This window comes from Macaca mulatta, chromosome 11 (genome assembly GCF_049350105.2).
Source record: "Macaca mulatta isolate MMU2019108-1 chromosome 11, T2T-MMU8v2.0, whole genome shotgun sequence".
Classification (NCBI taxonomy): domain Eukaryota; kingdom Metazoa; phylum Chordata; class Mammalia; order Primates; family Cercopithecidae; genus Macaca; species Macaca mulatta.
In genome coordinates, this window is record NC_133416.1 from 115,057,635 (window position 1) to 115,129,723 (window position 72,089).

Below are 72,089 nucleotides of genomic sequence, written 5' to 3' on the forward strand. Positions count from 1 at the left end.
TGATGAAGATGATAGTAATGGCTTCCATTATCTTGAGCACTGCTGTGTACCTGTCCTAATGGTGATAATGAAGATGCAGTAATGGCTTCCACTTCTTGAGCACTCACTACCGTGTGCCTGTCCTGATGGTGGTGATGCAGATGGTAGTAATGGCTCCATTTCCTGAGCACTCACTATCGTGTGCCTGTCCTGATGGTGATGATACAGATGGTAGTAGTGGCTCCATTTCCTGAGCACTCACTACCGTGTGCCTGTCCTGATGGTGGTGATGCAGATGGTAACAGTGGCTTCCATTTCCTGGGCACTGCTGTGCACCTGCTTTGCACTTTACTTGAGTTCTCCCATTTATTTACCCTTCATAACTCTGAGAGGGGTTCCTATTGGGATTTCCTCTGCAGAAGAAGATGGAGAGAAAAGGAGGATGGAGAAAGGGGAAGGGATAGCATGGTGCCCCTCCTTGCTGATCCAGGTGATTGGAATGGATGCTCAGAGAAAAAATGGGCAGAGCCAGAAATCCCAAGACCTGATGTTAGTGGGATATGGGGCCCAGCTGCCAACCTGTGGCCCAGAGCAGTGGAGGACACCCTGGCTGTGCCCTGGCACACAGCTCTCTACTGCCCTGGCATCTGAGCACTGGGGACTGTGGCAGTGGGGTCAGTGCCCTCAGCTGGACACAGAGCAGAATTTGAGAAATATGAGCCCCTGAGCCTACAGGACCCAGAAGCCCAGCACCCAGGGAGGCCTGGGAGAAGAAAAGGGACGCCCTCAGCTAGCACATGGGGACTTGAGGTCCTGTTGACTTCTAAGGGACCTCATCTGATCTCCCCACTGCACATGCAGGCTTCCTTCCCAGCTCCTCTGTCAACCTTTGTCCCAGGCTTCAAACTTTCTCTTCCCAATGCCATTGTGATACTTCATCAGTTCCCCTTCTAGTCCACTAGATGCTGCTCTGCACCCACCTAAGCACCACCATTTCTAATTCCTTAGATCCTAGTTTGGTAGAAACAGGTGAGCTGGTCAGCCCTTCAGATTTCCCAGGAGGCAGACTGGAGACCAGAGTGCTTACCAGGGCTCTTTGCCATGTGGTAATGATTTAAACTTCAATCACTGTAACTTGTGGAGCTCTTTTCATGGATTAGCTCCAGTAACCCCCACAGGCCCCCATGATGTATGTTCCCATCCTACATATGAGGAAATAGTATCTCAGGGAGATGATGTGAGTTGCTCAGGGTTACCCAGCAAATACCTGGACAGAGTGTGATTTGATAAAGCTTTTTGTCCAAGTTCAAATGCCAGAGACATAATATTGTGATAATGATAGTAGAAGTTGCTATTTATTAAGCTCCTACTTCTGGGCAAAGCTTGCAGAATACAGAGATGAATATGACAGACCTATTCCATGAGAACTTCAAGGGCAGCACCCACGTGTCCCCAGCACTGAGCATAGAGCACACCATAGAGGAGGGTCTCAGCTAATGTTGGCTGAATCAGTAAATGAACTGCTGCAGGCTATACGATAAGCCCTTTGGTCTTGTGATATTTTTTCCTTTATAAAGGGAAGGTGGAGGACAGATTCCCCCACCTGTCTTATCAAGGGTCCCCTTTTTGGGTGCGTTGGCTCAATCACACAGGCCCATCCCTAAGGTCCCTTTTGGTTCTGCAGTGCTGCCACTTATCATTGGTGGTTTAGAACTATCTTTTCCAGGAGTACTTGCTTCTTTATTTACCACCAATGTATGCCCCAGAGCCCTCTACTGCCCTGGCATCTGAGCACTGGGGGACTGGGGAGCAGGGGCAGTGACCTTAGCTGGACACGGACAGATGGACAGATGGAGTAGAACTCGATATTTCTTTGGAGCCTTAAACATGGTAGAGAATATGATGAACTCTATAGATACTTCCCCCAGAAAAACACATTCATGCCTACATTTTACATACAATTTCAGGGCTTCCTAGAGCCTAAGTTAGCATCTCTACTCTAGAGGATTCTTGAAGACGGTAAGATATCAAGAAGGAAAGAATCATATCTCAACTGGTAGCATTATCTGTTCAATCAACACATTCTTATTGAATTGCTGCTAAGTGCCATATATAACTTTAGCATCCAGATCAGTCAGGAGGGAGCTCTTGGGCAGCAGGGGTTTCAGACAATGGACTCTCAGCTCTCAGACCACACCTGCTGATGGAGCTCTGGATGGTTTTCATAGCTTCTTACCTCCGCGGTGCACTTGCAACTTTTTCTTCCTCCTGGTCCCTCTCTTCAGAGCCCTTTAGAGCAGGCTTATACAAGATGAGTGTGGAGAATCCTGAATTATCCCCGACTGGCAGCCGTGTTCTTTAGTGCTCATGGGCCAGAGTTTATCCCAAAGGTTAGCAAAATCAGCCGCTCTCAGGGTTATAAGTTCAAAGCCATTCTCATCGCAACTTCCTCAACAAAATGTCAGAAATATCTTCCTCTCCATTTTTGTTAATAATAATTTTTTAAAAGCCTTGGCTGTTCATTGGGCACATATGTATTGAGTACTTTGGGGGCACCTGAGACTATGGGCTGAAGGAGATTATATCTTCGGATGAGGCACGGTGGATGGGGGCAGGATGAGCTGATGTCTGGCTGTAAGTGTCAATCCATGTTTTATAGGGTTCAAAACTGCCACCGTTTTGTGGACTGCTTTAAGAAAAAAAAATTGTAAAATTTCACTTCAAAAGTGAATGGTTATTTAGAATTAGAGAAGAAACTGTGAAAGCCATCAATTTAAGAAAACTGAGAAATGTGACAGACATCACAAAATTCGGAAAAAAATAACATTTAAAATAATTGTCTGTAATGCTTTATTCCTGATTTATTTATTTTCTGCCTTCATAGTGTTTGATTACTCCTACATATAACACTAATTTTATAATATTTGGTATAGAAAGAGTAAAAATATATTGCAGTTTTTCTTCCATCATGGAGGATAGAAATCTGTTCTGTATTAATCAGAATTTAGAAAAAAATATTGGTATCACATGTAATTATTTGTAATGTCATGTTAATTTTAAGGATTGTTGTCAAATTTGGGCAAGCCCCATATCAAGATTCTTACATATGTGAATTGTCAGATTTCTGCGGATTTTGAGTCATGTTTGTGTGTGTGTGTGTGTGTGTGAGAGAGACAGAGAGAGAGAGAGCACGCGTGATAACTAGTTAAACTCAGATACTCCTGGAGGTAATGACACTCATTAATCAATCTGTCATTAATATAAATACGTAAAGAATTTTGTGTTATGTTCATTTTATGTTAAATCAGTTAGAACTTTATGTAATCCTGTAATATGTTGATAAACTTTATTCTTCTTCATTAATTTGGTTATTGAACAATCTAAGTGCCTAATCTTTGATTCTATTTGAAATGTATCTCTTCCTCTTTATGAATTTCTGCTTTTGGTATGATAGGAAAGGTTTTGTTATAACTCTCATTGTTTGGCACATTTATAATTACATACACTGCACTATCAAGTATATTCCAGTAGAGAGAACTTCTATTTTGATTCACCATGGATCAGATTAAAGTCTGCTTCTTGTGATTTTATATATCTTAGCATGAGAACAAAAAATGGAGCCTCTGGTGCCACTGATTTCAAAATTCATTTCTCCTTCACTTCCCACATGGTTCTGGTGCAAGCACTACAGGATATGTTCCCATCGTGGGATTATATCTGGCTCTGCACCTTTGTGTTAGTACGTAGAGAGTTGAACTGAAGCAGTATCCCTGGAAGTTACTCCTACTCCAGGATGGTGAGCAATAACTTACCTACGTACTGAAGCGGCTGCTTAGCACATCAGTATAACTCACAGAACCTCAACAAAGAACATCCCTAACTCAGCTGTCTTGTACCCACACAACACGGGGAGAATTAACCAATGGCAAAAATCAGGATGCAAAGAAAAAGATGATTGCTTGGTAGCCTATTAATTCCTACCTGCCTCAATTTCAGAACTTGTTATTGGTCTATTCAGGGATTTGACTTCAGATGGATTCACAGCCGAATTCTACCAGAGGTACAAAGAGGAGCTGGTACCATTCCTTCTGAAACTATTCCAAACAACTGAAAAGGAGGGACTCCTCCCTAATGCATTTTGTGAAGCCAGCATCATTCTGATACTAAAACCTGGCACAGACACAACAAAGAGAGAAAACTTCAGGCCAATATCCCTGATGAACCTCGACGCAAAAATCCTCAATAAAATACTGGCAAACTGAAACCAGCAGCACATCAAAATACGTATTCTCCATGATCATGTCAGCTTCATCCCTAGGATGCAAGGCTGGTTCAACATATGCAAATCAATAAACTTAATCCATAACATAAACAGAACCAAAGACAAAACCCACAAGATTATCTCAATAGATTCTGAAAAGGCCTTCAGTAAAATTCAACATTGCTTCACGTTAAAAATTCTCAACAAACTAGGTATTGATGGAACATATCTCAAAATAATAAGAGCTATTTATGACAAACCCACAGCCAATATCATGTTGAATGGACAAAAGCTGGAAGCATACCCTTTGAAAACCGGTATGAGAAAAGAATACCCTCCCTCACCACTCCTATTCAACATAGTATTGGGAGTCCTGGCCAGGGCGATCAGGCAAGAGAAGGAAATAAAGGGTATTCAAATAGGAAGAGAGGAAGTCAAATTGTCTTTGTTTGCAGATGACATGATTCTATTTTAGAAAACCCCATCATCTCAGCCCCAAAACTCCTTAAGCTGATAAGCAACTTCAGCAAAGTCAGGATACAAAACCAATGTGCAAGAATCACAAGCATTCCTTTACACCAACAATAGACAAGCAGAGAGTCAAATCATGAATGAACTCCCATTCACAATTACTACAAAGAGAATAAAATACCTAGGAATACAGCTAACAAGGGATGTAAAGGACCTCTTCCAAGAGTACTACAAAGCACTGCTGAAGGAAATAAGAGAGGACACAAACAAATGGAAAAACATTCCATCCTCATGGATAGGAGAATCAATATCATGATAATGGCCATACTGCCCAAAGAAATTTATAGATTCAATGCTATTTGCATTAAAATACCATTGACATTCTTCACAGAATTGGAAAAAACTACTTTAAATTTCATATGGAATCAAAGAAGACCCCATATAGCCAAGACAATCCTAAGTAAAAAGAACAAAGCTGGAGGCATCATGCTACCTGACTTCAAACTATACTACAAGGCTACAGTAACAAAAACAGCATGGTACTGGGACCAAAACAGATATATAGACCAATGGAACAGAACAGGGACCTCAGAAATAACACCACGCATCTACAACCATCTGATCTTTGACAAACCTGACAAAAACAAGCAATGAGGAAAGGATCTTCTAATCAATAAATGGTGCTGGGAAGACTGGCTAGCCATATGCAGAAAATTGAAACTGGACCCCATCCTTATACCTTGTATAAAAGTTAACTCAAGATGGATTAAAGACTTAAATGTAAAACCCAAAACCATAACAACCCTAGAAGAAAACCTAGGTAATACCATTCAAGACATAGGCATGGGCAAAGATTTCATGATGAAAATGCCAAAAGCAATTGCAACAAAAGCCAAAATGGACAAATGGAATCTAATTAAACTAAAGAGCTTCGGCACAGCAAAAGAAACGATCATTAGAGTGAACAGGCAATCTACAGAATGGGAGAAAATTTTCCCAATCTACCCATCTGAAAAAGGTCTAATATCCAGAATTTACAAGAAACTTAAACAAATTTACAATAAAAAAGGAAAAGACACTATCAAAAAGTGAGCAAGGGATATGAACAGCCACTTCTCAAAATAAGACATTTATGTGGCCAACAAACATGAAAAAAAGCTCGGGCTGGGCGTGGTGGCTCATGCCTGTGATCCCAGCACTTTGGGATGCCGAAGCAGGCGAATCACGAGGTCAGGAGTTCAAGACCAGCCTGGCCAATATAGTGAACCCCGTCTCTACTAAAAATACAAAAATTAGCTGGGTGTGGTGGTGTGTGCCTCTAGTCCCAGCTACTCGGGAGACTGAGGCAGGAGAATCGCTTGAACACAGGAGGTGGAGGTTGTGGTGAGCTGAGCTCAACACCACTGATAACTAGAAAAATGCAAATCAAAACCACAAGGAGATACTATCTCATGCCAATCAGAATGCTGATTATTAAAAAGTCAAGAAACAATAGATGTTAGCGAGACTGTGGAGAAATAGGAATGCTTTTATGCTGTTGGTGGGAATGTAAATTAGTTCAACCATGTGGAAGACAGTGTAGCAATTCCTCAAGGATCTAGAACAAGAAATACCATTTGACCCAGCAATCCCATTACTGGGCATATACTCCAAAGAATATAAATCATTCTACTATAAAGACACATGCACATGTATGTTTATTGCAGCACTATTTACAATAGCAAAGACATGGAACCAACCCAAATGCCCATCAATGATAGACTGGTATAGAAAATGTGGCACATGTACACCATGGATTACCATGCAGCCATGAAAAGAACGAGATCATGTCCTTTGCAGGGACATAGATGAAGCTGGAAGCCATCATACTCAGCAAACTAACACAGGAACAGAAAACCAAATACAGCATGTTCTTACTCATAAGTGGGAGCTGAACATTGAGAAAACATGGACACAGGGAGGGAACATCACACATTGGGGCCTGTTGGGGGGTGGTGGGTGAGGGGAGGGAACTTAGAGGACAGGTCAGTAGGTGCAGCAAACCACCATGGCACATGTATACCTATGTAACAAACCTGCATGTTCTGCACATGTATCCCGGAAATTAAAGTAAAATTATTAAAAAACATAATTGCAACTGAAATATTAAAATATATTGTTTCTATATACTGAATACATATATTTCACATATATTTTGTATTTTAATATATATTGAAATATAGTACTCATGGAAATAAAAATAAAAACAAAAACAAATTTGGCCATGCTTTTCAAGAAATGATTCTCAGCCTCACAGTTACGTCCAAAAATCAGTTCAAGATTTACTGTGGATCTAACTATGCAAGATAGAACAATAAACTTTCAGAATAAAATAAAGGAGAATTTTTCATGACTTTAGGGGTAGGCAAAGATTATATAACTGGGTCAAAGGTGCTAACCATGGAGGAAAAATAATAAACTCCTTTAAAACAAAGACTCTTCATCAATAGACACCATTAGGAATGTGAAAAGAGAAGCCACAGAGTGGAAAATGCTTCCCATAATACACATAGCCAACAAATATCTTGTATCTAGAAAAAAAAAAACAAGAGAAAATGGGCAAAAGACGTGAATAGGCACTTTGCAAAAGAGGGTATCCACACTGCTAAAAAAAAAAAAAAAGGAAAGAAAGAAATGAAAACGTACATAGCTTCATTAGTTTGCAGTAAAATACAACTGAAAACCCAACAGGATACTAACACATTTTCACTGGAAAGACTAAAAAGAAAATTCTCAATACCTAGTGTCACTGAGGACATGGGGGAGCTGAAAATCCATTCATTGCTGATGTTTGGGTAAGTAGATACAAAACTCTGAAAAATTATATACTAAAATCTCCTAAAACTGAATACATCCACACCCTTAGACTTTATAGTGACCCCTCTGTATTGTCCCAACACCGATATGTACTTGTGTCCATAAATACACATGATTTGGAATGTTCATAGCATCACCATTCATAACAGCTGAAGGCCTGAAACTATTCAAGTGCCCATCAGCAATAGAATAAAGTGTGGTATAGTCGTTCTCTCTCAGTTTTGCTTTCTGAGATTTCACTTACCTATGGTCAACCTTGGTCTGAAAATAAGTGAGTATATCACAATAAGGTATTTTGAGAAAAAGAGAAACCACATTCACATAACTTTTATGACAGTATACTATTATACTTGTTCTGTTTTATTATTGGTTCTTGTTGCTAACCTCCTACTGTGCCTAATTTCTAAATTAATGTTATTTTCGTTTTATATGTATAGAAAAAATAATATACATACAGTTTGGTGCTATATTGGTTTCAGGGATCCCTTGGGGGCCTTGGGATGTATTCTCTCATGGAAAAGGGAGGACTACCGTATATTTACGTGGTGAAATATTACACCACTTTGAGAACGAGCAAATGATAACTGCATGAAAGAATGCGGACTAATCTCACATGGAGGGAAAGAAACCAGACACAAAAGAGTGCCTAGTATTTGTCAGATAATGTGATAAGCAAATCACACACATTACCCAATTCATTCCTTACCATGACACCCTTAGTTACTATATTTATTCCATTTTACAGATGAGGAGGCTGAGGCCCAGAGAAGTTAGGTCTCTTGTCTATGTCCGTAGCTAATAAGCTTGAGTAGTTCTGAGACTTGGAGTTGCACCAAGAGATGGAACACAATGTCCTGCCCCTACCCACTGAGATCCTCATCCCAGGGCTGGGAGGCATTTCCGAACTCCAGGGGGTCCCCACTTCCCTGCCTCTAAAGTGGGAAGAGAGACTTCACTGTCCCAGGGTTCAGAGGATAAATGGGGTTACCCACATGAAAGGGTACATTTGTTTATGGCTAAAGAACGGTGCTGTTTCCAACAGCCAGGAGAGAAAATTCTGTTCTCCAAGTATCATTCTTTTTCTGGTTTCTCTTTGCTTTCTAGTATTCTGGAAGGAAATCCAGACTTGAGCATGGAGTGATTTAATGTCTGATGGAAGGGACCTTTTCATTCAGGATGGGTGGGTGCAATCGCAATGCATAATTTTTCATCAATGAGCTGTGGGTACTGAAGACTTGTGTGGTTCCAGAGGAGTGTTTCGAGGGTGGTAGCCCTTCTCCCTAATTCATTGATTGTTCATCTTTTGGCCTCCAGACCTCTAATCCAGCACTGTTCCATAGACAATTAACATAACCCACAAATGGAAAGCACATATGTAATTCTAAAATTTTTAATAACCATATTAAAAAACAGACAACACTAATTTTAATAATTTTAATTTTATTTTACCTGGTATACTCAAAATGTTATTATTTTGATATGGAATCAATATATAAACATATTAGCAAGGAGGTATTTTATATTCTCTTTTTCTTAAGAAATCTTTACAGAGTGTTTTACAGTATATAGCACATCTCAATTGAGACTTTCAAGTGGTCAATAACTGCATACAGTAGGGGCTACTGAACAGCGAAGCTCTAGTGTAATCAATTTCATACAATTCCCTAGATAAGGTCCCTTAATCTACACCTAGAGGTAACATTTATGGAACATCCGGTGCATGCCAGGCAGGATGCCCATGCCTTCTCTCATCATAACTTTAAGAAGTAGATGTTATTATTCTTTCTATTTTACACACGAGGAAACTGAGACACAGACAGGCCAAGACAAGTGCAAGGTCTTGGAGGTTGTAAATGCCAGAGCCATAATTTAAACCCAGGCAGTCTGGCATTGCAGCTCAAGCACTACTTGCCAAGTACATTTTCATTGTAATATTAATTTGGTCCAAATACTTTTTTGCACCAGATGGTGCCTCTCTTCCCACTTTAGAGGCAAGGAAGTGGGGGCCCCCTGGAGTTCAGAAATGCCTCCCAGCCCTAGGATGAGGATCTCAGTGGGTAGGGGCAGGACATTGTGTTCCATCTCTTGGTGCAACTCCAAGTCTCAGAACTACTCAAGCTTATTAGCTACGGACATAGACAAGAGACCTAACTTCTCTGGTACAAAAATATTGTACTGGCAAAAACCTGCAAATACTTTTGCACCAACCTAATAGAGTAACATGTAGGATTCCTTTATAATAATTATATAAATATTATTCAAAATTTTTTACTATTTCAAGAATCCATTTCCTGGGTTATTGACTAGCATTTTGGCAACAAGGCGTCTTTCTCCTGAGACCACTTGTCCCAGTCACTACAAGGAGAATATATTTTAATGCATACTGCAGGACACAATCAAGGCAAAATTCTCAAGTTCAGACCCCGAGGGTCACCTGGCACATTCTAATGAAATGCTAAATGGAGCAAGGTACAGATATACCCTGACTGATACAGCAGACCTGGTACTGAAATTAGGGTGACCAACCCTCCAGTTTTCCCAGGATGGCGTTTTCCCTGGCATGGGACTTTCAGTGGTAAAGGTCCCAGACAAACTGGGACAACAAGTGGCGTTCCCTACTTGAAATGGTGCAGGTGGGTGAGGCCCTTGCAAAAGGCATCGCACTTGTTCACCAGCTCACCAGAGCACTACACTTGAGAACTGATTCTTTTCCATTCTGCTTGGCAGGACCCTGAACACCCTGGCTTTCAGTTCAAATATTGGCCTTTGTCCATGTGACTGACGGTCAGATCGGTACCATCCAGTGGACTCCTAATCCGTCTCCTCTCACTGACTGTAGCCCCTCTGACTTCCTCTCTCTCACTGCAGCAAGGGAATCTTTTTTTTTTTTTAAGGGTATAGCTTCTTTTTTTCATTTTTATACTTTAAATATTAACCTTAAATGTAAAGGGAATCTTTAAAAATGCAAGCACATTTGATCAATGGACCTCCTCAAGTGCCTGGGGCTGAAAACCTTTCAGTGGTTCCCCAGTGTTCCCGAGATAAACAGCAAGTCCCTGAATGAGTCCCACAGGACAAGGCCTAGCTCCTGTCTGCTGCTTGAACTTCGTCTTATGCTGTGTCCCCTCTGCTTGCTCTGCTCCAGCCCCACTGGCTTTTGCCCTGGCCTCAGACGTGTTCGTCTCCCTTCAGCCATGGGAACTTTGCTCATGCTCTTCCTAATGCCTAGAAGATTCTTCCTGCCTCTGTCCTACTAACTGATGCCTATTTATCCTTCAGATCTCAGCTCACAAGTGACTTTCTTGGGGAAAGCTTCCCTGACCTCCCAGTCCACATAACAGCCATCTCACAGCATGCCCTCCACCTCCCCTTCATACTCACAAGTTCACGTGTGTGTGTGTGTGTGTGTGTGTGTGTGTATTTGATCCATTCTCATCTTCGCCAGTAGAGTGTAAACTCATTGAGGGAGTAGCTCTGCCTCTTTTGCTTGACCTTGTATTTCTAGCACCTAGCACCAGGCTTTGCACAAAGTAGATGTTCAATAAGCATTTGTTATTGGAGTAAATGATGCATAGTTAAGTGTTCAATGTATGTTTGGATTTTTTTTTTTTTTGAGTAGGGCAAAAACATTGCTAAGAATAGAAAGTTACCAACCTAATTCTTGTTGGATTAGAGTGAATTTCCTCTAAGCTCAGCACTATATCTTGATCATCAGGAGAAATGCTCTAGATCTTGGATTTTGAGGGCTTAGAGGGTGGGAGGAAAGACAGAGGATGGCAATTTTAAAACGTTGCTGTTATTGTTGTTATTATTATTATTATTACTTGAGACAGGTCTTACTCTGTTACCCAGGCTGGAGTACAGTGGCACTGTCACAGCTCACTGCCACCTCAACCTTCTGGGCTGAAGTGATTCTCCTTCCTCAGCTTCCCGAAGAACTGGGACTACAGGCACCTGCCACTATGCCAGGTTATTATTATTTTTTTATTTTTAGTAGACAAGGTCTTGCTGTGTTGCTCAGGCTGGTCTTAAACTCCTGAGCTCAAGTGACCCTCCCACTTTGGCCTCCCAAAGTGCTGGGATTTTAGGTGTGAGCCACCATGTCTGGCTCTTTTTAAAAATTATTGGCTGGGCGCGGTGGCTCATGCCTGTAATCCCAGCACTTTGGGAGGCTGAGGCAGGTGGACCACCTGAGGTCGGGAGTTTGAGACCAGCCTGACCAACATGGAGAAACCCCGTTTCTACTAAAAATACAAAAAAATCAGCCAGGCATGGTGGCGCATGCCTGTAATCCCAGCTACTTGGGAGGCTGAGGCAGGAGAATCACTTAAACCCAGGAGGCGGAGTTGTGGTGAACCGCGATCGTGCCATTGCACTCTAGCCAGGGCAACAAGAGTGAAACTCCGTCTCAAAAAACACACACACAAAAATATTATTAAGGGCTAGAAACAACCACAACAAACACATCCACTGTCTCCATCATGTAATAAAAGAAATGCCATTTAAATTCCAAAGAGTAGGAAGGATATAACTTCAGAAAACAAACAAACAAAAACGAAAACAAAATTATCCCTGGGCAGACAGAGATAGTTGGTATCTTTGCACTTTTGCAGTGACAATTTCTGACACTAGTTTATGGATTCGAATCTTGTCTCCATTACTTCCTAGCTTGTGACCTTGGATAATCAACTTCCCCTCCCAGCAACTCTCTGCCTCCGAATTGGGGGTGTCGTTAGAACGAAATGATTGAATGTATATGAAGCACTATCTGACTCCACAAATCGCAATGGTTAATACACATAGCAATAGCACCATCGTTTCTAACTGGAGACAACAGCGCCACTTAGTGGTTTGTTTGCCCCAGCTACAGACAAGCTGAGCCCGCAGAGCAATAATGTGGCATCTACAGGCGGTGAATGGGAATCTTGTATCGTGGCCAAAACTGAGACCAGAGCAGAGAGAAAAGCCATAAATATTCATGGAAACATTCAAGGTTCAGGCACGTCCGTCTCCCTGAGAATAAAGTTTGTTTCTGGGAAGCTACTGTCCAAGCTGTCAGTCCCATAAGAGGGAGAAAAAATAAAATCTCTCTCCCTGGGCCTCCCCGCAACTGAGGAGCAGCTTTACTGGGGTGGGGGAACGCTGTCTTTTCACAGTGGCTGGCAGGACAGTGGGGCTTTGGCGCCGTCCCCGTGGGGGTGGGTGCTGAGAAGGGGGTCGCTGTCAGCCACAGCCCTCCCTGCCTCCTGCTTTCCTTGGAGGTCTGAAGAATAAAAAAGGATAAACAAACGGAATGTGTTTTGTGCTGGTCACAAAACAGCAACAAGTGTAAGCTCTGTGCAATCCCTGATAAGGGTTTTGCACCGATGGAGCCATTAACCCTAAGAAATAACACTGTCCTTGGAAAAGCAGTTGCAGGAGAGTCTATGAGACCTGCAAGTAGACGTGAGCGCTGTTTTAACCTTCCTTCCCCAGTGTGAGAGATGGACAGGGATTTTTTGTTTCCTGCCTCTGCTTGCAGGCTTTTTCGCCTGTGATAGGGAAGGAACCTCAGTGAAGGGCAGAGAAGATTGGCTCTGGAGGTAGGTAGGCTGATATTCAGATTCCAGTTCTGTCACGTGCTGTGTGACCTTAAGCAAGTCACATCTCCCTGACTCTATTTCTGTATCTGCTGGGGATGATCATAGTGTATCCCTCAGTTTGATTTGATGAGATGATTTGATGTTGAATGGCCTAACCTATTCTACAACCTCAGATGCCTGTAGGGACCAGGCAGACGTCATGAATGAGAGAAGTGGGTCAGATGCAGGGCAGTAGGGAGTGGTGGGGACTGCAGTAAACCAGGGAGCACAAGCCCCATGTAACGGGTGCAGCTGGTCAGCATGATCTGACCCAGGCACTCTGGCATTTGATCCAGGGCGTTACAGATATCCTTAAAATCTTGGAATCTGTTTCTTTGTTCAAGAGTTTCTTGGTGGGCTTTGGCATTGTTGGGCTCAGCTGAGCTAAGAGACTAGATTTGGTTAGCAGTGAGTGTGGTAGAAGGAAATGTGAGCTCAGTGCTGGAGGGTTTTTAAATGCTCAAGAGAAGCAGGAAATCAGTTCCATTTTAAAATGCTGCCACTTCAGCAACTTTTTTTTTTTTTTTTTTTTTTTTTAAAGAGACAGACAGGGTCTTGCTCTGTCACCTAGGCTGGAGTTCAGTGGTGTGATCATAGCTCACTGCAGCCTGGAACTCCTGGGCTGAAGCGATCCTCCCACCTCAGCCTCCCGAGTAGCTGGGACTATAGGCACTCATCACCACCCCTGGCTAATATTTTAAAGTTTTTGTAGAGATGGGGGTCTTGCTATGTTGCCCAGGCTGGTCTTGCATTCCTGGCCTCAAGCAATCTTCCTGCCTTGGCTTCTCAAAGTGCTGGGGTTACAGGATAAGCCACCGCACCCAGCTCAACATTTAAAAATTAATCCACCATAGTCCAGACAAAAACCCTGTTCCAGCTGTGTAACCTTGGGCAAGCCCCTTAACATCTCTGAGTTTCTGATTCTTCATGGGTAATGGGGACAAGAATACATCTAGCTCCTGATCTTAGCAATTTATATTTAACTTTTACCTTTTTGTGATGAAGTAGTTTTACAATTACCTCTCATTTCACAGATGAGAAAACAGAGGCACAGGAAAGCTAAGGATTTACTTGCACAGGACCCTACAGCTAGTAAGTGACAGGGCTATCGTGAGGGTTTAGAAGGAGATAATGCATGCAAAGTGGTCAGTGAATATTAGCTATTGCTGTGTTGTCATCAAGTCATTATTACTGTTATTAATAACAAAAATGGTTCAAGGCTAGTTCTCTCACTTAATTCAATGGTCGAAGGAAGCTACAGAACTTCGATATGTGAGACAAAGATGAAGGTTTAAAATTATGTGATATGTACTTTTGCAGGTAGCTCTTGGCCATTTTAATAGTTTCTTTCCACATAGGCATTGGACGGCCTTGCCAATAGGTTTCCTGGGACAATAATTAGATTTAGGCCTCTGGTCCAGTCAATGGATTCTCATCTCGGGATGACCAAGCTGATCATGACCAGTAATTGACAGCTCGAGTTGTTCTGAAATCAATATGAATTTGCTTTTCATCGAGAGGGCTGTAAAACATGGGCGACAGGCAGCCCCCAAAAGCAGTTGACATGGGAGTGGAGAGCTAACAGAGCCTGGAGAGAGGCCAGACAATTTAGAGGGAGATAAAGCAGAGGGTAGAGGAGGCTGACCTCTGTCCAGTGGGCCGTGGTCACAGCCGGCCAGAGTTCCCAGTGGGACCTGCTCAGGATAGTCTTGGTGTGAAAGCAGATTTGATTGACAGTGAGGTGTGGTAGAAAGGGAATAAGTTTTGAAGTCAGATAAAACTGGATTTATATTTCAGCTGTACAGATTTCTACTCTAGGGAGTTGGGCTCAATTCTTCAAGACGATTTTTCTAATCTGCAAGATGAGCAGATAACTGAACCTGTTGCACAGACGAAGGTGAAATGAAGCTATGTTTGCAAGGTGCTTATTTTACTGCATGTGAGGCTGTCAAATGCACTTGTTAAGAGGAAAGGACTGCAGAGTTGGGTGGACCTGGGGGCAAATCCTGCCTATTTTACATACTAGCTGAGTAAACCTTGGGTAAGTCACTCCACCATTTTGAGCTTCAGTTTCCTTATATTGGAATAGTAATAGGAATGTCTGTCCAGGGTGGTGGTTACAATTAAATTAGATTACATGATGCACATAAAGTTATATTAGCACACTGCATGTAACATGATGCGAATTCAGCAAGAAGAGGGCATCATTTTTGTCAATCTGATTCTCATCTATCCCAAACAGGGCACAGAGGAAGCTTTCTGTTAACGTAGGCTCAATTGCATGATAAATTAATGTTTTTAACACCCTTAAATTGGGTAATTTGAGGAGAGTTTAATACAAAAATTAATGACAGCAAGACATATTTAAATAATGAAACAACCATTAAAATTATACTTGCATGGTCTATTTACAAATATGTGGATGGAGCTCCGGAAAAACAAGATGCATGCTGAATGCCAGGAATACACCAGTGGGGAGCCATTGCCGCTGTGAAGCCAATAAGAGGATTGTTCTAGCACTTTCTTTCTGAGCCATTGCAATGCCTCCCAGTAGAATAGGAAGAATGAACCTCCCCATCCCATTTGTTGTGAGCTTGACCATATGACTTGCCTGGGTCAATAGAATATAAAGTAGGAAGTGATTGGAGCAGAGGCTAGAAATAGGCTTGCATGACTTGGCTCGCCCTCCTGTGCTTCTGTCATTTGCCATGAGAAGAACATGCTCCTGGTATCTGATGGCCTTGGATTGAGGAGCAGATCTGAGCCCAGCTGGCAGCCTGACCAAGATCAGCTGAACCCAATAGCACCAAAGACCTCCTATGAATCCTTGAGCAAAGAAATGAATGCTTGCTCCTGTAGCTACTGAGATTTTGAGGTTGTAATGCAGTAAAAACTAACACCTGCCCCCAGATGATAATGGGTGCAGGGAGGTGAAGTTACTGGATTGGGTTGCCTGAGAGAAGCTGTGGCCTTCAAGAGGGGAAGTCAACAGCTCCCCTACACTCCTTTCCCTCCCTTCTATCTCCTCCTGGTGCTTCCCATTGGCTGAACTCAACTAGAAGTAGAGAATAAGGCAGTCAATGAGAGAACCGCTGAAGACCAGCTCCCTGGGGCACAGCATGTGGTAGAGAAGGATGGAGAGTGGATGTGGAAGGGCAAATGGGAATTATCTTGTATTAGTCCATTCTTGCATTGCTCTAAAGAAATACCTGATACTGGGTAATTTATTAAAAAATTATTATCATTTAATTGGCTCACGGTTCCATAGGCTGTACAGGAATCATGGTGGCATCTGCTTCTGTGGTGGCTCCAGGAAATAATCATAGCAGAAGGTGAAGGGGAAGCAGGCGAGAGGGAGAGCGGGGAGGTGCCACACACTTTTAAGCAACCAGATCTCGTGAGAACTCCCTCACTCATGATCATGAGAACAGCATTGAGCAGATGGTGCTAACTCATTCATGAGAACTCTGCCCTCATGATACAGTCACCTCTCCCTAGGTCCCACCTCCAACACTGGGGATTACAATTTGATATGAGATTTGGGCAGGGACACATATGCAAACCATATCATATCCAGTGCAATTAAGGGAGAAGGAGGGTATGTGGGACTCACATATTAACAAATAACTGTGCTAAGACCTTTGCCCAGGGGCTCCATCTATGGCCCTTTGGGCATCTTCTTCCCAACTCTTTCTTGGCCTCCTAGATTTCCCTTGTTCTGCTTGGTCACCAGGAACATTCTTTGGGAAGTGAAGCTCAGTGAAGTTAGCCAAGAGGGCTCCCTTGAAGAACCCAATTATTTCAGAATTTTTGCCCTTCTTAATCCATCAGCCACACAGGAAGTGTTTCCAAAATTGTCATGGCTGAGACATTCGGGGAATATTTTCTTCTGTCTGTTGCCGTTATTTTTTCCTCCTGTTGGCTCCCAACATCTTTAGCAAAACCATATGTTCTAGGGTATCATTCACAGGAGTCCCAGCTCCATCCTGTGCACTCCAGTTTTTTTGCTAGTCAAAAAAAAAATTGACTTTGACAGGAGCACTTTAGCACAAAAGTGCAGAGAAAGAGTTTTGAAATCAGATCTAAGTTGTAGAGGCCAACTTATCTTCTTAGCAGCTGTGTGACCTTGAACAGAGGAACCTGACCTTATTCCCGAGCCAGCAGAGATCATTTCAGCACCAGATCCTAGAGTCACTTATGAGAATTAAATGGGATATCCATGAATGCCATTAGCACTGTACTTTGTTAATGCTTAATAAATTAGTTACTATACACTTCCTAAGTGAGGTCAGGGGTAAGACTGACTCTAGAATGGAGTGGCACCGAATGCTCTAGCTGATGCCACAGCACTCAGCCACCCACTCCTGGTATTGGGCAGGCTATGCACAGTTCTTCTGTCAGTGGAATTCCATTAGCTCTTGGAAAAACAAAATTCTTCTTTCCAGGCAGGTAGAAGCTGAGGCATCTCTCAGTCTTCCAGGGCTCCTGGCTGTACTGGGAAGGGGATTTCTCTGAGGATCACCCTGCTGGTGGTCCCTCTTCTGATGCCATCCACCAATTAAGCAGCATTCATTTCACTCAATTCTGGAGAAACAAGTATTTGCCGAACCCTATAATATCCTGGGATTTGTGAATTATTAAATATAAACATAGATTTATGTGTATCAATTCAATGGTGAATTTGGGTCAGCCTGACTCTTGTAGATAAGTGATATGTATAATACACGATGATTGCAGAAGAAAAGTAGAGATGATTCTAGGAAGCTATTCAAATGCGAGAGAAGCTATTATCTGTTTCCACTGTCACCTACCTCACGACCAACCCTATCCATCACCAATCTAGCTGCTCATTCATCCTTCCCCCCACCACTTTCCTCATTTTTCACCTACTACACAGACCATCCTCCATCCATCCATTCCTCCATCTACCCGATTCCCCTTCAAGCCCATATGCCCACCTAGCCACCCACACATCAACTATGAAACCTTTGTTCCATTGACTCCTCTCTGTTCCATCTGCCACCTTCCCATTCACTACCCACCACCCAGTCTCACAGCCACCCATGCATCCATTGCACATACATCTATCCATTCCCTCACTATGCACCCACCCAATCTATCACCCTGTGTCATCCATCTTTCCACTAACCACCCATCCTATCCCCAATCCCATCCATTCACTATCCACCAACCTTTTCCTACACAGGCACCCACCCTATCCATCCATCTGTCCAAACATTCACCACCCACCCAGTTCATCCATCCACTTAGCAAATATTTATTAATTACCCATTATGTGCCAGGGATTATGCTATGGACCTGGTACACACATGCCTAAGAAATGACTTTTTTTCCCCAAGAACTTCTATACCCAGTGTGAATGATATACTCTGAAATAAAAAAGACAAAATAAAATGCAGCTAAGTTTTAATAAGACATGACAAACATGAGGCAGCATCTTGTAGTGATTATGTGCGTATGCTTTGAAGCCAGACCTATTTGACTTTGATTTGGGCTTTGCCATTTGATAGATGGATTTCCTCATATCAATCACAGCACTTCGTTAAACCTGTTTCCCCACCTGCTAAACAGGAATAATAATTGCATTTACTTCAGAAGATCATGGTGAACGCTAAACAAGTTAGTGTTAAGTAAGTTAATGCATTATGAGAAGGGGCCATTCTCAAGGAACAGTGGACGTCCTCTACCAACCTAGAGTGGCCCAGCTGACAACTGACAAGACAATGGGAACCTCAGTCTTAATCTGCAGGCACTGAATTCTGCCAGCAAACACGTGGCTTTGGAAGGGGACCCTGGGCTCAGAAAAGAGATTGCTAACACTTCAATTGCAGTGTTGTGGGACCTTGAGAAGAAGACCCAGCAAAACCACACCTAGACTTCTGACTCATGGAAACTGTGAGATAATAATTGTGTGTTGTTTTAAGCCACTTAGTTTGAAGTAACTTGTTATGTGGCAATAGATAACTAAGACATGGAGTTACTCACCCAAGGCTGCATAACTCCTCAGTGATAGAACCTGGATTCAGAACAAGAGTGAACCACCATATCTCCTGAAAGATAACCAGCCAGAGGGGCTAAAAAGCCAAAGATTTTCTGATTAGCCCTCAGCTGACCAGAAAATTAATTAATCAGAATCTCTAATTCCTTTGACCTTATGATTAATCAGGGATTTTCGGCATTTGAAATCAAGTTTTCCATGGCAATTGCACCAAATACCATGGCTGCCCTGATGCTGCTGTACAAGTGCAGCAACTGTAGCGTTGGGGGAAGAAAGTTCCACTTTGGATATGATCCAAAGGTCTGATTCAGAACACCTAAGTGTTTCCATTTTGAAAATGTGATGAGCGTTGCTTCCTGAGAAGTAGCCATCTGGTTTCATGCCTCCGCTGCATTCCTCCCCATTGGGCCACATGGGCTGAAGAAATTAGATCTGTGGACATAAGACTTACTCCTTTTTAAATATAGAGAATGATTCCATGGGGGCAGTGGTCTACCAATCAGACAGCCACGACCACCACTACTACCAAAATGACAATAGCAGCTCCCAGTCATTCAGAGCTTTCCTGAGCCTGATGCGGAGCCCAGCTGTGAGACCAATGGGTTACCCAGGCAGGCTCATAATTAGGCACTCTTTATATAATTCTGTTTTAATATTTATTCATCATCTATGTATTGCGTGTCAGGAAAACTCAGTTTCTGTTAATGAAATTGCCTGCTTTTTTCTAACTCCAAATGTGGGTCAGATGTTTCACTCAGAGTAGGAATGGAGAAAAAGTCACGTGTACTCATTCACACCCCGGGGCCAGCATGGAATAAATGAACTGAAAACATTGGACAACATGTTTCTCCCTTGTCTATCTCACCTTTTCTCACTTCAGTTTTCCTTTTAGCTTCTTAGGAGACATATTAAAGTGATCAACATTTAGATCATGAAATAAATCTCCTTTCTAGCAAAGAGCTCTGTGGGCTGCACAAGTGCAGTGCTAAATTCTCAACAGACCAGAGTTTATGCCAGTGACCAGACTTTTAAAGTTTTTTCACTTGTTCATGCTGTCTGCTCCAGAGCGAGGGCTCTGGTTTGCATTTGGCCAGTTATGAGTATGTGTAGCCCTGCATTGACTGGGCCCACATTCTAGATCCAATCCAAGGGTGCTTTGGCACACACTGCATGACTGGTTTGTCCCTCAACCTCATCAGTCTCTGCTGAACACGTTGAAGAAATCATCTCGTCTTTTCTTCCCTATCACGTTGTGGGGCAAGTACTATAATTGGCCCCCTTTTCCTGATGAAAAAATGGAAGCTTAGAGAGGTCAAGAAGCTTTCCCGAGCTTAGACAGCCATTAAATGGCAGAACTGGGATTCAACTCCAAGACAGGCTGCCCCCAGAGTTTTTATTCATTATATTTGATGCTCAAATCCAGCACTTTGCAGGTGCACATTTGTTTTTACGGAGAAGTGACTGTATCAAGGATAAGTCCCATTGTAGCCAGCACGAGCTGCTTTGTTGGGGGAAACAATGCAAGGGAAAGGCGTGTGGAGGTGCACACTCACCTGAGCCTCTAGCACAGGTGTCAGAAGTACTGTGAGGTTGAAGACTCTCAGCTGTAGCACACCTCAGATTTGGTCAGTATTCATTTTATTCATACATGCAATTCAATTCAATTCAATTATTCATTCATTCATTTGAGATTGATTGAGAACTCACAATGACAAACAGTGTTTCATGAACTAGCCGGTGAATTAGACAATGTCCCTGCACTTATGGCTTGCATTCTAATATGGAGGTAAAAGAAATAAGAAAACCAAGAAATAAAATACTTTTAGAAAATAATAAGCAACATGAAGGAAACAAGGGGGATCAGACAGAGCAGCGGTGGGATCTGCGTAGAGAAAACAGTCAGGGAAGACCTGTCTGAGGAGGTGACAGCAGAGCTGAGATATGAATGGTGAGAAGGAGGCAGTGAGGAGAGGACCTGGAGGAGGAGCATTCCAGGCACATGGAAGAGCAGATACAGTGACCCTGGGCTGGGAGTGAGCATTGCTTAGATGAAGGAGAGAAAGGATGCAGTTGAGGCAAAAGCACAATGCATGTGGTAATACACAGGGAAGCCTGGTGCGGCTTGAGGCCGGAGAGGTGGGTAGGGGTCCCTAGGGCATTTTAGGACCCCCCCCCCCAAAAAAAAAAAGAACTTAGACTTTGGCCTGGTGTCGGCAGGGAGCCATAAAAATGAACAGCAGGACCCCGGTAATACTTTTTTCAATGATTTCTCTGAATGTCATGGGAAACATGGAAACAGAGGTCCAAGAGTGATAATAAGAACAAGTGGGAGACTACTGCAGAAGTCCTACTCCGTATAGAAGGCACATCTGAGGGATTTCATGTTTCACTTACTCCAACCAGACTGGAACCTTTGCCAGTTCCTTTAACTCACCAAGCTCTTTCATACCTCAGGGTTTCTCCCTCCTTTCAGCCCCTTTGTTTAGCTAAGTCCAGTTCTTTTTTAGGCCTAAAAAAGGCCCTCTTATCCAATGTCTTTTCATCTATGAAGCCTTCTCTGACCCCAAGTGCAGGTGAGCGTTCCTTGTTTCTTATTCCCATGGCAACCAGCTCTTCCTCTTAATGGCACCCATCTGCCTTGCAATTACTTAAGCAAGTCCACCTTCCCCTGCTTTCCCCTTTATGAGCCCCATGAAGGCAATAATTACATCACTGCAGCCACAAATAGAATGCACAAAGAAGGCTCTCGGCAAATATTTATTTCACGAAGTAATATTTTCTTGAGGTTCGTGGCAACTTGAGATTTATGCTACTGATCCTAAATGAGTTTTTTTTTGTTTTTGTTTTTGTTTTTGAGACAGAGTCTCACTCTGTTGCCCAGGCTGGAGTGCAGTGGCCGGATCTCAGCTCACTGCAATCTCCACCTCCCGGGTTTACGCCATTCTCCTGCCTCAGCCTCCCGAGTAGCTGGGACTACGGGCGCCCGCCACCTCACCCGGCTAGTTTTTTGTATTTTTTAGTAGAGACGGGGTTTCACCGTGTTAGCCAGGATGGTCTCGATCTCCTGACCTCGTGATCCGCCTGTCTCGGCCTCCCAAAGTGCTGGGATTACAGGCTTGAGCCACCGCGCCCGGCCGATCCTAAATGATTTTTAAACAATTAAGTAGGGCTTGTCTTTCAAACAATTTTTGTGTGTGTGTGTGTGTGATGGAGTCTTGCTCTGTTGCCAGGCTGGAGTGCAGTGGTGCGATCCCAGCTCACTGCAACCTCTGCCTCCCAGGTTCAAGGGATTCTTCCGCCTCAGCCTCGTGAGTAGCTAGGACTACCGGTGTGTGCCACTATGCCCAGTTAATTTTTTTGTATTTTTAGTAGAGACGGGGTTTCACCCCGTTGGCCAGGATGGTCTCAATCTCTTGACCTCCTGATCTGCCCTCCTTGGCCTCCCAAAGTGCTGGGATTACAGGCTGAACCACTGCACCCAGCCCTCAAATTTTTTTAGAGCAATAACTATGATTGGCTACATGCCTTGCACGTGCCGGAAACAATATTAAGCACATTACGCTCACTTACTCATTTAATCATCTCAATAGCCATATAGTACAGGAACATTCACCACTGCTTTTCAGATGGGAAGCTGAAGATAAGCATAATTACTTAAGTAACTTACCCAAGAAGACATTCTGATTATATGATAGAGAAAACAATTCGAATTCATGTCCATTTAGATGCAAAGCCCATGCTTTTTAAACTAATCATTCCTGAAGACAGGCCCAATCATTCCCTCAGCATGTATTTACTGAGTGTCAGCTTCAGTGCAGAGGAAGATATGATGTTGAATTAGCCAGAGTTCCTGCTTTCTAGGAGATTAGCATCTGGTAAGAGAGCTGAGGCCTGGAATGAAGAATCTATGTAATGTTCGTAATGTGGGAATCCATATGGCCCAGTTGGGATCAAGAGAATTCAGTCTAAAAATCTTGACTACAATTTCGAAGTAACCCACATTCACTTATTGTAATTCTCTAACAGTATGAAGAGGACTCATAGTCTATAGAAATATTTCCTAAATCTTTTCCCTTTACCACAGCTTCCCTCACATACTACAGCTTTTCCCAAGCCCCTCAATCCCAGCCTCACCCCAAATATCTTTCTCCAGTTAACTGATGCACCTCTTTCCCTTATTCCTACTGTTTTTTTAATCTCCTTAAGATTCTGTGTCATTGAATCTCAAAACAGTTGACAAAACCCAAGCTAGCCCTTTTGCCAATCCTGTGAAAACCATGGAGTTTCTTCTAGAGAAATACTCAAGTGTATATACATGCAGACCGCCCCCTCCTGCCCCACACACAGACATACACTGATTTTACTGGTTCGTCTGTAATTTCAAGGGTTCCACAGACCTTCTAAATCTTACCCACAGTTTCTGGATGATAAACCTTGGCATTGGTAATCTGAAAAGCCATTAGCTACTTAGCATTTGCCAAAGCAGGATAGCTCTTCCTCTTTCCATGTGCATGAGAGGACTTCAGAAATTTGTATAAAAATAGATGCCACCCCAACCAACCAAACCCCATGCCTGCTGCTTCAGATGCATGTCTTTCTTCACAGTTTCCAGCTGTAGTGACTTTATCTTGCAGGGAGAAGGAAACTCTGTAATTAAGATAGCCAGACAACAAAGGACTTAGCAGCTCTCTAGCTGCTGACATTCTAGTTAAAAGAGCTGGACCCAACTCTCTCCTTTTTAAGTCTGGGTTCAGGCTAAAACCTGAACCCTGATACCATGTGGTTTTAATTAGCCCATAGTATGGTTCTGAAAACCAACTGTTCTTAGCCACTGCATTATGTCACTAGTGGATGGCCATCAGTTATCAGAAATGTTGGAAAATAATTGGAACTATTGGTTAAATCCTAGAGTTGGAACATTATTTGCTTAAAAAATAAATTTGTGGAGACTTCTGGTTCCAAAATGGCAGTGTAGAAGCAAGCTGGCTTCACTACCCCACACAGAAAACCAAAAACATATTTACAGTCCTGAGATTATTACCAGCAAGATCCCAGAACTCAAATATGAGAATGAGACATCTCCCAGGGCCACAAAGAAGTGAAAAAATTCTGAGCAGATGGTTAGAGAATTGGATTTCTATATCTGCAATGTCCCTACACCCAATCTGCCTGGCATGAAGTACATGGAAAATTTCCCCCCAACTCATGATTTCTACATTGAAAAAAGTGAGACCAAGGGGACAACTAACTTCCCCACTATCTTACATTCCCTGGCAGGACACCTGTCCCTGCCTCAACCTACAGGAAGCATCAGGAGTGCCTGAGGAAGAAATATTTCTGAGGACAGACAGAGACAAAGCAGGGAGGCAGGAGTACTATCCGCAGTTCTGAAAGCTCTACTCTATAACTTAGCCAAAGGAGATGCTAAATCAGAGTGGCTGTTCAGCTGCACCATGCAGAAGGAGGTTTGTTCCACAGGTCTCCTAGCCAGACCTTTTCACACCCCTAGCCAGCCTTTTCACACCACTAGAATATTCCCTTTGAAACCTCATTCCCTTTGAGACAAGCAGCACTCTGATTGTTTACCAGAGCTTGGCGTGGACACCATCTAGTGCTGAAATGGAGGCAGCAACTTAGCAGAAAAAAAATAAACAAATAAATTCCAAAGACTTTCTAAGCAAACATACCCAGTAAAAATGAAAACAGACCACACAGAGAAGACTGCATAAATAACTAATCATTCAATGCAAACACACACACACATCCACAAAAACAATAAGAAACAAGGACCAATGATCTCCCCAAACAAACCAAGGAAACAGTGATGAACCCTAATGAGACAGTGATATGTGAGCTCTCTAACCAATAACTGAAAACAGCAGTTTTAAGGAAACTCAGTAATCTGCAGATAACAGAGAAAAGCAATTCAGAAAATTATTGAAGGAATTTAACGAAGAGATTGAAATAATAAACAAATCTTGGAACTGAGAAATACATTTACGGAACTGAAAAAATTATTGGAAGGTCTCAACAGTAAAGTGATCAAGCAGAGGAATCAGTGAGCTCAAAGACAGATATCTGAAAATACACAGAGGAGAAGAAAGAAAAAAGAATGAAAAGGAACAAAGATCACTTACAAGATACAGAAAATTACTACAAAAGTCCACATCTAAGACTTATTGGTGTTCAAGAAGGAGTTGAGCAAGAGAAAGGGGTAGAAAGCTTATTCAAAGAAATAATAACAGAAAAATTTCCAAAACTTGAGAAAGATACAAATATCCAAGTACAGGAAGGTCAGAGAACACCAAACAGATTTGATCCAAATAAGACTACCCCCAGGCATATAATAATCAAACTCTCAAATGTCAAGGACAAAGAAAGAATCCTAAAAGCAGCAAGAGAAAAGAAACACATAGCATGTAAAGGAACTATAATTCATCTGGCAACAGACTTCTCAGTGGAAACGATACAGGCCAGGAAGAGTGGGACAACACTTTCAAACGGCTAAAAGAAAAGACCTGCTGTTTAAGAATACTGTATCCAGCAAGGCTATACTTCAAACATAAAGGAAAGGTAAAGTCTTTCTCAGATGAAGAAAAGCTGAGAGAATTCACCACCACCAGGCCCATATTATGAGAAATACTAAAGGGATTTCTTTAATCTGAAAGAAAAAAGAAAATATTAATGTCCAAAAAGAAAACATGTGAAGATACAAAACCTATTGGTAAAATTAACTATATGGACAGACCTAGGATACTCTAATACTGTCATTGTAGTATGCAATATGATAATAACTCTAGTATGAAGCCCAAAAGACAAATCTATCAAAAAGCAATAATAGTTACAGCAACCTGTTAAAAGATAGACAATACAAAAATATGTAAATTCAGGCAACAAAAAATTTAAAATTTGAGAGGGATAGAGTTAAAATGTTAGAGAGTTTTTTCATTTTTTCTTTGTTTTTATTATTTTCTTTGTGTCCTAAGTTGTCATCTCTTTAAAATATCTTGTTGTATCTATAAGATACAGATCTTTTTGTAAGCCTCATAGTAACAGCAATGCAAAAATTTTGTAATTGAATCACTAAAAATAAAAACCAATGAACTAAAACATACTATTAATAATAGATAAAATCACTTGACTACAAAGGAAGGCCATAAGAAAGGGAGAGAGGAGCTACAAAATGATCAGAAAACAAGCAACAGAATGACAGTGGTAAGTTATTGCTTACCAATAACACTGAATGTAAACTGACTCAATTCTCCAATTAAAAGGCATACAGTGACTGAAGAGATAAGAAACAAGACCCAAATATATGCTGCCTACAAGAAACCCACTTCACCTATAAAGAGACAGATAGACTGAAAATATAGGAGGTGGAAAAATACATTCCATGCAACTGGAAACCAAAAGAAAGCAGGAATAGCTATTCTTGTATCAGATAAAATAGACTATAAATTAAAGACTTTAGAAAAAGACAAAGAAGGTCAGTATATAACAATAAAGGGGTCAATTCAGCAAGAGTATATAGCAATTACAAATATCTATGCACCCAGCACCAGAGCTCCCAAGTATATATAGCAAACATAAATTGATCTAAAGGGATAGATACACTGCAATACAATAATAGCAGGGGATTTCAACACCCAACTTTCAGTAATGAATAGATCATCCAGACAGAAAATATACAAAGGAACATAGGAGTTAAACTATATACTAGTTAAAATAAGCCTACCTGACATTTACTGAACATTTCACTCAACTGATGCAGAATACAGATTATTTTCATCATCATATGGAACATTGTTCAGAGTAGACCATTATTAGACCACAAAATAAATTTCAACAAATCCAAATAGTATAAATCAAATCAAGTATTTTTTCTGACCACAGTGGAATAAAACTAGAAATGCATAAAAAGAGGAACAAACTAGAAATGAATAAAAAGAGGAACCTCAGAAACAACACAAACACATGGAAATTAAAAAATATGCTCCTGAACAACCAATAGGTCAATGAAGAAATTAAGAAAGAAATAAAAAAAATTAGAAACAAATGAAAATGGAAATACAACATACCAAAATCTATGAGATACAGTGAAAACAGCATGTAGAGGGAGGTTTATAGTAATAAACTCACAGGGCAAAAAGTAGAAAGACTTCAAATTAACAGTCTAAGGATATACCTCAAGGAACTAGAAAAAGCAAGAACAAACTAAACCCCAAATTCAAAGAACAAAAGAAATAATTAAGATCAGATAAAAATTAAGTGAAATTGAGATTTTTTTAAAAAAATGCAAGATACAGAAGATCAACTAAACAAAAAGCTGGGTTTTTGAAAAGATAAAATCAACCAACCATTAACTAACTAAGAAAAAAGAAAGAAGACTCAAATAACTAAAATGAGGAATGAAAAAAGAGACATGACAACAGAGAACACAGAAATAAAAAGAACCATTAAAGACTATTATGAACAACTGTACATCAACAAATTGGGAGACTAAAAAGAAATTGATAAATTTCTGAATTAATATCCTTGGTAGATATTAATCTACCAAAATTGAATCATGAGGAAATAGAAAATCTCAACAAACCAGTAATGAGTAACAAGACTGAAGCTGTAATAAAATGTCTTCCATCAAAGAAAAGTTTAAGACCTGATGGTTTCACCACAAAATGTTGCCAAACCTTTGAAGAAGAACTCATATCAATTCTACTCAAATTCTTAAAAAAAAAGTGAATAGGAAGGATCACATCTGAACTAATTCTATGAGGCCAGCATTACTCTGATATCCAAACCAGGTAAGAACACAATGAAAAAAGAAAACTATAGACCAATATTACTGATGAGCATAGATGCAAAAATTGTCAACAAAATACTAGCAAATTGAACTTAATAACACGTTAAAAAGAACGTTCACCATGATCAAGTGGGATTCATCACAGGAATGCAAGGATGGTTCAATGTATGCAAGTCAATAATATGATACATCATATTAACAGAACCAAAAATAAAAGCAATATAATTACTTCAATAAATGCTGAAAAAATATTTGATAAAATTCAACATCCCTTTATGATAAAATCTTCAACAAACTGGGTGTAGAGAAACATACCTAAAAATAAGAAAAGACATATGAAAACCCATAGCTAACATTGTATTAAATTGGGAACAATTGAAAGTCTTTCCTGTAAGACCTGGAACAAGACAAGGATGCCCACTTTCAACATAATACTGGAAGTGCTGGGCAGAGCACTTAAGCAAGAGAAAGAAATAAAATCCATTCAAACTGGAAAGAGGAAAAACCCAAATGCTCCATCAAGAATTTCTTAGAACTGATAAATGAATTCAGGAAAGTTACAGGATACAAAATTAGCATACAAAAATCAGTAGCATTTATATATACCAACAGCGAGCAGTCTGAAGAAGAAATAAAGAAAGCAATCCCATTTACAATAGCGACAAATAATACAAAATACCTGGGCATCAATTTAACCAAAAAAGATAAAGATCTACACAAGAGAAACTATCCAACACTGAGGAAAGAATTTGGAGAGAACAAACGAAAAATGAAATTGTCATTTTAACAATATTAATTCTTCCAATCCATGAACATATATCTCATGCTCATAGATTGGAAGAATTAATATTGTTAAAATGACAATACTACCCAAAGCAATTTACAGATTCAATGCAGTACTACAGAAATATCAATGACATTCTTCACAGAAATAGAAAAAGCAGTCCTAAAATGTATGTGGAATCACAAAAGACTCTAACTAGGCAAAGCAATCCTGAGAAAAAGAATAAAGCTGGTGACAGTATACTACCTTACTTTAAAATATGCTACAAAGCTATAGTAACCAAATAAGCATGATACTGGCATAATAGACACGTAGAACAATGGAACAGAATGGAGAACCCATATGTAAATCCACACATTTATAGTCACCTCATTTTTGACAAAGTCTCCAATAACGTACAATGGGGGAAAGACTGTCTTTTTAATAAGTGATGCTGCAAAACAAGATACCCCATTTCAGAAGAATGAAACTTGATGCTTTTCTCTCATAGTATAAAAAATCAAATCACAATGGATTAAAGACTTAAACTTAAGACCTAAAACTATGAAACCAATAGGAGAAAACATTGGGGAAATGCTCCAGGATGTTGCTCTGGGCAAAGATCTTTTGTGTAAGACCTCAAAAGCATAGGCAACCAAAGCAAAAATGGACAAATGGGATTATATCAAGCTGAAAAGTTCCTGCACAGCCAAGAAAACATTCAATAAAGTGAAGAGATGACTCACAGAATGTAAGAAAATATTTGCAAACTATTTATCTGACAAAGGATTAATAATCAGAATTTATAAGGAGCTCAAGCAAATCAATATCAAAAAACCAGCAATCTTGATTGAAAAAACAAATAACCTGATTAAAAAATGGGCAAGAGATCTGAGTAAACATTTCTCAAAAGAAGATATGCAAATGGCCAATAAGTATACGAAAAAAATGTCAACACTGCTAATCGTCAGAGAAATGCAAATCAAAACCACAATGTGATATTATCTCATCCCAATTAAAATGGCTTTTATCAAAAAGACAAGCAATAACAGATGCTGGTGAGGATGTGGAGAAAGGAGAATCCTCAAACACTGTTGTTGGGAAGGTAAATTAGTATAGCCACTATGGAAAACAGTATGGAGATTTCTCAAAAAATTAAAAATACAACTCTCATATGATCCATCAATACCACTATTGGGTATATATCCAGAAGAAAGGAAATCAATATATTAAAGAATATCTCAATTCCCATGTTTATTGGAGCACTATTCAAAAGAGCCAAGATATGAAATCAAGCTAAGTGCTTATCAGTGGATGAATGAATAGAGAAAATGTGGTATATATACACAATGGAATACTATTCAACCATAATAAGAATGAAATCTTTCTTTTGCAGCAATATGGATGGAACTGGAGGCCATTATGTTAAGTGAAACAAGCCAAGCACAGACAGACAAATATCACATGTTCTTACTCATATGTGGTAACTAAAAAAGTGGATCTCATGAAGATAGAGAGTGGATTAGTGGTTAGCAGAGGCTGGGAAGGGTAGGGAGTCGGGGGGATGAATAGGTACAAATAAATGGTTTGATAGAAGAAATAAGACCTAGTGTTTGATAATCAGTAGGGTGAATATAGTTTGCAATAATCTACTGTACATTTCAAAATACCTAGAAGAGAATAGTTGGAATGTTTCTAGCATAAAGAAAAGACAAACATTTAAGGTGATGGGTATCTCATCTTCACAAATTTTATGAATGTGTAAAATTATTACACATTTGCCAAAAATTGTCCATTATGTATCAATTAAAAGTATTTTAAAAAATACGTTTGAGAACATTAAAGTTTATCTTTGTAATGATACTGCTTTCAATGCCTTGTTGTCAGATGTGCTTTCCTGTAGGTGCGGGATGGGAGGGAATGGGCGGTGGGGGCCATCTGGGGAATTCTGAATAACCCTGGGATTCCTGCGTGACTCAATCTTGCCCTTCGCGGTTTCTGATTTTAAAAATGTTAACAAAGGCCTTTGGTAACCCCCCAGTTTTTACGTTAACGTTTTTCTCCTCCCAGAATGGTGCTTACCAAACCCTAGTTATTTTAACGTTATCTTCAAGATTTTTGTTGTATCTTGACTTATGCCTCTTTAATTTTCAATTTAAGATTTGTTCTAATAGTCAATCCTCTTTAGTCATATCCTAAGCAATAATAATCATGAAATCATGGGATTGAAGTGTTTGTTATTTCCACACGTTAAAATAAGTACATAATTTTAAAAATAAAAATCATGGTTCATGTACCAACAAAAATAATTCCCTTCACCCCCAGTGGTGTGGTTACCACACTTTGAAGACACACTGTTCCAGTAAGTGCTCTCATGAGTTGAAAACCTTGTCTTTGATCCACTTATTCATTTGTAAATTCCATTTTTTCTTTTAAAATCATCTATTAGGTGCTTGCTGTGTGCCAGGCGCTGGTCTAGGCATATGCGTTGCTTATTATTTTATTTAATTATTTGAACAAAACTTCGAGATTGTTACTGCTATTCCCATTTTGCAAATGGAGAAAAGGAGGCTCAGAGATGTGTCTGCGGGTCTTGCCTAAGCTCACACAGCCTGCGCTTTTTCCAGGAGGACAGAATCAGGTATCTACCTTGTGAGAAGCTATTAGCAGTGATGGGGAGGCTTGTTGACCTCCTCAAGAACGCAGGCACTGCGTTTCTAAGACGGCCTCAGCTCCTCTAAACAGTCAAATCGCAGAGGGGACATTTGTTTGTGAAATATGTCGCAGTGTTCCAGCAGCCTAGGTTCTTTCCAAGAGTTTCTCAAAATCCAGCAGAATAAATATCAGATTTTTTATTGCCTACCACATAATAGGAATATAACTTATTACCGTTGGAGTGCCAGGCTTTCGGCAGCCTCCATAAATCTGGCGCTCCAATTGACTCCATATGCATTTAAGCAAAACTCAGCCCACGTAGGGGAGCAGTGGATGTAATTGGAATATGGAATGGGGCTTTTGGATTAATCACATTCTGAATATTAACTGTGTATTATGCTGATTTCCTTGCGAATATATTCAGAAGTCCCAGCATGTGTACCTGACTCAGGCTTATACAATCAGAATAGCAAATGTCCTGATTGTGAGGTTGGAAACAGTTCCAACTGCAGTGTATGAGGCCGAATTTCATTTCCCCTAAGAAAAAGAATATTTCAACACTCTCCGGGAGGCCTCGAAGCACAATGTATGGTTTTTCGACACCAGGGAAAGAAGCAGTGTTTGTTTTCAACTGCCTAGTTCAGAATGGATTTTGCCAAGGAACAAGACCACGTTTTGTCGTGAATTCTTAGAGGATTTTTCTGACCCAGTAACTATTTTATTTTTAAAGGAATAAGCACTCTATGATTGTCTTTACTGGGTGGAGGAGGCAGTGGGGTCAGAAAGTGGTAGAGGAGGGAACAGGAAGAGGCACAGTGTGACCAAGGATTAAAGTTTAGAGGGGGAAAATTCTGAATGACTCCCTGCTCTGCCAAGGGCATTGCTGGGACGACCTTGCTGTATGACTACAGAAAACATCCTATGTTCGTTACACAATTCATCATTCACAAAGCAAGGCTATACCTGCAGAATCTCATCTAGCGCTCACAGCAATTCTGAGAGGTAGGTGGTATGATTCCCATTTCACAGATGTAGACACTGAGGCTTGGACAGTTTCTGCCTTGAACAAATGTGAATTAATGAGTCATGGGAGAGGTGTTGTCTGCCCACAGGTCCTACAATGAAAACCTTCACCAACTGCAAAGAATCTGAGGCCCAGAGAGGTTAAGTGACTTGTCTGTAGTCACACAGCTAGTAAATGGCAGAGATGGGGTTTAAACTGAAAACAGTCACCTCCAAAGCCTGTGCATTTAACTGTTATGTTACATTGTGTTCTAGTTGATCCATCCATCCATCCATCCATGTATCCATCCATGCATCCATCTATTTTTAAATTCATTGAACACCTCACTGTGTGTGTCCAAAATGTGATTTTTCCTTGACTGCCAAGAGCTAGCTCTCTTCTATCATTCTCCTTCCATCCACCCATCCATCCATTTATCCATCCATCCTCACACTTACTGAGTTCTCTACCAGGTTGCAGGCACTGTGCTAGGCTTTGAGGGTATAATGATAAGCATCACAGGCATGACCTGCCCCGAAGGGTCAACAGTCTATAGGGGAAGACAACAAACAAGGCAACAAATGATCACAAGCCATGATAACCCACAAAGGAATGAATTTGAGGATAAGAATCTCTCTGATCCTCAAATTATGGAACATTCATTTAAATGAAGAACAGGTAGGAGTTAGCAGAGCAACACAGTAGGAAGAGGGTTCCAGGTAGGGAAAGCATGTTCCCAGCCTTGAGGTGGGAAAGACCATGGAGGCCAGTGTGGCTGGAGCAGAGTGGCTGTAGGAGAGAGTGTCCAGGGATGACATCAGAGAAATATGCAGGACCAGATGTGCAGGGCCTGGTGACTACAGTACGTGTGATAGAAAGCCAGGAAACGTTTTATCCAGGCAGAATGACATGAATGGACTTGAAGGCTACTGTACCACTCTCATCCCACCTGTACCTGGTTTCACTTGGGTGTTGGACACATTTCAATTGCCTTCGGGGATGGTGCTGGAAAAAAATATTAGCTGTCATTTATTAAGTGCTTACTGCATGTTTTATGTGTTTTTCCTGTATTATTACATTTATCCTTACAACATCCTATGGAGTAGGTACCATTATTATTTCCTTTTACAGGGAGAAACTGAGGCTCAGAGAAGTTTAGACATGTGCTCAAGGTCAGCTTGAGGGGGATTAGAATAAAGGCTCATGTTTGTTTGACTTCCTTAGGGGTATACATGAACTTGCATCCATGTCTCGGTCCCAAGCCACATGGCTAGAATCAAATCATTCAGAGAAGCCAGGGCTGGTATGAGAAGGAATGTATCTCAAGCAGCTGAAATTTGGCATTAGAGGAGACCAAGCTTATTCAGCTTGGAATCCAGCATTAGAACACCTTGACCCTGTGTCTTCTGGGTGCCTCATCACTCACTGGGAGTGTGAGAAGGGAACAATTGCACCAAGGGGAGTTGCTTCAGCTGTTGTTAGAAGGCCTGATGTTTCTGACCTCTTCCTACCTCTTCCTATGCCTCAACCCTTAGTGGTTCCTCCAGATGCTATGAAATCCACAATTCATCTCATCCTCGGCCAAGAACAGCAGCCAGAGTGGAAAGCCCCATGGGACCAGAGCGCCAACGATACGAAAGTGATATGCTTTGTCATAGCGAGAGCTCTTGCTCTGTGCCTGGCTGGCCCTCGAGGCAAATTACTCTGATCTGAGCAGCTGGGCCTGGTTCTGGGAGGTCTGAATTCAGACAAATCTGAAATAGAGTGCAGTGAAAAAGGAGAGACTCAAAAGTCAGATATAGCTGGAACCCAACCTCACCTTGGCCAAGTACCAAACCTTCTAACTTTGTGACCTTGGATAACTTACATAATTTCTCTGAAGTTAAAGTCTTTACAACATCTAGATCAGTTTCCCAAAGCCAAAATCAGTACAGTGAGCTGTAAGCAGAATACTCATAACTAATAATAACTGAGCACTTGTTATATGCCCAGGACTGTGCCAAACGAGATGTGTATATATTTGAGTATATATGTAATGAGTGTGTATGCATATGCATATATATGTACATATTCTAATTTAATAATCTTGAAAACTCTATTCACTGCACATACTGTACTTATTTTATAGATGAGGAACTGAGGCTCAGAGAGGTTGAGTAATTCATCACAGTTTAGTAAGTGGCAAAGCCGAGATTTGAACCAGGGCAGCTTAACTCTTCATCACCCCCTTTCATTGCCTTAAATATCCTCCCTTTTCTAAGTTATTAGCACTTCAAGTACAAACTCCAAAGCCTTCGGAGACAGCAAAGGCCTTATTTATAGGCATCTGGAAGTCATAATTAGAAAGTGGAAGTCATCTTTACTAAATTCCACATCGTAGTCAGTTGAGTGTGAAAACTACACAATTCCAATGGTTTGAATGTCTTCTTTATCCCAGTCGGTGCCTGTCCTAAATTAAAATGCCCTGAAGGTATTGCTCTCTTAATTAACTGTTTGCCTTGTTAGGATTGTAAACATTTTCCTTGTTGTGGAGTGGGTCACACCAATTAAAGGCAGAGTCCATGTTGAGCATGAGGGCAGTGCGTCCAAGCCTGCTGGGAAGCGGAGTCTTCTCTCGCCTGCTGCGGTCCTTGCGTTTCTGCTGGGAGGTCACAGAGACATAGAACCCTGGCCACTTCTCTCATACAGCAAGCAGCTACTGCATGTTATGGGCTACGTACAGAGGTTGGAAACATGGGTTTGGAGCCGCTGAGACCTGGGTGTGAGTTCTGGGATCTTCCTGTGCTTCAGTTTTCTTAGCAGTGTCATGGAATGGGACGGTATTTGCCTCATGGGTGGAGATGTGGCTTGAATGAAGAGATATGTGCACTTAGTATAGGGATGATGCTTAACAATGAAAGCTTTTCTACCCTCCTCCTTCCATCTGCTCCAGTTCACATTTCTTATGCTTTTTGACCAGCCAGCAACACTATAATGTTCTCCCTATGTGTAGGTATTTCCCCTTGTTAAGAGTCCTACCTTCCCAAGGAAAAAAGCCAGAAACTCACTTTGCCATCTCTTTTTCAATCTTGTGACCCAACCCTACGACCCAATTCAGATGACCTGAATTTTTTTTTAAAAGTCTTATTAAAGAATAATAGATATGCAGAAAATCACACAAAGCATTAATATATTGCTTGTTAAATATTTATAAAGTGATTATATTTTGGTAACCAGTGTCTAAAACAAAAAAAGAGAACACTACCAGCTTCCCGGAAGACCTCGTTGAGCCCCTTTCCAGTCCTTATTCCATGTAAATATCTACTATCTCGACTTTTGAAGCATAGGCTAATTGTACTAATTTTTTTTTCATTTTTTTCTAAAACAAAAACAAAAATGGGAAACATGTGTAGAATGTGCAGGTTTGTTACATAGGCATACATGTGCCATGGTGGTTTGCTGCACCTAATGACCCATCCTCTAAGTTCCCTCCTCCACTCCCCACCCACCAACAGGCCCCAGTGTGTGTTGTCCCCTCTCTGTGTCCATGTGTTCTCGTTGTTAAGCTCCCACTTACGAGCGAGAACATGCAGTATTTGGTTTTCTGTTCCTGTGTTAGTTTGCTGAGGACGATGGCTTCCAGCTTCTTCCATGTTCCTGCAAAGGACATGATCTCATTCCTTTTTATGGCTGCATAGTATTCCGTGGTGTATAAGTACCAAATTTTTGAACTTTATATAGATGGGATTAAACAGCATGTGTTAGTATGTATCATTTTGCATCTGGCTTTTTCAATAACCGTTTTTGTTGTTGTTGGAATTTTTGTTTGTTTGTTTGTTTTTGAGACGAGGTCTCATTCTGTTGCCCAGGCTGGAGTACAATGGCACAATCTTGGCTCACTGCAGCCTTGAGCTCCTGGGCTCAAGTGATCCTCACACCTCAGCCTCCAGAGTAGCTTGGACTACAGGCATGTGCCACCATGCCCAGCTAATTTTTGTATTTTCTGTAGAGACAGTGTTTTGCCATGTTGCCCAGGCTAGTTTCAAACTCCTCGCTCAAGTGATCCTCCTATCTCAGCCTCCCAAGTGCTGGGATTGTAAGTGTGAGCCACCACGCTGGGCCTCACTCAACACTCTGTAAGATTTATCCGTATTGTTGCATGTGTTTTATTCATCCTCATTGTAGTGTAGTACATATTCCACCATGTGAATATACCTGTTTATTCTTCTATTCAACTGTTAATGGACATTTGGGTTATTTCTAGTTTTTAGTTAATACAAGTAGGGCTGGTATGAATGTTGTTACACATGTTTATTGGTGAACACATAAGCATTTCTTTGGGGCATATAATATATATGAATAGAATTGTTGAGTCATAGGTTATGTATGTGATGGCTTTAGCAGATACTGTGAAACCATTTTATAAGTATTTATAGCAATTTATACTGCCACCAATAATATATGAGAATTCCAATTGCTCCACCACTCGCTGTTAACTGTCTTTTTAACTTTAGCCTATTATGGTAGTGATAGGTATTGCATTGTGGTTTTAATTTGCATTTCCCTGATATCCAAAGACCTTCTCATGTATTTATTGGCCAGTTGGATACTGACTTTTATGAACTTCCTATTTATGTCTTTTGCCCACTTTTTCTCTTGGGTTGTCTGGCTCTTTCTTATTCATTTGTAGGGGTTCTTTTTATACTTTGGATAAAAGTCCTTTTTGATTTTGCAAAACATTCATCTTCATTCTACTTGTTGTCTTTTCATCGCTAGTAGATTATAGCTTTTGATTAATATTAAGAGTTGTAGTTGCAGTCCAATGTGATATTTCCCCTTAGTTAGAACTTTTGTGATCTATTTAAGAAACATTTGCCAACGTCAAGGTCATGAGGATATTCTCGCATGTTTTTGCCTAAAAGCTTTATTGTTTTACCTGTCACATTTATGCATAATCCATCTGGCATTGATCTTTGTGTATGCTGTGAGGTAGGGTTCAGGATGAGTCTTTTCCTCATATGAATGTCCAATTAACTTAGCACCAGTATTTGAAAATAACACCCTCTCTCTTCTGCTTGCGGTGATACTTTTGTTATAAGTCAGATGATTATGTATGTGTGAGTCTGCTTCTGGACTCTATATTTTGTTCCATTGGTCTCTATATCTAACCTTCAGGAAACTTTCACTTGGAAGAGAGATTTGTGAAGAAGGAGGTGCCCCGAGGAACCCATTTTTTTGATGATGATTGTGGGAGAAGCATAGAGAAATGTATTCAGCTTCTAGAGGTAGCTGTGGCACAGTCCTAAAGCCTTAGTAATTTGAGTTACAGTGCGTAGGGCCTCTGTGGCACTGACTATAGTGTCTCCTTGGAGCAGTCCATGGGTATAATGTGGGCATTGCCCTTGGCTGTGTAGGCTTTAAGCTTAGTTCTTGGTTCCTTCCATTAAGGATGAATACAAAAAATTTGAAACCTCTGTGCTTGCCTTCCCCTGAAACCAATTTGCCACTGCATGCTCCTTTCCCAGTAAGCTGTGAAATACAAGGTCTCCTTGTAATACTTTTATACACTGCTTGCTGCAGTTTAATATATGAGACAATGCATCATAGTCTGGAGGTTCAAAATTACCTCGAAGTAATCATTTCCTAGAGGGCTGGTAGTAAACATTCTGTCACATAGCTATAGATTGTTGCCTGTCGCCATCAATCAGCCCCCCAGGGAGATATTAGGGAGAATGATACAGGAGCGAACTGAGAACTGGTGAGTGTCTGACGTGGCTGCCAGGTCTCTGCAAAGGGAGACAGGCTTGGTGGTCTGTGGCAAACTGGCTTTGTCAGGGGCAGCTCCTTCAGCACTAAGGAGCTGGAGGTGTGGGTCTGGGCCCTGAGTGGCCTGTTGGTCTAACTCAGCTTCAGGGTCGTGGGATCCTTTATCCCTTGGCTCTCTGATATCTTCCCTAGTGATTTGGACCAAACCCATCACCTGTGTTTGCAAAGTAATAATGGTTGCCATTAATGAGCACTCACTCTGCCCCAAGAAATCTTCTAATCTTTTTCATGCATCATCTCAATCTTCAAAGTAACCCAAGGATAGAGTTACAATATTAGCCCTATTTTAAATCTGAGGAGACCAAGGCTTGGAGATCTTGTCTAACTTGCAAGATCATGGCAAAGTCAGGATTTGAACCTGGGGTGTTCTGCTTCCAGAGGCCGGGTGCTGAGTCACTGCGTACTCACTCTCTTACACATCCAGCTCTGTGCTGGGCCCATTAGCCTGTGATCTCACTAAATATTTAAGGATGCTGCTTTTGTCCTCATTGTATAGATAAAGAAACCGAGGCCATCAGAAGTGCAGCTGCTCATCCAAGTTCAGTGGGTAGATGGCATTACTGAGATTCCACTCCAGGGCTCTCAGGCTATACATCTAAAACTCGCTTCTTGGGTAGGCAGATAAAACATCTCTGTCTGCAGAGGGAAGAATGCTTGCAGGTTCATCTCATGGACCTAATGTCTTGGTGAACTTAGGCCTATGTCCCCAAAAGGGGCAGATCAGGTTTTGGCAAACTGACATGTAAACAACTTAAATGACCCTCTTAAAACACAAAATTATTAATAAAACTTAGGTATGGACGTATATATTTATTTAGTAGGTGCATTCAAGTAAGGGGCCCTGAAACTTATACTTTATAAACGTCATGGTAAATCCACCCTAGTCTTCAGTCTTCTGTGGACTCCCACCTTGGAGCAAATCTCCAAAACTCAGAAGACTCTTCCTGCCTCTGTTGGACTTTTAGAAATCTGAGCACGGAAAGAAGCACAATGTGGATCATTTGGAAGTGTTCAGCATCTCAGTGTAATCTGTGGTCCCAAACCAGGACTGGAGTTGCAAGGGGTGAGGACTCTGATTGACTCTAAGCTAATGTCACTCAAAGTGTGGTCTCTGAGCTGTGGGTCTATGAGATGTTTGTTACCAGTCCAGGACAAGATCAGTTAGACACCAAAAACTGCCATTTGGGGACTTTTATAGCAATTCAGTAGTGCAGACAGTCCAAGTGTCCTGTTAAACAGGGTGTAGACAAGTTTGCACCTGACTTTTTAAAATACTGATGAGTTGCTTGTGGTGCCAGCTGGTACTAGTCATGCACAGTAGAACCATGTATCAGGCCATAACATATTGGGAGAAAACCAAAGGTGGTCCTTTACCATAGACAGTTTGAGAAGCACTGGTCTAAACCTTATTGGGGATGTCATTGTTTTGAATACACCCAGTCATCAATCAACATTTCATTTCACAAACAAGTAAACCTCAAACCAGACCACACCAAGGCAATGATAACAGCAACAACAAAACCCCAAATCTGACCCATTCATAATTTGTTTGTGGTCTGGTTTAGTTTTGATCTGGGTAATCTCATTGGCCTCCATTTTTGTGCAGGCTTAGAAGAAAGTAGTTCCAGTCTCTTTCAAAGTGTAGCCCAAGGACAACTGCCTTTATCCAAATTGCCTAAGAAGCTGTGTTAGTTCCTATTGTTTTGTAAGAAATCACCATGTACTTAGCTTAAAACAACACAAATTCATCTTGCCATTTCAATGGGGACAGAAGTCTGAGTCCTATGCTCGGGATCTCATCAGGCTAAGGTCAACATATTGGCCAGAGATGGGGCTTGAGGTCCTTTTCCAAGCTCACTAGTAGGTAGCAGAACTCAGTTCCTTGAGGTTGTAGGACTGAGGTCCTCAATCCCTAGTGGCTGCCCACTGTTCTCGGCCATGTGGTCATCTTCATAGTATGAAAGTTTGCTTCTTCAAGGTCAGTAAGAGTGTCTCTGTTACTTTGACCTCCCCAATGTCTTCCATCTCTGACTTCTACATCCTCTTCTAAAGGACTCACCTGATTAGGTCAGGCCTGCCAAGGATAATCTCCCTTTTGATTTCCTTGTTAACTGGTTAGGGGTCTTAATTACATCTACAAATCCCTTCACCTTGGCCACATAATGTAAGCTCATCAGAAGAGTGACAACCATCATATTGACAGATCTCAGCGACACTCAAGGTGAGGGAATTATACAGGGACAGAAAGGGGCAGCGATCTTGGGGGCCATTTCAGAATTCTGCCTATACAGAAGTTGATTTAAAAAGTAGGTTCTTGGTTCTAAACCCAAGAGAATTGATTTTGTAGGCATTGTGGGGCTCCAGAATGCACATTTTAGCAAACTTCCCAGCTACTCTGAGACTCTACGTTACACAAATCTGGGCTTGAGTGTCAGATTTGCCACTTATTAGCTGGGAGGCCTCTAGATAATCACTCCCTGTCTATGACATTCAGTTTCTTCACCTGCAAGGTGGAGTGGGCAAGCCCTACCTCGCAGGACTGTAGAGGGGATTAAATGTGATGCGGATTGGTGTGATGCAGATTGGTGTGATGTGGATTGGTGGATTTTTCATCCCGAATGCACATTAGAATTACTGGGAAGTTGCCATGAGTCATCTCAGACCAACTTAGTCAGAATCTCTAGGATGGGGTCTAGGCGTCAACATTTTTTAAAGCTCCCCAAATTATTATTATTATTATTATTATTATTATTATTATTATGATTTGGAACAGGGTCTCCCTCTGTTACCCAGGCTGGAGTGCAGTGGTACAATCACAACTCACTGCACCCTCGATCTCCTGGACTCAAGCAATCCTCTCGCCTCAGCCTCTTGAGTAGCTGAGACTATAGCACAACCACACCTGGTTAATTTCTTTTTAAGTTTTAGTACAAATAAGGTCTTACTATGTTGCCCAGCTGGTCTCAAACTTCTAAGATCAAGCAATCCTCCTGCCTCAGCCTCCCGCAATGCTAGGATTATAGGCATGAGCCACCACACATCCGGCCTCCCAAGTGATTCTGATACGCAGTTGATATATTGGTCAGCTACTGCTACAATAATGTTATGAAATGAATAACTCTGAAATCTCAGTGGCTTACAATAACAAACATTTTTCTTACTCTTTTATCCGCAGATGGGCTAGGGTTTGTTTAGTCGGGCTTTGCTCCAGGCAGTGTGTGTCTGCTCTGTTTCTCATCCTGAGACCAGGAGCTCTGTGGGACATGCCCTTATTATGGTGTTGATGGCAGGAGTGTTAGAGATTGGAAACATGTGCCACCTCTCAAAGCTCAGCTTACAACTGTCCTCTGATCACTTCCTCTTACATTACATTGGCCAAGGCAAGTCACATGACTAAATTCAGCAACAGCAGGGCAAGGAAGTAGACTCTACCCACAATGGGAAACACTGCCAAGTCACTTGGTAAAGAACTCAGATGGATGAGTCTGTTGAGAGTTGAGAACAGTAACCCAATTTACTGCCACTGATAACCATGGATGCTAGGAGAATCACTTCCCAAGGTACCTGGCCAGTACCTGCTCAATAAACCTCATGTACTCCCCTAGAGCATACACTCCCACAGCTTCCTCTAAGTCTCTTAGATGGGAGTGATTCTCCTTCTGTGACTGGTTCCAGGGATGAGGCGCTTTCCCTCACTGGTGTGAAGTCCATCTCCAAGAAGAGAGGAGCTCGCCATAATGCACCAAGTGCTTTGAGTTCCTGGGAAGAAAGATCCCTCTTGGAGGCTGCAAGAACTATGATTATCTACTTAAATATCCATTTTCCCATCCACCACTCACAAAGTGCTCTATTTATTTGCACACTCTCCGTAATATAGCAGCGGAGGGAGAATTCATTAAGGCAAATTGTGAGGATAGCTTTCAAAAAAAATTTCATTGCTCTGTTTTATGCAGTACATAGTTCCCTGTTTAATGAGAACTCGGCAACTCCATTTTCCTTAAGGGTTTAATAAAAGTATAATTTAAAAAATTAAGACAGACGGGGAAAGTGCCGAGAGAAGCTATTTTCCCCATTAACTTGCAGAGTAGACCTTCTTGATACTGCAAGATGGGTGGGGAGAAGAAAAACTCCAGGAGCTATCAAGAGTTCTTTAAGGTTACATAAAACTCCGGCCGGGGTTTATGTCGCCTAGGGATTCTTGCTGAACAGATAGGAATTAGATTTATTGGTTGAGTAATGAGGCTGTTACTAGCTGGCAGTTTAATTAATGCTGATATAGGAGCTTTGCTTTCTCTTAGAATTTGAACTACAGAGCACTGGAGGAGGAGACATTTACATTTCTAAAATTTTCTGAATATTCTTGATTGCCTTTGGATGAAAGAGGGAGGGATATTCTTGGGATGGCAATGGCCAATGTCCAGGTGATTCTCAGCTCTCTGCATGTAGCATGTCAGGGGAAAATTGTTAACCACAATTTGGTTTCCTTCCATCCTGCTGCTGATATTGGCTTCTTGAAGTGGGGAAGAACCTGAGAGAGAGTCATTTTAATAATAATGTTATTAAAGAAGCTAAGACTTAGTATTGCTCACATTTTTGAGTGCTTATTTTATTAATTTTCACTGGGAAGCTAGTGTTATCATCATCAGGAAACCAAGGCTCAGTCACACAGACAAAAAATACAGAGCTGGGATTTGAACACTGTGTCCACATCTCAAATTCTGTGCTGCCCCATCCTATATGACAAATGGTCCAACCAAGGCTCAAAGAAGTGGGGTAAAATTCTCAAGGCTGAATAGCGAGTGAATGCAGAATGGGAACTAGATTTCTACCTAGCAGCTTTCCCTGGTACAGCTCTTAAATTTAATATGGGGATTCTGACTCACTGTGATATTAGTCTGCATGACTCTCATTGAGAAATATAAATATGCTCTCCTTCCTCATCTAGAACACATTAAGCAGAACTCATATTGATGGAGGGCTTACTATGTTGCAGGCACTCTGCTGAGTGCTTTATGTTCATTATTACATTTAAATCTCACATTAAAGGGTAGGAGGAAGGTATGTTACTACCTCCACCTTAGAGATGAGGAATTTGAGGCTCTGAGAGGTGAAATGACTTGCCCAAGGTCACAAATCAGGAAACGGACCAGAAAGATTCTGACCCAGATCTGTCTGACACTTCCCAGTCTTTGCACTGGCCCCCAAGAAAACATTGCTTGGGTTTTCCACTACTTCATTTTACCAGTGTTTCAGGCTGGCTTCATCCACGATCACTGGGAGTTGACTAAGGCAATTCAGACTGGCACTTTTGGGAATTAGTTTCAGCAACTTCCCATGCAAATCCTTCTTCTCAAAAGATAAGAAGGGGTCTGCTTTCCTTCCCTGCATTCCCTTGTTGGCATGTGGTTTTATGGCCTCCTTGATGAGCTATGTTGTAAATCAGGAGGCTCTTGGACCTTGAAGAGATGAATGGTTCCTTGAGTATGGAGTAAGTGGGTCAGCAGTTTGGGAAACACGTTCTTCTCTGTCTCTCTTGGGCTGCCATTTATTACATAATCCTTAAGAAAACCACATTCCTTTCCAACCAAGAAAATGTGTATGGTTTTCCTTTATGTTTGATTCAAAAGTTGTTAAATTTTTTTTCTTAACCATGTTGTTAAAGACATTTGGGTTGATGACTAAAGGTCAAGAAGTAGATAATATCCAGAGAATGGAGAGAATGATTCCTAAATTTATGTTCACATTATCAGGGTTGGTAACTGGCTCTAAGTATGTTAAGTTGCTTTTTACATTGACCAAATAAAGTTTTGATTTTGCAGGGTTGTTTGGCTTTCCCATTTAGGACCAGCAGAAGTGACTTTTACACCACACAGACCCCTACTCTCCATGTCCTCATCCATGCCAGACATCACTAATAGATCATGGCACTATTGCCTGCTCAGACCAGCTGTGATATTAAAATCCTTCCCAGTAGAGGGCTTCAGGCAGCCACTGCCACTGATCAAAATTGGATTATTGGTCAAGTTTGACTGGATGTTATTTTATGTCCTTTTTGAGTTTTCCTGCCAGACAGCCTCAGCTACAGGCCAAACTGGATTGAATTAAGATGCTAATCAAGGCATCATATGGGAAATTAAATGATGCTCCAATTCTTAAATGATTATAAATGAAGGCTTAGAAAAGTGACTTATTGACGATCACATAGCCAATAAGCCAGAGAAGAAGTTTAGTAGAGTTGGGAGTCAGATAGACCCAGGTTCAGGTCCTGTCTATACATGACTTCCTAATTTAGTGATGTTGGGAAAATCACTTCAACTCCCTGAGCCTCAGTTTTCTCATCTGTAAAATGGGAGTATAATCTACTGACCTTGTTGAGCTATGGTGAGAATTAAACAAGATAATGCATATGAAATGCCTAGGGGAGGACACAGTAGACAGAAGAGGTACCTAATAAATATCAGAAGTTACTTTACCAGTGTTCCTAAAAGTATCTTGTGAACAAAAAGCTTAATACACATTATTACAAGATCTGAAAACTTTGTGAAGTGGATACAACTATCCTCATTTACAGATCATGAAATGGAGACTCAGGGAAATAAGATGGCTTTCCCAACATTATACAGAAAGTAAAATAGCAAAACAAGAATTCAAATCCCAGATCCGGCAAGGCACAAGTTTTTATCTGCTTAGCCTTATTTAGGTATCCTCATTTCCATGAAACTTACTCTGACCATCCTTTATAAATTTCTTTCCTCTTCCTTTCTTTCTTTTCCTTCTCTCTCTCTCTCTTTTTTTTTTTTTTTTTTTTTTTTTTAGATAGAGTCTTGCTCTGTCACACAGGCTGGAGTGCAGTGGTGCAATTTTGGCTCACTGCAACCTCTGCCTCTTGGGTTGAAGCCATCCTGTCACCTCAGCCTCTCAAGTAGCTGGAAATACAGGTTCAAACCATTATGCCTAGCTAATCTTTGTATTTTTGGTAGAGACGGGGTTTCATGATGTTGCCCGGGCTGGTCTCAAACTCTTGAGCTCAAGCAAACTGCCCGCCCCGAACTCCCAAAGTGCTGGAATTACAAGCATGGACCACCGTGCCTGGCCATCCTTTATAAATTTCAACACCTCTCTCTGCATGACTATTTTCCCTTACTCTTCTTTTTTTTTCTCTGCAAAGCACTTTTTAACTGTCCAACCTACTATCTTACTAAATAATTTACTTATTTGTTATGCATGTATTTTACTCTCTGTCTGTCTCCTGCTTGATTATAAACCCCACAGGGTAGGGAATTTTATTTTGTTAACTGCTATATTTACTGCTCCTAGTACAGAGCCCAACACACAGTAATAAATATTTGTTGAATAAATGGATGAAGTATACCTGGCTCAAAAGCTTCCATTGTACCACACCATGTCCTAAATAATTTATAATCAAAACTATCATTAGTTGAATGCCTGCCATATTCTAGGCATCATGGAGGCATCAAAAATATATTGTTGCAAAGTTTGACCATAACCTTTAGTGGAAGAGATGATTTTCTAGGCTTTGCAGTTGAGGAAACTGACATTCAGCATGGTTACGTGATTTGGTTTCATCAGATAGCTATTAAACAGTGAGTGAGGAGCCAGGTCTAGGTCAGCTGGTCAGCAAGACCTGGTCTCCTTCCCTGGCTCACATACTATAGGAGACTTGCTTCACTCACAGGGAAAAGGAAGGTGCCTCAACACCTGTAAGTGTATGTAAGTATGAATAAATTATATGCAGGTACCACTCTACTAAAGTAATATGGGTTGTACTAGTTTTCTAGGGTGGCAGTGACAAAGTGCCACAAACTGAGTGGTTTAAAAGCAGAAATCTAGGCCAGACACTGCCTCATGCCTGTAATACCAACACTTTGGGAGGCTGAGGCAGGAGGGCTGTGTGAGCTCAGGAGTTTGAGACCAGCCTGGGCAACATAGGGAAACTTTGTCTACTACTAAATTAACAAAGCAAAACCAGAAATTTATTGTCTCACAATATTGGAGGTTAGAAATCCAAAATCAAGGTGTTAGCAGGGCTAGTTTCTTCCAAGGTCTGTGAGGGAAGGGTCTGCTCCAGGACCTTTTCCTTGACTTGCAGATAGCCATCTTCTCTCTATGTCTTGTCCCACTGTCTTCTCTGTATGCCTGTTTGCTTTCAAGTTTTCTTTCTTTTTATAAAGACACTGGTCATATTGGATATGGGGCCCACTCTACACCAGTATAACCTCATCTTAACTAATTATATCTGCAATGACCCTATTTCTAAATAAGATCATATTTTAAGGTACTGGGAGTAAGGACTTCAACATATAAATTTTGGGGAAGGCATAATTCAACCCATAACACAGATTTTTATATATAAAATTATGTAGAGAATATATATATAAAATTTAAAAATGATAAGACACATAGAAAGATTCTAGTATTTTTTTCCTGGTGAATTAAAAAGTTAGCTTTATTGAGACATCATTCCCATACTACACAATTCACCTATTTAAAGTGTACATTTCAATGATTTTTAGTTTATTTACACAGTTGTGCTACCATTATAGGAATCAATTTTAGAACATTCTTATCACCCCATAAAGAAATCCCATGCTGTTAACAGTCACTCCCCAACTTCTTCCATCCCCTGGCAACCACTAATCTACTTTCTGTCTCTATAGATTTGCCTGTTCTGAATATTTTGTGTAAATGGGATCTTATAATATGCAGTCTTTTGTCTGTTTTCTTTCACTTAGCATAATATTTTCAAGGTTCATCCATATTATAGCATATATTGGTTCTTCATTCCTTTTGATGACTGAATAATATTCCATTGCATGGACATACCACATTTTATTTATCTGTTAATCAGTTAATAAGTATTTGGATTGTTCCCACTTTTTGATATTTGAATGGTGCTGTTATGATTGTTTGTGCACAGATTTTTATGTGGATATATATTTTATTTCACTTGGTAAAATAACTGTAAGTGTAGTTGTTAAGTGATACAGTCATTCTACATTTAACCTTTGGAAGCAAAGTACCTTCCGGACTAGCTGCCCCGTTTTACATTCCTACCAACAATGTATAAGGGTTTTAATATATCCATGTCCTACCCAAGACATATTATTATCTGCCTTTTAAATTAAAGCCACTCGTGTGTGTAAATTTGTCCTAGTATGGTTTTAATTTGCATTTCCCTGATGACTAACATTGTTGAGCATAATTTCATTTGCTTATTTCATATCTTCTTTGGAGAAATGTCTATTCAGATGCTTTGCCCATTTTTAATTGGCTTATTTATCTTTTCATTATTGAATTCTAAGAGTTCTTTACATATTTTGGAAGTAAGTCCCTTATCAGATACAAGATTTGCAAATATTTTCTCCTGTTCTGTGATTTGTCTTTTCAGTTTCTTGATGGCATTCTTTAAAGCAAAAATATTTTAATTTTGATAAAGTCCAATTAATTTACATTTTTTATAACTTCTGCTTTGGGTAATGTATTTAAGACATCAAATCTGAGGTTGTGAAGATTGTTTTCTTCTTCTAAGAATTGTGTAGTTTTAGTCCTTACATCTAAATCTGTAAAACATTGTGAGTTAGCTTTTGTGTTTAGTATAGTGTAGGGGACCAACCTCATTCTTTTATATGTGAACATCCATTTGTCTCAGCACTATCTGTAGAAAATATTATTGTTTTTTCATTGAATGGCCTTGGCACTCATGTCAAAAATCAATCAGCCATTTTCAAGTATACAATACATTAACTATAGTCACCATTATGATGCAGGACAAATGAGCCCCAAAATTGGGGCTTAGCCCAGGAAGCTTTCTGGCTTTGCCCAAGCAAGAATTCAAGGGTGAGCTGGTGGTGTTGGGTGGCAACTTTTATTAAAGCAGCAGTGCACAGCAGCAGCAGAGGGACTGCTCCTTGTGTAGGAGGGTTACCCCACAGGCAGTGTGCCCAGAGCAGCAGCTCAGAGGCAGGTCTGCAGTCACATTTACACCCATTTTAATTATATGCAATTTAAGGGGTGGATTATGCAGAAATTTCTAGAAAAAGAGTGGTATCTTCCTGACTGTTGGGTTGTTGCCATGGACAGGGGTGATAACTTCCAGCTGCTGCCCTGGCAATGGTAAACTGACACGGCAATGGTGGGCATGTCTTATGGAGAGTTTTTTTTGTTTTTTTTTTTTTGTTTTTGTTTTTTTTTTTGAGACAGGGTCTCATTCTGTTGCCCAGGCTGGAGTGCAATGGTGTGAACTCGGCTCACTTGAGCCTCCACTTCCCAGGTTCAAGCAATCCTCCCATCTCAGCCTCCTGAGTAGCTGGGACTACAGGTATGCACCACCACACGTGGCTAATTTTTGTATTTTTTTGTAGAGATGGGTTTTTGCTATGTTGCCCCGGCTGGTCTCAAACTCCTGGGCTCAAGTAATCTGCCTGCCTTGCCCTCCCAAAGTGCTGGGATTACAGATGTGAGCCACCATGCCCAGCCTGGAGAAGTACTTTCACTTCCCTGTTTCAGCCAGTCTTCAATCTGGTCCAGAGTCCAAACTCCACCTCCAGAGTCAGTTGGGTCCCGCCTCCTAACTCAATTATGTACAATAAATCTCTTGAACTTATTCCAATCAATTAGACCCTCAATAAACAATCACTTGGCCAAAATATAAGAGTTTATTCCTGGATTCTCAATTTTATTCCATTGATCTATATGTCTATCTTCTACTACTACGCTGTCTCAGTTTCTGTAGCTTTGTAGTAAGTTTTGATTGAAACTTGTGAGTCCTCCAATATTGTTCTTTTTAAAGATCATTCTCCCTATTCTGATTTCCTTGCATTTCCATATGAAATTTAGTATCAGCCTGCCAATTTCTGCAAGGAAAAAAAGCCAGCTGAGATTTTGATAGGTATTGCATTGAATCTGTAAATCAATTTGAGGATTATTGCCATCTTAAAAATCATAAATCAACATGAGAGATCTTTCCATATATTTAGGTTCTCTTTAGTTTCTTTCAACAATATCTTACAGTTAATGAACTGTCTTTTGCATCCTGGGGTAGAGGCTACCTGCTTTGATCATCTCTGGTTCAGGGATTTAGGCACATTCATAAGGCTAATTCTATTACTTGCTGTACAATATTTTCTTTCGCCACCCTTTACTTGACAGCAACTAAGATGGCTCTCAGTGTGACTCTTGGCAGGTAGGAGGATGAGCTGGGCCCTCTGCTGAGTGTGCTATATTTCTTATCTATCACTACTGATGATGATGATGATGAGATGAGTACTTTGCTAAGTGTTCTTTTTTTTTTTTTTTAATCCATGATCTCATTTTATCTTCAAACCATCCCAGTGAGGTAGGAATGATTACCTCTGTTTTGCAGATGGAAAAGTTGAACTTCAGGGAAGCACACATCTGAAAAGGAGCAGAGCACATAGTTGAACCAGGTGTCTTGACATCCAACTTTGGCCACTTCCAGACCACCCCACTACGCCATCTCCCAGATGGGTGTCAAATTTTGCCAATGAACTGTCTTTCCATTCCCTTTCGCTTCTACTGAAGACATAATAGTTACGGAGTACAGTGCGTATAATGTGGCCCTGACTTGCTAGAGTCTCCTCTTCAAATTACCAAAACAGAAGCTGGTTTTATTCTCAGCAGCTGCTTCTGATTTCCATTCTTCGACCAAAATTTTTGTTCAAGAACCAGAAACTTGTTCAACTCATAAAACTCATCAGACCTCATGGGAGGATTGGACTATATGTATGTTTCAGGATGGAGCCCACCAGAATTACTAAAACAGAATCCCTGGGGTGAGCAGGAGTTAAAGGGGGTCTAGGATTTTGAATTTTAATAAGAACGTCAGGTAATTTATGATCCAGCTAATCTGGAAAACATGAGTAATGGAATCCACCCACCCATCCATCATTTTATTCCTTCATCCATCCATCCATCTCCTCATCTTTAAGATTGGGGTAGTATTAGTACCCAGCTTATATGGTACATAAGTTAAATGAAGATATATGTGGGACATGCTTAAGAATGCCTGGTATGTTGTGAGAGCTGATTAAGACTTACAGGGGGCATTTCCTATGGTCCTGGCTTTTTTCTGGTTATTAAAGATACATTAGAAACAGGCAAGGCCTTGTCCTCCTGGTGATGACCATCTAGCTGGAATGAGGACAAATTTGGGCATCAGATCAAACTGGGTTCAACTCTTGCCTCTGCCGCCCACACTGAACATGGACACACTACTGTACTTCCCTGGATCCATTTTCTCAAATGTAAAGTGAGAATAATGATAGAGTTATTATTCAATAATAATCAGAATTAAATAAGATAATATATATAAACTGCTTCACTACATATTAAGGATACTTTATTTATTTTTCCTTCTTCACTGCTAAATTTGACAGTAATAGTAATAATGATGTCTGCCATGGATTGAATGCTTACTATGTGCCAAGTGCTTTACATTCATTCTCAATTTATAAGAATAAGAAAGCAAGTACTTATATGGAGCTTATCACATACCAGGCATTGTTCTAAGCACCTTATGATATTAATTAACTCATTGCATGCTCACAACTACCTTATGAAGTAGGTATAATTATTATCCCTATTTTATAATAAAGGAGGCTGAGGCTCAGAGAGGCAAAGCAACTTGCCTAAGATCACACAGCTAGTAAGTGGCAGAGCTGGGATTTAAATCCCTATCTCTTTTTAATCTGTGGATGTTAATGTTTAACTGCCATGTTATGTGGCTTCCCACAGAAGGGTGGCTAAATACCCACAGGAAATTTGTGGAAAGGATTCCAAACTAACTGAGGGCTTCAATCACCACATCTGCAAATTGAAGCACGTTCCACGGAGCCCCTGTGGAAATTCTCTTGTGACAAAAAGATATGTCCAGAGGTACCTAATTTCCCCTCAACTTTGCACGGAGCCAGCTTTGCCAAGTTATCCTGCCACGCAGGAATCTAGAGAGCCCCTTGAAGAGATTCGATTTCCCTAATCTCGCCAAGCACAAGGAGAGTGTGGGAGACATGAAAGGCAGCAGTTATTTATTTCATGAATAGATAACGGCAAGCCATTTAGAGGGAGCAGTGGCAGGAAGATGAAAAAGCTATTAATGCAGTCAGAAGCTCATTTCTTTCAGAGTGGTCAGCAGCAGTGGAGAGGACAAAAACGAGAAAATATTGCAATGGCTGCTCAAGACAACACAAATTATTCAGGAGATATTAAAGTGCATTGTTTACCATCGTAAACATTTTTTAAATGTTTATAAGCTCTGTTCAAAGGCATCTTGATGGATGAAACCCAATAACCTTTATGGGGGGTGTGCATGTATGAGTGTGTGTGTGTGTGTGTACTTGCATTTCTTTTGTTCTAGTATCGTAGTATTCTTTGTAAATCCTTTCTTTGAGCTGATCCACTCAGCAGTGGATAGAATGGGTCTACATAATGCAAAGAAGTCCATGCTCCCTAGTTCCCTGAGCAATTGTCCTGTTCTTAGTGTCTGCTGTGTTACAGATGACGCTCTGGGAAGCTGGGAGCTGATTTGATGCAGACTAATAGAAGAAAAAAAAAATTGCTCTGGTTCCGGGAGGAGGGAAAAGAGGCAGAGTGTAGAGATGAGATGTAGCAGTATTTCCTTGCATGTGTTGGGAATTGTGTGTTCCTATCCAAAGAGGGGCCTACCAGGACAGGATTTGGGGAATCCTTGCACCACTGAGCCCTGTGAGAGATTCACAGCGTATGGGATCTTGTTTGAGGCTGTGTGATTCTTGAAGAAAAATGATCCCTTTAACAAAGCTTAGTCCACTTTTTCCAATCATTGACCATAGCGCGGCACCGTAAAACTAATTCCATAGAGAATTCTTTCCGAAACACTACAACTTTTTTAAGTAAAAAAATTGAGCAAAGCTGCTAAGCATGGCAATTAAGCCATGCTATCATTGCCATACACAATTATCAGCTGAATTATTTTGAATAAAATGACTTGTCAATTTAGGTTAAGTAACTGACCAAATTAGACAACTTACTGATTTGATAGCTTTTTCCCCACTACTTGAATTAGTTTACTTTTGATTTGGGACTCATGCACATAACCAACTGAATTGTTAAGTTGGATTAATTTTTGAATCCATTAACCAGTTTTGTAGACTGGTTGAAAACACCACTGTGGGAGTCCAATGCACCAAGGTTAAGTCCTGGCACTTTCACTTTCTAGAGGTGTGACTTTGGGAAAGTTACTAAACCTCTCTATTGAAGCTTCAGTTTCCTCATCTGAAAAATAAACAATAATAATTAGGCTTGTTTGATTGGATTGTGGGGTCTCATGGAAGTAATTCAGATTAAAAGCTTAGCATGGGGTTGGCACATAATGAGTTTTCAGTAAGTATTGGTTATCATTATAATTATTTATTGTCATATAATTAGAAGGAAGGGGCTGAGGATAGCAGGTGAACTGTAAGTTTTTCTTTCAGTCTCAGGAATGCTTGAGGAAAGTTGGACTCTTGGTGGTATCAATAAAAGGAATGTGACCATTAGAGATAAATGATGGTCTTGCTGGGATGGCTATCTGCTAATCAGTGACCCAGAGATGTCCTGAGCACACTTTGTTGTTGGGTTCTTATTTGTTGGTTGTAATTACAGGTGATGTAATTATGGGCTGCAGGTGCACTGAAAAATGGGAGTGTGACATGCACCCTTCCCATTTTCTATAGAATATCCTAGGTTCTATGTCACTAGCAAGATATTCAAGCTGAGGGACCTGAGATCCTGCAGCTTCCCTGCACTGAAGTGACCCACAGTCACACCAGTGCCCATCCCTAAAGACCAAAATGGTGACTGGGACGTTGGACATTGGGTCTAGTTGTCCATGTCCTTCATGATACTGTTAGGCTAACATGCTACACTGCTTCTTATTCCATATTCCTTTTTTCTTTTTCTTTCTTTCTTTCTTTTTTTTTTTTTTTTTTTTTTGAGACAGGATGTTGTTCTATAGACCACACCAGAGTGCAGTGGCATGATCATGGCTCACTCTAGCCTCAACCTCCTGAACTGAAGTGATCCTCCTGTCACAGCTTCCATAGTAAGTGGGACTACAGGTGCGCACCACTATATCCAGCTTATTTTTTTAAAGTTTTTATAGAGATGGGGTCTCACTTTGTTGCCTAGGCTGGTCTCAAACTCCTGGACTTTTAAAATGAAGGAAAACTCATGACTGGTAAGCCTATCGTATCTTGTGAGTTTCAGTGACAATCCAAATCTGAAACTTGCTCCAGTGGCCTTGAAAGTATTATGTGATTTGCAGTTAAAATATCTGGACTTGAATTAGCATTGTCATTTATTCACTGCATAACTTTAAGCAAGTTACTTAATCTCCCTAAACCTCAGGTTCTTCTTCTGTAAAATGGGAATACAAATACACACATTATAGAGCTGCGACTAATTAAATGAGATAATATATGGCAATGCCCAGAACAATGTCTGGCTCAAAAACTGAACAATGATTATATAAAATGCCCACTATAATGCTCTGAGCTGAGTCTGGCCAAGGGGGATTTTCTGCAGGCTTCTGTTCTGCTCATCAGGGACCATCCTAAGCCAGGCATCACATCTCTGGTGAGTTATAAAGTTGCCCCCTGCCTGGCATTTAGCCTTCTGTGGACATTGACTAGGGGTGTTTTAATCTACAAACAGAGCATGAGTTCTGTGAGGCCAGAACATCTAATCCATGTCTAGTTCCCTCCCCTAGCCTTTGGCAAAATACTGTAGATACCTATATTATTTTATGGCTGAAATGTAAGACATATGTTAGAGGGTTGAGGACATTAAACCTGGACTGACTTGATGATGTCATGTAGTAAAGGCCAAGCTAAGGAGTTTGAACTCTATCCTGTAGGCAGTGGGGTGCCATGGAAGGCTTTTGAGCAGGCGAGTGCTAGGATAAGATTCATACAATATTAATAATAACGATGATGTTAATAATGACAGTGGTGCTGATGATGAGAAAATTTGAGCTCCTCCTTTGTACCAAGAACTGTGCTAAATGTTTTACGTGTATCATGGCACTTAGTCCTGACAATGACCCTATGAGCTTAGAATATTGGATATTTTGGCTGTGTGCTGGACAGATTGAGGGCAGAATGACTGGAGTCTTTTGAGACTTGATATAGGCTTCCACTAAGGAGGGACAGTGAAAATGGAATTGACAAGCCCTCAAACACATAACACACATTTGTCAATTTTCCTGGTCAGCCAAATATTCCCTTAGTTCAGTAAAATGTTCAACCAAATCAATTTAATCCTTTATGTCAGAACAGCCAAAGTAGTCATGGCTTGTATAGAAGGAACCTTGTTAGGTTTAAAGGGATGTTGTGACTCATTTGTAGCTAGGTCATAATGTCCCCCAAGAGGATATTCTAGGGAATGTCTGTGGCAGAGGTTTTCATGGTCTAATGCATGAAGTCGCTGATTTGGGGCAATTTTCTTTTAGCTAGAGGCTGTGCTCTCCTGACATGAGACTTCCCTATCTCTTTAGTGAAAAGCTCTTCTGGGACTATTCTGAGAATTCTGATTGGCCACTGGTTATATTGTTTGTCTTTCACAATTCCATTCTGCATGTCGCCACTATTCCCTCACTTACTTAAGTCAGAAACTAGTGGCATCCTAGCAGCCCTCTCTGTCCAGTCTTGTTAATCACCAAGCTTACCAAAATGAATTCCCCAAGAACTCTTACATCCATTTCCATCTCCCCATTCCCTTTGCCACCTTCATCCAGGGCACCATTATTACTCATCCCAGGACTGAAACAGCCTCCTAACTGGTCTTCCTGCCCCCAGTCTTGTCCCTCCAACCTGTTCTTCACATTGCAGCTGGAATGCTATTTCCAATATTCAAATCTGATATGCCATTCTCTTGCTTCAGAACCCAAACCCCATGTTCTGTCATTCCAGGCTAGTAAAAACCTGGCCCATTCCCAGCTGACCCCTTCCCAGCTTCCTGTTCTCAAGCGACAATTCTATGTATGCCCCAGCCCTGCCACACCTTCATGCAGGTCCCCGAAACACCAGGCACTCTCAAACTCTTCCAGGGAACCTAGTTCTTAATCTGACACTGAGAAGCCACAGTAGGTGACCCCATTTCCCCTGCCACTCACTCCCTTTTTCACGCCCCTATCAGCATGGGGGTGGGGGAGCTGGTAAACGAGTGCTGTATTTCCCTGGGAGGTTCCTCTAGGGCTGTATCTGCAGTTTCAGTGGAGATTGATGAACTTTCAAATGATGAGATTTCTGGGGGCATTTATTGACATATAAATCAAAATCCAATTTTTGTGAAGGAAAATCCCAGCTGGTTTACATGGCAGGATTATGAAACCGTTTTTGCTTTGTGCACAGCCCCCTATATGATGTAAAATGATTTTATCTTCCACAAAAGAAGCCTGGCTTTTTAACTTCTGGCATTTTCCTGGGGTAATCCTGGCACTGGGTTCAGTTTGAATATTTCCCATATGATTGGCATCCTGAGATTGCCAACTTATGAGGAGAGGAAGATAAGTGAAATTTATCGAGTACCTACTATGTACCAGGCATGTCCCTACAATATGCTATTTTAACCTTTACAGCAATTAGTGGGGCCTTACTGTCAATCGTGTGACCATCTTTCCATCTTCTTCCTAAGAAAGTGTGTTAATTACCTATCATTACATGTCAAATTGACACATACTTAGCTGCTTCCAACAAACTCACACTTACTTCCTCACAGTTTCTGTGATCAAGAGTCTGAATGGAGTTTAAGTAGGTTTACTGCTCAGGGATTTCCAAGTTTTCAATCCAAGTCTTGGCCAAGGCTGTGGTCTCATCTGAGCCTCAACTGGGGGAAGGATCTGCTTCCAAGCTCCCATGGCTGTTTTTAGTGGTCCATTCCTAATAGGCTGTAGAACTGAGGACCTCAGTTTCTTGATGCTTCTTGGCCAGAAACCCTCAGTTCCTTGACACATGGCCCTTCCCAACACAGTCATCTACTTCTTCTGATCCAGTGGGAGAGAGAGAGTCTTCAAGCAAGATCGATGTTACAATCTTATGTAACATTATCCCAGAAATGACATCGTTCCACAATCTTTGTCAAATTTCTCGGTTGGAAGCCAGACACAGGTCTCACCCACACTCAAGGGGAGGGGATCACATGCAGCATGAGTACGATGAGGTGGGAATCATGGGGGCCACCCTAGAGTCTGTCTGCCACATAAAGGTTAGGACATAAAGTAGGACTCAGCTACTAAGACTCATGTTGTACCACTATGCTGTCCTGTCAACTGATTCCACAGACTGTGAAAGCCGAAGTCAAGCACTGCCTGGGGGCTTTACCCTGAATACTGATGCCAGTCATTTATTCATCCCTGGAGCTGCTGTGTTGATTTTAAACCTGAATCATTAAAACAGTGAGGGGAAGTGAAGCAATTCTTCAAAAGACAACTGGGGTATTGTTACCCCAAATGGAGAAGGGATCCTGAGTGTGTCCACTCGTGCTGGAAACAGGCCTGTAAAGGCAAAGATTCTGTGATGATGCCCAAGTGACCACGATGCACTGTGGCCTTTGGAGAAAGCACACAGGGGTCTTGTGTGCTTTCAAACCCCTGAGAAAGCTCAGGGGTAAATGCCAAACACAGACTCTTTCCTTCTGGTCACACTTCACAACAGAGGTCCATGCCATCTGGCTTATTTAACTAAGTCTTGCTGCTCTGTTTTTATTTTCCCACCAACACTCACAGCCACCAGTTGATGTTTGGAGTTCTTCCAACTCTTGAATTCTGACCAAGACTTGTAAATCCTACATAGCTGTCATATGTAGTTGTATGGGTTGTGCACTGCATAAGAGATGCCTGAATGAGAGGGTGAATCATATGGAAAACCAGCATATTGAGATCTTGTTTCCAACAGCAATGAACATGCACATCATCATTTCCCCTTCTTTTTGTGATAACACCCCAGTATTGTTTTGTTTTGTTTAAGATGCCTTCTCCCTCCATTCTCCAGATTTTGTACTACTCATTAAGCCAGGGAATGCTTTCTGCCTGAGGGAAGAGTCACCTTTTTCCAATTCACATACACAGACCCATCTAGGCTTGCAGCAACCTTGATGACTATTTTCAGGATAGTGAGCCTTCTGCTGGAGTAGTAGGTAGTGACATAATCTGCCTAAGCTGACTTTGAGAGCAAGTGACTCACAGTTTCTAAAACCAACTGATAGCTACCCAATCATGGTGGAAATTCTGCTTTCAACACACTGCACCTAAATTCCTAAGTCCATATGTAGAATCAATTAAGCCGAAGAACGTGCAGCTCCAGCTGTCATGTGCCTTTAAATAAGCCTTAAAATCGACAGCCAAGATTGGACTCAATGCTGATTTTCAGACATAAAGGCTGCGCTAGGGGTGTGAGTATTGAAAAGCCACATTAAAAAATATGCAATCAACACCAGCTGTGGTCCAATTAAATTCAACCGATGACAGGTGTTTATAGAGATTACACACATACATTTTACCCAACAAATCACTTCCTTCGAAATGTGAAGTTTGGTAAACACAGCAGTGGTTCTCATAGTGAGGTCCATGGATCATTCACACCAGAATTAAGTCCTTAATAAAAATGCAGATTTTTGGTCCCCAACTCAGACCTACTGAGTCCAAATATTTTAGGAAAGGGAGGTTCAAGAATATGATTTCTAACAAGCACTATGCAAAACGAGGCACTATTTTAAGGCTTCCAGGAATACTGAGATACATTGCTCTTAACTCTCAAGCCAGAATAAACTGTTTTAATTGGATTAAGGTTTTGGTCTCCAGGAAAAACCTCTGGAGATGCCCTTAGCCGAGTAAATCTCCTCCATTTTGGGCCTTTGAAACTTTATAAGAACGTATTCCTCTAAGCCTCTGCTCCTGTCAGTTCGCCCAATTCCCTGACATCTCCAAATGACTGCATCAGGAACTTTAACATTCACCAAATATCAGCACCTGGAGGGAACATTTAAAAGTGACACCTATCTGGGCCCCAGATTTGCAATCAGTTGATGCATCCATCTGGATATATTTGGCCTGAAGTAATAGAAAGCCTAACAGTGGTGGAAGCTGTAAGCACATTTACCTCCATTAAGAAGAGATCTGGCTGGGCGTGGTGGCTCACACCTGTAATCCCAGCACTTTGGAAGGCCAGGAGGTCAGGAGTTTGAGAACCAGCCTGGCCAACATGGTGAAACGCTGTCTCTACTAAAAATATAAAAATTAGCCAGACATGGTGGTACACGCCTGTAATCCTGGCTACTTGGGAGGCTGAGGCAGGAGAATTGCTTGAACCCAAGAGGCAGAGGTTTCGGTGAGCCGAGATCATGCCACTGCACTCCAGCTTGGGTGACAGAGCAAGACTTCATTTCAGGAAAAAAAAAGAGATCTGTAGCAATCCCATTACTAGGGTGTACACTCAAAGGAAAACAGATCATTATACTAAAAAGACACATGAACTCATTCATCACCATGCTATTCACAATAGCAAAGACATGGAATCAACCTAGGTGCCCATCAGTGATGGACTGGATAAAGAAAATGTGATATATGTATACCACGGAATACTACATAATCATAAAAGAAGAATGAAATCATGTCCTTTCCTGCAACATGGATGGAGCTGGAGGCCATAATTCTAAGTGAATTAATGCAAGAACACAAAACCAAATACTGCATGTTCTCACTTATAAGTGGGAGCTAAATATTGAGCACTCACAAACATAAATGTGGGAATACTAGACACTGTAAACTACTAGAGGTGGGCAGAAGGGAAGAGGTCATGGGTCAAAAAACTACCTATTGGGTACTATGTTCACTACCTGAGTGCAATATACCCATGTAACAAGCCTGCACATGTACCCCCTGTAACTAGAATAAAGGTTGAGAAAAATAAGTGGGGAGGTTCCAGGATTCACTTGGGACTTTGGGCTTCAAGATGGCTCTGTAATTCTTCTGCCATTCCCCAGCCCCCTACCACATGGTCGTGAGCTGACTGCAATGGCACCAAACCTCATGGCCTCACACAACTGCTTTCAAAAGGTAGAAAGTAGGGGCTGAAGAAGCAACAGGGAGTTGGAAGCCATGGTGGTAAGACAGCTCTCCTGAAATCCTCTGTCTTTTGACCATGGAGCATCTAGAAACCTTCACTCTATGTCTCACTGGCAGAACTGTGTCACATGACTCCCCTAGCTGCAAGGGAGTCCGAGAGAGTGAGGATCTATTGAAGAGAAATGTTTGGCCTACCAAACATGCTTTATCTCCTAGGGCATATACAAACAAAATTGGGATTCTGCTAACATGCTTTATCTCTTAGGGCATATCCAAACAAAATTGGGATTCGCTAGTAATAAAGAAGAGGGAATTCTCCAGATGAAATGGAGCAGGCCAAGCTCTCTAGGTGAGTCTAATAACACACTAGAGAAGGCAGAGGAATGCAGCATTAAATGCCATTCATTATTCACGGCCAAGGTCAGATTATCATCTCTTCCGTGAAGTCTCTACTAGATCATTTAAGCTCGAAGTAACCTTTCTCTTTGCCATTCCCCTACCACAGTTGGTCACAATTCTGACTGCATATTAGATTCACTTTTTAAAAAACCATCAATGCTTCGGCCTTACCCAAGACTAGTTGAATTGGAGTCTTTAGGGATGAGGTCTGGAGCATTTGTTCTTGGAAATATCCTCAAGAGATTGGAATGTAAAGCAAGAATTGAGAGCCACTGTCCTAAAATATTCTATCTTATCTCTTTAAAAAAATGGATACACTAGTTGGTAAAATTAGGTTTTGCTGCAACAAGAAATATCTCCTAAATTCAGTGACTTAATACTCAGATATTTATTTCTTGCTCGTGCTACTTGGGAACATGGGTTGGCTGGTATCCGGTGCTCTGCTGATCACTCAGTACCTCAGCTGCCAGAATAGTTATTGCCATGTATGCTTCTCCAACTACCTCAGCCACGGGAAGGGAAGGTTGATGTTGAGCACTGGTCATTAAGTTATTTCACTTGGAAGTGATGGATCACCTCTGTCACCATTTCATCGGCCAAAGCAAGTCTTACGGCCACCTCTAACTAACTTCAAGGAGATAGGGAAATGCAACTTTACCAGGAAGCTGGAAGGTAGAAAGCTGGAAGTTTTCATGATCAGCACTAAGGACTATCAAAATAAAGTTCATGGGGCTGCGTGTGGTGGCTCACCCCTCTAATCCCAGTAGTTTTGGAGGCTGAGGTGGGAGGATCACTGAGCCCAGGAGTTCGAGACCAGCCAGGGCAACATGGTGAAGCCTTGTCTCTACAAAAAATACAAAGATTAGCCAGCTGTGATGGTGTGCACCTGTAATCCCAGCTACTTGGTAAGCTGAGGCAAGAGGATTACCTGAGCCCTGGAGGTTGAGGACACAGTGAGCTGTGATGGGGCCACTACACTGCAGCCTGAGCTACAGAGAGACCCTGTCTCAATAAATAAAGTTCATGAAGTATAAATAGGTATTTTATGGTTCTTTCACAAGAATGTGCTAATATATAGTAAATACAAAATCTAAAGAAAAACAAGTAATATGGACTGATTATGGAAATTCAGTTGTGCAGAAATGTGGAAAGTAAAAAATGTATTTTCTATTTTCTGCTGTTGTCCCCATCTTCTGATTCTCCTTTTCTCGATGATTATGACTTCTTCCAGTGTTTGGTATGTGTCCAAACATGCCATTTCAGAGATTTTCTATGCATTATAAACACACACACACACACACAAACACACAGAGAGAGTTTTCTCTTTTCCCCAAATATGGGATTTTCTATGACTGCTGCATAGTGTTTTTTGTTTGTTTGTTTGTTTTTTGGAGGCAGAATCTCACTCTTTTGCCCAGGCTGGAGTGCAGTGGCGAGATCTCGGCTCACTGCAAGCTCCGCCTCCCGGGTTCACGCCATTCTCCTGCCTCAGCCTCCCGAGTAGCTGGGACTACAGGCACCCGCCACCATGCCCGGCTAATTTTTTGTATTTTTAGTAGAGATGGGGTTTCACCGTGGTAGCCAGGATGGTCTCGATCTCCTGACCTCGTGATCCACCTGCCTCGGCCTCCCAAAGCGCTGGGATTACAGACGTGAGCCACCGCGCCCGGCCGACTGCTCCATAGTTTTTTTTAACAATGTCCAGGTGATTCTAATGTGGAATCCTATGAGATTCATAATGAACATGGAGATGAACCCCAGTTTGTTCCTGCCACAAACGTTCTAGCAAGTGAGCTTCTCTAGACACATGTAATTGAGTTTGTAGTAAAATGAAACAGCTCTTGTAGCTGGCTAAGCATTGGAAGTACTTAATGAGCAGGAGCTACTGGGCACCTTCTCAAAGGGTTGTTTTAAGAACTGAAATTAATAAACATGAAGTAACTGGCAACCAGTAAGAGCGTATAGAGACATATACAACTAACTGGGATAAAACAATCCAAATGTCAAGGCCATTAATAGTATGTGTATCTTACGTGGATAGTAACACGTGGTAAGTGCCTCAAATATATGTATGGAAGAAAGGAAGGAAGGAAAGGAGGAGGGAAAGAAGGAGGGAAGGAAAGAAGGAGGGAAGGAAAGAAGGAGGGAAGGAAAGAAGGTGGGAAGGAAAGGATAGGGAAAGAAAAAGAAAGAAAGAATTACTCCAGAGAGCAGGATAAATGTAAATGCTGACTGGTGTGAGTTGAAAGATTTTAAGATTTCCTACAATGGGAATGTGTGACAAGACAAAGGGAGGTGGGTCATGAACTGAATGAAGGAGAGGAGAGGGGTGGATGCCAGGAATGACTCCAGGTAACTGGGTAGATGGTGGATGGAACACTTTTGTATGGTAGAGATGTTTGTTACCTGGCTCTTCTTGACTTGAGTGACATATTTAGATGGGGGTGGCTTTCAGGCAAGGGAAACTATATGTATGAGGGCGCAGGAGATGGTGGAATTTCTAGGATTGCAGAAAAAGTAGCTAGTTTTTAGTGGAGGCTGGTTAACATGAGGGAAAATGGGAAAACAACATTAATCTTATATGTAGAAACAAGTAGAGAAGGATTGTACTAATTAGCCATATTAAACGCATATAAAATGTTCACTTCATTCTTACGAGCCTGGTGGCAGAAAACAGAATGTGTGTGTTTTGGCAAGAAATGTGCACTGCAGATCATAATCTCAGAAAGAAAGATAAAACTTTGTTTATTGATTGGGATTCTGTTTACTCTTGTATTGACCAGGCTAATCATTTAAATATGATGCTTTATCTTGATCTGAACCCATAAGTAAACAAAATATGTTTAAATTGTGTAATTGTATCACATATGCCATATTCTACATTTTGTAGCGGGGGATCAGGTAAGGACTATGTAACCTGCACTCAAGCAAAATAATTTTACTTAACCAAACTCACTGGCTGAATGACCTTGAATGAGTTACTTGACCTCTCTGTACTTCTGCATTCTCATCTGAAAGGGAGGATAGTGATAGAAGCTACTTTATTGGGTGGCTAAGATAAAAAAGTGAGCTAAGTGTAAAGCCCTTAGTGCAGTACCTGGAACAGAGTTAAGTGTTTAATAAACACTGGTGCTTATTGATTCTCAGCAAATTTCACCATTCACAACCGAAGTCTATTGAGAATGACCAATTCATGAATTTGTTCCATGTCTGTGCCTGATGCAGATATTAGTTACTGTTCACTTCTAATACACTTCCAAGAAAATCCTGTAACTGGAAATAGTTACTTCATTACCTAACCTGGAAATGGGAACTGGTTCTTCCAGCTCTCTCTCTGATTCATTATCAGGAGGTGCTGCTCAAAGTCTCTTGGTTAGTTTGCCTCATTCATTCCTTCAACCACTTACCCTAAGTCAGAGTCTGTAACACACACAGAGATGAAAGAAATAGCCCCTGCCTCCCAGAGCTCATTGTCTAGTGGTGGAGGGAGGGAAGGGAAAAACAGTGACACCTCTGAGATCAGGGAAATGGGCAGGAAGCTGAGATCAGGGAAGGAAACTATGCCATCTAAGGGAAGACCTAAAAAGAAAAGAAATAGCCAAGCAGTAGAATAGGGAGTGGAGAGACTGCCTCAGCTCAAGAATGTCCCAAGCCTGGGAACTGCAAATAGTTCAGTATTGCAGGAAAGGTGTGTTAAAAGAAAAACCTTAGCTGAATTAAATTTAACAGATTATAATTGAGCAAAGAATGATTTATGAATGGGGTAGCCTCTTGAGCCAGAGGAGGCTCAGAGAGACTCTGGTGCAGCCACGTAGTGGAAGATTTACAGACAGAAAAAGGAAACTGATGTAAAGAAAATGGAAGTGAGGTACAGAAGCAGCCAGATTGATTAAAGCTTGGCGTCTGCCTAATATGAACACGATTTGAACAGTTGACCACCTTTTATTGGCCAAAACCTCAGTGATTGACACAAGAGTAGGCTACAGTCTGTTTACAACTCCATTTAGGTTATAGTTTGCAATGTATAGAGAAACCTTTAGGATAAACTTAAAATATGTAAGGAGGCAGCTTTAGGCTAAACTTGATCTAACAGGTGTATTTTGGTGAAAACATACAGGGAGAGGTGAAGTAGGAAAGCCAGCAGGGGGCACACACAGACCAAGAAAACCTGTCAAGCAGCCTGGTCCCAAGGGCAATGGGGAGCCACTGAAGACTAGCAAGGGAGGGGTGATCAGACTCATTCTTTGGAAAGATGACACTGGCTGCTCTGGGGAGAATAAATTGGAGGTTATGAGATTACATTCAATTCTAAAGTAGGGCAGTGGCATGAAGTGAATAGAATGAGATATATTTAAGGAGCATAAGCAACAGGACATGGGGACTGAGTGAGGGAGAGGAGCAGCATGGTTGCTAAGAATGACCCTGGGGTAACTGAGTAGACAAAGGATGGAGCATTTTTGTAGCGTAATGGAGTATGTGTGGTAGAGATGTTTGTAACTATTAGCTGGCTCTTCTCCACCAGGCCATACATCTCTTTAAGTCAAATTTAAGAAATGCTATTGATCTTGCCAGTAATTCTTACTGAAACTTGAACCAGGGTGATAATTACCTGAAGAAGTAAGTTGGGCAAATTCCCCTGAAAGTATACTCCTGAAAGATAAGAAGTAAGTCCACTGCCATTACCTACTTTTAGAGCTCTGTTTTATGATTACTTTTATATCTGGTAACAATTAGGAGCAGATGAGTCCTTGGAGTATACATTCAGAAGATGTTCAACTTTCTGCATAATCTTGACACTCAATACAACAAGATGTATTCATCCCCTGCTCTGTATCACCTGCTTCTCTCAGTGGGTTGAACCAGGTAAATATGGCTCTTGCCCTCATGAAACTTACATTCTAACATAGAGTTCTGGTATCTTCTCATTGAAGTATAAATCCTCCTTTCCTATAGGGGTGCCTGAACAAGAATAAGAGTGTGTCATTTAGATATCACTGTATAACAAAATGTCCTCAAAATCTAGTGGCTTAAATTAACAACCATTTCATTGGCTTAAAATTTTGCCATTGACAATTTAAGCTGGGCTCAGCTGGGTGGTTCTTCTGATCTTGGCTGGGCATGTTCTTGCATCTATGTTCAGCTATGTTGGGTAGGCCACTTTACTGATCCTGACTAGGATGTCACACGTTTGAGGGCCTCAGCTGGGATAGCTGTTCTGAATGGACTCTGGTCCACATGTGTCTCATCCTCCCATAGGCTAGCCCAGGCTCTTCATGTGGCAGCCGGGAAGGTATCCCAGAGAGAATGAAAGTATACACAGTTTCTTGAGGTCTAGGCTTGAAACTGACATGATATCAATTCTGCCATTTTCTGCTGGCCAAAGCTAGTCACAAGGCCCAGTCCAGATTCAGGTAGTGAAGAAATAGGCTTCATTACTTGATGGGAGCACTAGCAGAGTCTCATTGCAAGGGCCATGGGCAAAGGGAAAGGAAGAATTGGGGTAATTTTGGCAATATACTCCAAGGACTCATCTGCTCCTAATTCTTACCAGATGCAAAAGTAATCACAAAAGAGAGCTCTAAGAGTAGGTGATAGCAATGGACCTGTTTCTTATCTTTTAAGACAAACAGGAGACTTATTAAGACCTGCTCTTTCCCTTGAAGGAATTTTCAGTGTCCCTTTTGGCTGCTGGGTCAGTCAACTTTTTCTATTTTAGTTTTCTGACTGTAGCCATCCTCTCCTTTCAATCCCCAGGACAACAGCCTATGGTTCTCAGCACAGCTGTCAAAGAAATGAAATGTCAGCAGTGTTCACTGTGACCCTGGAGGCCATTGCCCTCCCCCTCACTCTCCCATCTCCTCACAATTGCCTTCAGCAGGGCTGGTCTGCACTATTAATAAACCTTCCCCCTCAGCACTTTCTCTCAAGGGGACAGTATCAGAAAGGCTCCATCTATCTTCCAGCTTGACTCCTGCCAGGCTGGTGAGAAGGTCTTCTGACAAGGAGATAAGAAATCCCAGACATCACCGCCATGTAGGGGAAGCTTGGGAGTTCCATTTTCCTTATGAAAGGTCAAATCACTTCTTTTGCAGTGTTTGGAAAGAAAAGAGCTAACACAATGTGCTTTCTAAATGCCAATGATCTTGACATTCCTGATAAAGAGAAGTCAATGAAGGAAGAGAGTGGCTCAGTAGGAGAGCTGACTTCTAAGTGCCAGTGGGAGAAGTAAAACGTTTTTAATAACTCACGTTAAAGGCTGTGGTTAATTCGATCCTGGGTTGTGGTAATGCAATTATTGCTACTTAAAAAAAATTCCTGCATGTTTGCAGTGAATATATTGTATTTTATTGCAACAGTAATAGTTCTCCCTCAAGAGGCTGAGGAGGCAGGCAGGCCAGTCACAAACTGGTCCTATCAACTTTTCATTCCTTCTTTCCTTCATCACTAATCTGTTGAGTGGGCACTGTGTGCCCGGAACTGAGCTGAGATGTAAAAGAGGTAACCAGCACAGCATTCGGCTCTTAAGGAACTCACAGTCTAATTGGAGAGCATGACAAGTCAACAGACAATCCTATAGAAAGTGATGCATGCTACCCCAGGAAGTGCAAGATGTTATGGCAGCATCCCCATTGGAGAGTACGGGGAATTATCTCCTGCAGTTCCTTCCTCAAGCAGTAGAGGCTCCATGAAGTTGCGAACTAGGTCCGGCACATTTGTTACTGGTATCCCTGGTGCCTGGCACTTAGTGGGAGCTCATTCCTGTTTGCTGGTCGATTTGCTGGTGTGGATCCTATATTCTCCTTCCATAGGGCCATCACCCTTCTGCAAACATTCCAAGCAGTTTTACACATGTGACTTGGAAAATGTGCCTTAGAAAATACTGCTGTTTCTGTCTGAAACGTCTTTTTCACCATTTAGCACCTGGAAAACTCTTATGCACCCTTCAAGACTTAGACCAAATGCCCTCTCTTCTGCAAAATATTTTCAGATTTACTGAGCAGAATTTATCCTCTCTTCATAATGGCTCTAAGAATCTTGTTTATATATCAGGTTTGCTTCTTGGCTATTGTGAATAATGAAGCAGTAAACATGGGAGTGCAGACATTTCTTTGACATACCGATTTCCTTTCCTTTTGATATATACCCAGTAGTGGGATTGCTGGATCTTATGGTAGTTCTACTTTTAGTTTTTTGAGGAATCTCCATATTTTTGTTTTCTGTAATGGCTATACTAATTAATACCAACAATGTGTAAGAACTCACCTTTCTCTGCTTCCTCCTCAGCATTTGTCATTCTTTGTCTTTTTGATAATAGCTATTCTAACTGGGGTAAGATGATATCTCATTGTGGTTTTGATTTGCATTTCCTTGATGAAAAGTGATGTTGGTATTTAATATACTCGGTGGCCATTTGTAAGTCTTCCTTTGAGAGATGTTTATTTAGATCATTTGTCCATTTCTAAATCTATTTTGAGCTCATTTTTTGTATGGTAGGAGATAGGGGTCTTGTTTAATTTTTCTGCATATGGATATCCAGTTTTTCCAACACCGTTTATTGAAGAGACTATTTCTTCCCCAGTGAATATTCTTGGCACCTTTGTTGAAAATCAGTTGGCTGTAAATATGTGGATTTATTTCTGGGTTCTTGATTCTGTTCCACTGGACTGTGTGTCTGTTTTAATGCCAGTATTGTGCTGTTGTGATTACTATAGCTTAGTGGTATATTTTGAACTCTGGTTGAGTGATTCCTCCAGCTCTGTTCTTTTTGCTAAGGATTGCTTTGGCTACTTGGGGTCTTTTGTGGTTCCATATAAATTTTAGGATTTAAAAAAAATTTCTATGAAGAATGTCATTGTTATTTTGATAGGGATTGCATTGAATCTGTAGAATGCTTTTAGGAGTATGGTTATTTTCACTACATTAAACTTCCAATTCATGAATATGGAATGTCTTTCCATTTTTATGTGTCTTCTTCAATTTCTAAAAAATCAGTGTCTTATAGTCTGTCTAGAAGAGATTTTTAACCACCTTGGTTAAATTTATTTCTAGGTATTTTATTGTATTTTGTAGCTATTGTAAATGACATTGCTTTCTTGATTTCTTTTTCTGCTAGTTTGTTGGTGATGTATAGAAATACTACTAAATTTGTATGTTGATTTTGTATCCTACAACTTTGTTGAATTTGTTTATCAGTTCTAAGAGATTTTTGGTGGAGCTTTTAGGGTTTGCTAAATATATAAGATCATCTTGTCTGCAAACAGAAACAATTTGACTTCCTCCTTTCCAATTTGTTTGCTCCTTATTTCTTTCTCTTGCTTAATTGCTCTAGCTAGGGCTTCCATTACTATGTTGAATAAACATGATGAAAGTGGGCATCCTTGTCTTCTTCTAAGTCTTAGAGGGAAAGCATTCAAGTTTTCCCCCATTCAATATGATGCTGATTGTGGATTTGTCATATATGCCCTTTATTGTGTTGAGATAAGTTTCTTCTATACCTAACTTGTTGAAAATTTTTATCTTAAAGAGATGTTGAATTTTATCAAATGATTTTTCTGCACCTGTTGAGATGATCGTATGGTTTTTGTCTTTCATTCCGTTGATATTATGTATCACATTTATTGATTTGCAAACATTGTATGATTCTTGCACTCCTAGAATGAATTCCGCTTGATCATGGTGAATGTGCTGCTGGATTCAGTTTTCTAGTTTTGTTTGTTTATTTGTTTTTTTTTTGTTTTAAGGATTTTTGTGTGTACGTTAATCAGAGATATTGGTCTTTAGTTTTCTTTTTTTGTTGTTGTGTCCTAGTCTGGTTTGATATCAGGGTAGAATGAGTTTGAAAGCATTCCTTCATCTTCAATTTTCTGGAAGAGTTAGAGAAAAATTGGCAATAGTTCTTCAAATGTTTGGCAGAATTCCTCAGTGAAGCCATGGGGTCCTGGGCTTTTCTTTGATGGGAGACTTTAATTACAAGTTTAATCCTGTTACTTGTAATTGGTCTTTCAGGGTTTCCTTATCTTCTTAGTTCAATCTTTGTAGGTTGTATGAACTAGAAATGTATCCATTTATGCTAGGGTCTCTAATTTGTTGGCATACAGTTTTTTTGTAATAGTCTCTAGTGACCTTTATATTTCTGTGATATCAGTTGTAATACATCCTTTTTTATTTCTAATTTTATTCTTTGGATGTTTTCTATTTTTTTCTTGGTTAGTCTAGCTAATGGTGTGTTGACATTTTTTATCTTTTCAAAAAGTCAACTTTTCATTTTGTTGATCTTATTATTGTTTCATTTAGTCTCAATTTTGTTTATTTCTGCTCTGATCTTTATTATGTCTTTCTATCTACTTATTTTGGAATTGTTCTTGCTTTTTTAATTCCTTGAGATACATCATTAGGTTGTTTATTTGAAATCTTTTTACTTTTTTGGTATAGGCATTTATTGCTATAAATTTCCCTCTTAGTATTGCTTGTGCTCTATTTTGTAGGTTTTGGTATGTTTTGTCTCTATTTTCACTTATTTCAATAAAATTTTTAAGTTTTTCCTTAATTTATTGACTTTTTGGTCATTCAGGAACATGTTTAATTTCCATGTGTTTGTACAGTTCCAAACTTCCTCTCATTATTGATATCTAGTTTTATTCCATTGTGGTTGGAAACGATCCTTGGTATGATGTCTACTTCTATAAATGTGTTGAGACTTATTTTGTGGTCTAACATATAGTCTATTCTGGACAATGCTCCATGTGCTGATGGGAAGATTGTATATTCTGCAGCAGTTGGATGGCATGTTATATAAATGTATATTAAGTCAATTTCGTCTAAAATTCAGCTTAAATCGAATATTTCTCTGTTGATTTTCTGTCTAAATGACATTTCCGAAGCTGACAATGGGGTGTTGAAGTCCCTAACTATTATTGTATTGGAGTATATCTACCTCTTTAGATCTAATACTATTTGCTTTATATATCTGAGTGCTACAGTATTGAGTGCATATATACTCACAATTGTTATATCTTGCTGAATTGACCACTTTATCATTATATAATGATGCTTTGTGCCTGTTTTTACAGTTTTTGACTTAAAGTCTGTTTTTATCTGATATGAGTATAGTTATTCCTTCTCACTTTTGGGTTCTGTTTGAGTGGAATATCTTTTTCCTTGCTTTACTTTCAGAATATATGTGTCTTTAAAGGTGAAGTGAGTTTGTTGTAAGTAGTATATAGTTGGGTCTTGCTTTTGTTTTTGTTTTTAACCCATTCAGCCAGTCCATATCTTTTCAGTGAGGAATGTAATCTGTTTACATTTAAGGTTATTAATAATATGTAAGCACTTATTTCTATCATTTTATTAATTATATTCTGGTTATTTTTAAAATAATTTCTTCCTTTCTTCTCCTAATGTTTATCATTGCTGTCTGTGGTTTTCAGTAGTGATGAGGTTTGATTCTTCTCTCTTTCTCCTTTGTGTATTTGTTGTACCAGTGAGTTTTATACTTTTGCATGTTTTCATAATAGTCATTATCATCTTTTTGCTTCCAGATGTAGGATTCCCTTGAGCATTTTTTGTAAGTCCAGTCTAGTGGTGATGAGTTTCCTCAGTTTTACCTTGTCTGGGAAAGACTTTATTTTTCTCTCATTTCTAAAGAATAGCCTTACTGACTATAATATTCTTCACTTGCTTATTTTTTTCTTTTAGTGCTTTGAATATATCATACCATTCTCTCTTTGCCTGTAAGGTTTGCAGAGAAAATCTGTTGTTAGTCTAATGGAAATTCTCTTATATGTGACAATGCTTTTCTTTGCTGTTTTTGTCTTTGATTTTTGACATTTTGACTATAGTGTTCCTTGAGGAACTTTTGGACTTTTGGTTGATTCTGTTTGGGGATTTTTGGGCTTCTTGGATCTAGATGTCCATATCTCTCCCCAGACTTGGGAAGTTTTCAGCTATTATTTCATTAAATGGATTTTTCCCTTCTCTTATTTTTCCAGAATTTTTGCAATACAAAAATTTGTTTGCTTAATGGTGTCTCATAAGTCTTGCAGGCTTTCTTCACTTAAAAAAAAATCATTCTTCTGTCTTTTTTTTCTCTGACTGGGCAATTTTAAATTACCTATCTTCAGGTTCAGAAGTTCTTTCTTCTGCTTGATCAAGTCTGCTGTTGAACCTCCCCATTGTATTTTTTATTTCATTCATTGAATTCTTCAGCTGTAGGATTTCTGTTTGATTCTTTTATTTATTATTTCTATCTAGTTTTTGTATTTCTTATTCATATCGTGAATTGTTTTCCTGGTTTTCTTAAATTGTCTATCTGTATTTTTCTCATTGAGTTTCCTTAAGATCATTATTTTGATTTTTTTTTTTTTTTTTTTGGCAAATCGTTGATTACTTTTTCATTGGGTTCTGTTACTAGAGAATTATTATGTTCTTTTACTGGTGTCATATTTCCTTTTTATTTCATGTTTCTTGTGTTCCTGCACTAATGTCTATGCATCCGGTAAAACAATTGCCTCTTGTAGACTTTCTAGAGTGTTTCCGGTAAAACAATTGCCTCTTGTTGACTTTCCATAGAGAAAGTCTTTCCCTTGCAGTTGGGTTTTAGTGTGTTAGTTGGGAAGGGTGTGGTGAGTCTGTTTCCAGATAGGTGCAGTGGTGTGTAACTTCTTCACCTGTGTTCAATGTCAGCAATAACTGTGGGTGTCTCAGCAGGAGACTAAAATGAGGGAATCCCTCTTGGTGTCAGATCTGATACAATCTACAAACCACTACAGAAGGACTGGGTTCTGGGTGCAGGTGTTTGGAGCAGCTGTCGGCGGCGGGGGCTAGTCGGGGGAGCGGGGTTAGGCTCAGGGTCTCATGAATCTATTGTGGCACCTAGGTCTTGGGGTTCAAGGTGGCATCCCTGGTGGCAGGGTTGGATGTAGTTTGCCTACAGAGCCAGGATCTGTGACTCTGAGGCATCTCCTAACATTTTGGGCCCAGGGAACTTAGTTGTAGCTGTGGTTATACCTCTGGGAAGAAGAGCTCAGCACTTGCCTGGCACCAGTGAAGGAGGGGTGCTCTGGAGCTTTGGGCTCAAGGAGCAGAGCATGGTTGCACTTTAGGAACTGGAGGCAATAGAGCTTAGTGGCAACTCAAGTCCCAGGAGATGAAGCACCACATAGTAGTAACTTTATACCCTTAGATAGCAAAGCTGGAAAGTATCCCAGACTCTTTGAGGCCAGGTATAGTGGCAACAAGTACCCCTGAATGGTGGAAACAGCTGTTTGTATCCTAGTAGGGACAGGGAACTACACAGTGATTCCTCTACTCCTCAGCTGAGTCAGTAGCTCCAACTTTAGGAAG